This window comes from Chanodichthys erythropterus, chromosome 3 (genome assembly GCF_024489055.1).
Source record: "Chanodichthys erythropterus isolate Z2021 chromosome 3, ASM2448905v1, whole genome shotgun sequence".
In the NCBI taxonomy this organism is placed as follows: domain Eukaryota; kingdom Metazoa; phylum Chordata; class Actinopteri; order Cypriniformes; family Xenocyprididae; genus Chanodichthys; species Chanodichthys erythropterus.
In genome coordinates this window covers 17314418-17386506 of record NC_090223.1, presented here as the reverse complement: position 1 = coordinate 17386506, position 72089 = coordinate 17314418, and the positions used below count along the sequence as shown (strand labels likewise).

The 72089-nt window shown below is 37.3% G+C and overlaps 3 protein-coding genes and 1 long non-coding RNA gene across 7 annotated transcripts in view; 1 reads left to right on the top strand and 3 right to left on the bottom strand.

Annotated features, from left to right (window-relative positions):
• The window catches only part of LOC137009076 (uncharacterized), a 7264-nt gene extending 217 nt beyond the window's left edge, over positions 1-7047 (bottom strand). Inside the window, exons 1-21 of one of the 2 annotated variants that reach the window (XM_067370989.1) lie at positions 6042-7047; positions 5808-5947; positions 5521-5722; positions 5315-5431; positions 4885-5084; positions 4488-4635; positions 3315-4013; positions 3105-3223; positions 2820-2981; positions 2593-2637; positions 2378-2470; positions 1907-1981; positions 1746-1834; positions 1513-1615; positions 1308-1424; positions 1119-1222; positions 876-1034; positions 740-803; positions 480-608; positions 223-318; positions 1-68 (exon numbers count right to left, since the gene is read on the bottom strand). The exon at positions 1-68 is cut by the window's left edge and continues 217 nt beyond it. In XM_067370989.1, the coding sequence (XP_067227090.1) occupies positions 1-68; positions 223-318; positions 480-608; positions 740-803; positions 876-1034; positions 1119-1222; positions 1308-1424; positions 1513-1615; positions 1746-1834; positions 1907-1981; positions 2378-2470; positions 2593-2637; positions 2820-2981; positions 3105-3223; positions 3315-4013; positions 4488-4635; positions 4885-5084; positions 5315-5431; positions 5521-5722; positions 5808-5947; positions 6042-6948 (3836 nt within the window). In that variant the 5' untranslated portion in view covers positions 6949-7047. Of the gene's footprint in view, positions 69-222; positions 319-479; positions 609-739; positions 804-875; positions 1035-1118; positions 1223-1307; positions 1425-1512; positions 1616-1745; positions 1982-2377; positions 2471-2592; positions 2638-2819; positions 2982-3104; positions 3224-3314; positions 4014-4487; positions 4636-4884; positions 5085-5314; positions 5432-5520; positions 5723-5807; positions 5948-6041 lie in introns of both variants that reach the window. The other variant, XM_067370981.1, reaches the window with a different exon arrangement.
• Positions 7048-11576: 4529 nt separating this feature from the next.
• LOC137017199 (sterile alpha motif domain-containing protein 9-like) lies at positions 11577-31360 on the bottom strand. Of its 3 annotated transcripts, none has more exons than XM_067381199.1 (4): positions 31315-31360; positions 29759-29822; positions 27963-28004; positions 11577-17862 (listed from the first exon to the last, which is right to left on the bottom strand). In XM_067381199.1, exon 4 carries the CDS (start codon positions 17848-17850, stop codon positions 13438-13440), a length of 4413 nt encoding a protein of 1470 aa, XP_067237300.1. In that variant the 5' UTR covers positions 17851-17862; positions 27963-28004; positions 29759-29822; positions 31315-31360; the 3' UTR covers positions 11577-13437. The 3 variants fall into 3 exon arrangements, with proteins under 3 accessions (XP_067237300.1, XP_067237303.1, XP_067237301.1); XM_067381202.1 differs by having other exon boundaries at positions 27963-28000; positions 31315-31354; XM_067381200.1 differs by lacking the exon at positions 29759-29822 and having other exon boundaries at positions 31315-31355.
• A 6417-nt stretch (positions 31361-37777) lies between these two features.
• cygb1 (cytoglobin 1) lies at positions 37778-48750 on the top strand. The gene is made up of 3 exons (XM_067370967.1): positions 37778-38017; positions 44750-44981; positions 45824-48750. Exons 1-3 carry the CDS (start codon positions 37884-37886, stop codon positions 45989-45991), a joined length of 534 nt encoding a protein of 177 aa, XP_067227068.1. The 5' UTR covers positions 37778-37883; the 3' UTR covers positions 45992-48750.
• An 18552-nt stretch (positions 48751-67302) lies between these two features.
• Positions 67303-67882, bottom strand: LOC137009065 (uncharacterized). The gene is made up of 3 exons (XR_010892839.1): positions 67816-67882; positions 67560-67585; positions 67303-67450 (listed from the first exon to the last, which is right to left on the bottom strand). It is a non-coding gene; the product is annotated as an uncharacterized lncRNA (long non-coding RNA).
• Positions 67883-72089: the final 4207 nt, after the last annotated feature.

The following is a 72089-nucleotide window of genomic DNA, read 5'->3' as shown; positions in this document are numbered from 1 at the left end:
GCAGCAAATGCCATTTCGGCCTGAAATCGGTGGAACCCCTCAGTTTTTTTAAGAATCAGAATGGTAATCTATAATCAAGGAAAAACACTATCATTACAATTGTATCACATATTATAAATTGTGCATTAAATGTAGAATTGATAATTGCATAATTACTCAAATTTAAAATATATATCATTAGCTCCTGAATTATTAATATCTTCTTCACAAAACGTTACATACCTCAGGTGTCATGACCTCCATGGCATAAGAAGGGCTTGATAAATCTGTTTTTTGCCATTTCAAAACTTGGTACACTTTGTCAATTATACCCTCAGTCTATGAAAAACAACAATGCAGATAGTTCCCTTATCAGTGTTTCAAATAAATCCACCATTACATTCCAATTTTCGATTATAATAAATGATAAGATATTGAGAATCTGTGGTGAAAACGCACTATGAATCTATAAAAAAAGTAACTCTGGTATTTTATTATACCTGTTCTTGGTTAAAGACAGAAATCCGGAGGTTGCACAGCATTTTTAATTTGGGTGCATAATTTGGATTCTTGTTCAGAAACATTCGTTGCGACTTAACTGCACCAGACATGAGGTCATGATGGAGTTTCTACAAAAGAAAAAAAAAGTTGTTTTACAGCAATATTAGTATTTATTAATGTTCTAAATATGTTAATCTTGATTACGTGTCATACAGCATATACGTGCTATTTTATTTTTAAAGGCTGTCATAACAATTACCACAATTTCTTCATCTGTCAGCACTGTGTCGACCAAAAGTCCATCTTTCAAAGCTGTGAGGGTGCTGTAAAGCATAAATGTATACATTACAAATAGTTTAGTGATCTTTTGTTTTTGTTACAGTTCTGTTGCTAACCTTTCAAAGGAATATGGCTGTTCTTGATCACATCCACAGCTAAAGGGTGTTTCTTTTGAAATGGTTACAGGGTCTATGCCAGCGCAATCAGTGTGTAACCATTTGTTGCACTGGTCACACTGAACCCACTGCATAAGTGTGGTGTGTGGATGCAGAGTTCTGAAAACATAAATATTATTGTAATTTTAAAAGCAGAAAAATTCATTTACAACATGATAAAGTTTATAATGCTATACTATGTACTTTTTTCCTGTCTTTTGATAGACACAGGCTTTTATGTCCTGGGCCATGCAGGTGTTGGTCTCTATTTCACTTTCCTCCGTTTCTCCAATTGCAGTGGGAAAGTCCTGTCCAGTAGAACATATATAAATTTAAAAATTTCCTTTTTTTTTGTCAAATTGTATTGAAACTCTTAATTCTTATTTATCTTACTTCAGTAGTCACATCTTTCAACATGCTTGTGGCATGGTAAACACGTAGGTGTGTTAGCTGACATGTTTGAAGCACTTCAGATGACATTTTCATGTTTTTTGCTTCCATTTCTGCTGCCTTTAAAAAAAAAAAATGTTGTTCACAGCCCAAATACACACATTTACATTAAAAACATTTTAATAGTGAACTGAGAAATAAACCTTACAGTGCACACAAATACCCCACAGTTCACACAGTCTTGCTGAATCCACTGTTCTGGATTGCAAACAGTCCAGCCTTCCAGTGACCCATATTTTTGGAAAGCCTCTCTTTAAAGATTTTAGATTAAAAGAGAGCTCATACGTCAAGCATCTTTCATATTTTCTATATACCATTAATATGTTTTTAAAATAATTAATGTTTTTATAATTCACCTGATACAGATTACAAATGTATTACCTCAGAATCTCCATGTCATTCCTTTCTATAGAATTGTAGATCCTCATTGAATCGTAAATGCGCACTTGTTTTGCAGGGACATCGAAAACCTGAGAAATGAGAAAAGTTTCAGTCAGCATATCTAGACAGTGTACAGCACTACAGTGTCTTGCAGAAATTACCCAGAGTATAAAGTGGTTTCCTAGTTCTGGTGTGTTACCCCCAACGATTCTTGGGAGCAGGAACTTTTGAACATTCTACAGGGAACAACACACACACACACACACACACACACGTTTGTACTGCTATCTTAGTGTAGACATTGCATTGACTTCCATTGATTTTATATCAGGTCAATGATATTTTCTATCCCCTTACCCAACCCCTACTCCTAAACCTACCCATCACAGAAACATGTGACCACTAGATTTAATTAAAAAATAAATTTGCTGATTTATAAGCCTTTTAAAATAGTGAGGATCAGTCAATGTCCTCACTAGAGGGTTGTGAAAGTATTCCACAGAATAAGTGAGGACATTTGGTCCTCACAATAGAGTCAAAACGAGTACACACCACACACACACATATACTTACGTGTGTGTGTGTGTGTGTGTGTGAAACCCTTCTGTTATTAAACATGTAGTCAAGCATACCTTAGGACCTTGCACATGTGACCTTGTAATGGCATTTTTTTGTGACCACTCTCTGTACCACAAAATGTACACATCTGTGTACAAGGCAAAGACCTGTGCATGAAGTGAAGTACAATTAATTATAATATGTTCCTAACATTCACAGTGCAATGTTACATTTCTCATGAGGCAATTACATAAAACACTCATTAGTCATCAAACAGTTAAGTACTTACATTCTGAGTTTCTGCTGCTATCTGAGCAAGTCGACAATTCACAGCCTTTAAATTACACAATTACACAAATTAATTACACAAACTTTAGAAAATTACAGATAATTACATGATTGTAGTGTGAATGTGAGTGTAGTGCTTATATTATATAAATTCTGTGCACTGTGTGCCTTCTGAGATACTTATAAAGATTTATAAAGCAAACATAAGAACATTTTAAGCACACTTACATTATCATTTAACCAAGGCATGTTCTTGGTTTGGTCTTCATCTAAAAGAGAGGACGGGCAAACACTTCTTAAGTCAGCAATATATAGTGTTGCATATGCTGAAAATCTGTGAATTATTTCTCTCTCTCTCCTCCAGGCAATGTAAAGTTGTTTCAGCTTGGCCTTTAGTTCAAAAAACAGAAGTCATAAATTACATGTAAATGAATAACAAAATTTTACAGATTTAGTTTGGTTTACTGTAATCTATTCCTTGGAAATTTAACACATACAAAAGTCAGTCTGTACCTTATTTTGTTCACTTATAGGAAACAATGACACAGTGAAACTCTCTAGGTCTTCTTCAACTTTGTCTGGTTCAGCTTGTGGTTCAGTTAATGACTTTACAGCTGTTCTTCGGTACATCTCTGCAATGATATGACATAGAATTGAGATAAAACAAAGTATATGTTAAAACATTTATTGTACTACATCAATTTTTTTGATGAATTACATTACCTTTGTCTGTTTCCTCATCAACACCTATTAATAGGTTTCCATGTTGCCCAAGGTGCACATCTTTGTTGGACATTTTTTGAATGTCCTGCAGGAAGTTATTGTTGATCCGCTGGTTGTGCAGATGGAAATTCAGCCGCAATGCAAACATATAGTGAATGTCCTTCAATTGGCAGAGGAAGTACCTGCTGGTTGACAGCTCTTTGTTAATTTGCTCTGCTGAAGCTGAATTAACAACAGAGGCAAGGTCTGGCAACAGTTTTATGCTCCTCAGTCTCTTCTCAGGCCTTTTTTGTTTTTTTTCATGAAAACGGTCATAAAGGGAATACCGTTCGCAAGTTCCAGTCAGAGGGTGAGGGCAGGTGAATCTGTCAGTTGATTTGTCTTTATGTATCTTTGGCCCCATAGAGCTTTGGAGGGTATTCACCCATTCATGCTGCACTTCAAGTTTTTTTTCCAATGCAGCAGAAATGTTTTCTGCTGTTGGAGCACATAGCCTGCCATCATATGGCTGGAAAAATTTTTGATGAGTCCTATTATTCACATGTCTGGCGACACGGCCAGCTATGTCAGAGATAAAAACTGTAGGTGGAAATTTGAAGCTCAGGAGAGCATCTCCATGGTCTCGAGCAGATTCTTGCCACCACAGGGGCGACTGATAGTACACCACACTATGGGGGCACCCAAGATGCAGTACCCCTCCTGTGGGAAAAAAAAAAAATGCAGAACATTGCTAATTTATTTTTATTTATTTTTTTACAATAAATAATATAGTTTAGCAAAGTCAAGTGTAAAATATAAATGTATTTATTTACTATAACTGGGATTCAGTAATGTCTATGATTCATTATTATGATGATAGTTGAATATTCATGCTTTAGTTTTCTGTCTTTTGTCTTTTGTCTTTTGCTGTTTCCTGTGTTAGTAGCCCTTTGTAGATATTGTTCTACTTTGTTCAAGTTTTCCTATTTAGATCATCATTGTGTAATTTAGCCTGGGATTCTGTTTCATTCTCCGTTTTGAGTATCCGTGGCACTATAAAATTCTATTTATTTATTTACTTTTACTAAACTACTGCATTTACCTTAATGTCTGTGTTCCAGATGCATTAAAAAAAAATAATAAGTTGTTGTCCATTCTGGACCATGCTTGCAAGTCTCTACATATTTATCTTACCTCCTGCTTTGTGAAGCTTTACGAACATTTTGGGATATATTTCCTTATACAACAGAAGTTCCTCAAGCCTATTAATGAGGTCAGATTGTGATCCACTTGCTGAAATGCCTAGAGCATTGCATGCCTTTGTAAGATCTTCTCTTCGAGGCTAATAATGTTGGTGAAAAAACATGCATTTGGTTATTTTAAAAAACGCAGCCAAAGTAGTTCAAGCAAATGACAAATTGACTCAAATGGTATTTCCTCCGAAAGTTACAGATTAAACCTATATAGTGTATATAGTGTATATAGTGTATATATATATATATATATATATATATATATATATATATATATATATATATAATATGAGAGAGAGAGAGAGAGAGAGAGAGAATTAGCTTGTAAATTGTCTTACCCCTTTGGTCTCTAATACTTGCAAAATTCTGTCCTCATCAAATTCCTCAATTGGCCTCTTTGTCCACAATCTGTCTTTCTGGGAGAGGCCTTTGAAAATCTCAGTCTTTGGTATGACATCAGACATTCTGGAGTTTTGACCAATCCATGGTGTAAAGGCAGAATATGTTAGTGGGCTAGAGAAGGGGTTTTGAGATGACCCTGAGGGAGGGAGATAAGGAGGGAGACAGTCATGATTGAGTGAGTGAGTGAGTGAGTGAATAGGGAGGGAAGGAAAAGGAAGGAATGAGGGAGGGACAGAGGAAGGGACTGAAGGAAGAAGTGAGTGAGTGAGTGAGTGAGTGAGTGACGTAACTGAGGGAAGGAAGGAAGGAATTGTAAAATAATTTAAAGGAAGTACATATAATGTTTAAGTATAAAAAACAGCTTACCATCACAAAATCCTGTTGCTATTATTTCTTTTTCAAGGGTTTCCCATCTAGCTGAAATGTTCACCTGCGTGTCCTGTGAAGTGGTGTTTGTCAGGTCTGGACGTCTCATGAGATGCACTACACAAAGAGTAAATTATAAGATAAGACATTGTTAACTGTTGTTGGCAGCATTTGAGGGCTTTTAAATGAGTACAATGAATTCATACCTGGTAAGTCAAAGGCCACTTTCCAGTTGCTGTCAGCAATTAAAATAGGAGGATGATGGCCACAACGGTAACAGAAGTAATTGTAGGTGTAGCTCCTCAAAGCAGAAAAGTGGTAAAAAGCTTTCCTTATTGTGTTTTGTGGAATGTACACTTTGCTGTGTTCCCCCAGAGTACGCAAAAAACGTCCAACAGCAATGTGGTTCTGTTGCAGGTAAAGACAAATGTTCATTAGTTAGGACAATATGTTAAATAATGTTTGGCTAAAAATTCACATTTATTTTACTTACAGAAAGACCGGTTGTCAAAAGTGAACACAAAGGGATTGTGAGGAATACTTTGTTGTTGAAGTTATGAAATCCAGAATTATATTCTTGGAATCTGACTTGGGTTCCACAAACAGGGCATTCCTTTATGTACACAGCAACACCTGAACAAAAAATGTATTTTATATATACATTTTTTTATATATATATATAATATATATATTCCTCCACTAGAACTAACAACTGTTTGACCAATACCTTTGTGCACAGAAAACAAACCATAAATGGTACCACACTTTGTTTTCAGTATAGCATCACTAAGGTTTGGGTAGCATGGTCCTGGGCAGTAAGGGCACTTTGTCTCTTTGGGCACAAAGCTTTGAGGGATCACCATTTCCCTTACAGTTGACTCTTGAGGAAGAGTTTCTGGAATTTTCTTGCACCTCATAAGGTACTCTGTCATTTTGATGACTGCTGATGCCGTCTCATTTGATGGTTTTCTGTCATCATCCCTGTCTTCTTCATTCTCTTCAATGTCCTCTATTTCTTCAGGACTTGCAATTGAATTGTCTTTTAGCCATGATGGATGTTCCTGAAATACCCACCACATGCACACACATCTGTGGACACAACTCAATCTGGGCTTACTGCCCCTACATGGACAGTGCCATTTTCCAGAATGTGTGTCAAACGTTACAATTGTTCGCCCAAGCTGACACCAGTTGTCTTTGAGGTTTGTGAATACTGAAAAATATATGTAAGTCTGTGCCAGGCCATATTCCCCCCAAAAAATTGGGAAAACGCAATCAACCTCCTCTTCACAGGCTTTCAAGAGTAAGTCCTTTGATTCTTCTACTCTTAATTTTGACATCAGTCCTTTGTTCAGCATTTGGTCCAAAGACGTAGTGTTTAGTGGTGGTGGAGGAATGTAACGCTGTGCAGAGTTAGTTCGTTGTAGGTGGTGGCATTCAGTTCCAGGGTGTCCACTCCTGGCTGCAATCTTTGCCATGTCTCGACAAATTTCAGACTCGCAGTATAATTTGCCAAGTAGCAGTGATTTAATTATATGGATTGGTACTCTTGGCCCATGTAATTCCTTAGGAGTGACATATATTGCATTCTTTTCATCAATGCAAAGCATAGGTTGGTCTAAACCATGCTGCATTCTCTCATGTCTTTTCAGATTAGATGTGTTGGAAAACTGAACTCTGCATATTTTACATTTATAGCAGCCCTTTTGAGAATCTGTCTGCGACTGTGTTTCTTGTTTCAGTTATGTTTTCGCTTCCTCCTCTGAAATTTGTACCTTGGAAAATGAATCTTTTTCTTCAAGAATAGGTTGTTGGGTCACTAACAAATAAAAAAAAAAAAGATATAGCAATGCAAGCCCCATTTAAAAATCCATTGCGAAAATAAGCAACTGCACTGAAGTTATATTATTGAGAATGGTCAAACCTGAAGACTTTTCTGTCACTTCATAACCTAATCCATAAAAAAAGTATTATTAGTGCCAGTTCTATGGCATTCAGATTGTTTAATATTCTTGTATAATGAATGCAGCAGCAAATATAGCTGCACATATAAAATAATACATGACATTGTGGTAGGTCAAAGTAAAATTAACACAAACCGTGTTTTCTCAGATGAATTTTGAAATCCTCTGCTCTCCCTGTAATATTTCTGCAGACTGGGCAATGCCAGTGACTCCGGCCTTGCGCTCCATCAGTGCAGTAACAGGGTATAATAAACTTCACTATAATAAAGTACAAAAAAAACAGTGAGAAACATCTAATGGAAATATCCACTGATCAATTCTTGAGTAAATTACCGGTCTTTGCTTCTGTATAAAATACAGCATATCTATAATGCCGTTTTAACAGATGTGTCTGAGTTAGCGCTACTGCAGTCCTGCAGTAGGGACAGTCAGTGTCTGAATCACTATGCCGACTATACAATTCTTCCTCCGAGGCAAACGCAAATTGCCTCTCTTAAAAGAGAAAGACAGATTTGTAACAGCTTTAGACATTTGTACTGTTGCACGATATCAAACAGTTTCTCACCAAGTGTTTATTACAGTAAAAAAAAAAATCCTTTTTAACCAAAGTACAATGAACCAATGTACTAGCAAAGTACATTTATTTATGATAATTTTGCAATACATTTATATGACTGACTCCAAATTCACACCCAAATGCACTACAGGTGCAAAGTGAATAAGAACGTTAGGGTCACATAAAATAATCAGCTTTTCTTGCCACTACAGTTACATTATAATGTTATGTTTCCTCTTAATGTTAATATGTAACCTGACCTCATAGGCCTTTATATAATGATGTGGACAGCTTTGGTCATAGGGCAATAAAAATGGGTTTCAGTCAGGGGAAAGTATATGTAAATGTAGGCTATTTTACTTGCCTGCCATGGTTGTGGCTTCTGAAATATAAATTCCGTGACCTACTGAACAAAATTAATAAAAAAGAAAAAAAAAACGTTACTTATAACAGTCTAAAACAAATGACATCAACACAAATGAACAATCACATATTCATATTAATAATATTTTTCCCCTTGCTCATTGAAGCAGCAACATGCCAAGCACCTCCCACTTCCTGGTATAGTTTACATACTTGACTTTATTAACAATATTTAAATATTTCATCAGAACATTTACCACTGTTTAGTTTAATTAATTCATCCTATATAAATGTTATGTATATATATATATATATATATATCAAATTATTTTCATTTTCTTTAATAACAAAAAAGCCTACCTTCTTCATAAACATTCTATAAACAAAGCATAGTTATTTTGAATAAAAAAGGATAAACTATATAAACACAATACTGTCAGATCCATGACGCGTCTCAAAGGAATTAAAACTAACGTTCTGGGGGCACAGGTAGAATATAGAGCCCCCACAATATAGATAAATTACAATATAGATTTAGTTTGCAATTTGGATTATTTTTATAACGTCTCATGAGTCCTGATAAATGTAATTTCTACTTCTGAAGTGCTTATTTTTATAAAGAACCCTGATTTCTCACACAATGCAGTGAAGCAGACCCTGCAGAGTGAATTATCGATTCTCGAGAAAATCAACTAATTCAGCACCGCCGCCATGGACAGCACCTGGTAACGAAATACTTTAAGCAACCTCCTAAGGGGTTATAGTTTGGGGAACACGCCTAGAAACGGCACATCTTCAGTAAAGGTCTACCTTGTCTTCGCAGCGCAAACGAGAAAACGTTAAAGGGAAATCCAGGCCTGTATATGTCCAAAACTGACTGAGTTTCAAAAGCATGCTTTCTCTCAAAAAATCCACCAGAACGCGCCGGCGCGATCGTTGAACAGGGCTAAGGAATACGTAGCCTACTTCATATTTCTGTTTAAATATTATAATGTTATATTTCATCTATATTGATTATGAAAAGTAAACAACAAGTGTAATATATAAGATTCGCAATATCTTAATTGGAGACAAGGGGTGGGTCCGACGACTTTGATCACTTTCATAAAGTTTTGTTTTGAAGAAATCCTTTCTTTAAAGTGAATTTCGTCTGGTATAAATTGTATTTTAATTTTAATAAATACTTAATCAAGCAATTACCTGGATTTATTAAATGAGAAGACAATCATGACGTCGGGTGCGGATTACAGTGAATAGGCCGAAGTTTTAAAAAATTTCTTGAATAGCCAACATGTCTCAATCACCAGGCCTAGATGGTTATTAAGATATTGGCCTATAAGACAGGTTATTTGTGGCTTTAAAGCAATAAGCTACATTGTATAAAGTGGTACAGGCTAAATAAACGTGACTTGACTTGACTGGAGAATGCTGAATAACAGAGCTGGTGCAAACATATCCACAGAGCTATGATCAGATCAGACGCTTTCTTACAAAAAATATATATATAGCCTATATATTCCCCTCTATATTTGTTGTGTGTTTTTGTAGTTGAGAGGAAAGCGCGCATCTATTTTTTTTTTTTTTTTTTCCCAAAACAATGAACAATAACTTTGTTGTGCTTACATCACAGAATGAATCTTTGTTAACCTTTCAATTGGGCATATGTCTGCCTTGTTAACTTTGATGCTCAGGGCTGGATTTGCCAAGCGCGTTGTCTTTTAGCGCGCTAAAAACCTTAACTGATGATATACTGTTTCTAGGCGTGTTCCCCGAACTATTACCCCTCAGGAGGTTGCTTAAAGTAGCCTATACCTCTTTAGTGCGACGTTACCAGGTGCTGTCCATGGCGGCGGTGCTGAATTGGTTGATATCGATGTTCTCGGGAATGGATAATTCACTCTATACAGGGGCTGCTTCACTGAGTTATGTGAGAAATCAGGGTTCTTTATAAAAATAAGCACTTCAGAAGTAGAAATTTTTAATGTTATAAAAAATAATCCAAATTGCAAACTAAATCTATATTGTAATTTATTCCGGGCGCGAAGCCTCCATCGGCGTGACTTTATGGTGACTGTTAGGCTATATTTAGAACAAAGTTTAATTCCTTGGAGACCCGTCACGCAGCTGACAGACTTAATTATATAATGAATTTAATGACATATTTCGATTGTAAAATATGTGGAAGTGCACGTGTTTTGTAGCTGACTGACAATCATGTCATCACCTCACACGCACACAGTATTTTGTTACTGCATAATAAATTTTTTAACAAGAAGAATAGCCTAATATTCACGCATGTTCATTTTTGATAACGTTATGTCTTTATAGTATTATAGTATTTCGAACAACAAAAAAGAATGGCTTTATATCATCAAGTCAGCTGTCACTGTACTTTGGCGCGAGGCCCTGTGAGTCGCACACTTGGCACAGCCCTTGCTACGGTACCACCACCATGGACAGCACCTGATAACGTCGCACTTAACAAGATACCTTAGTAGCCTCCTAAACTATAGTTCAGGGAACATGCCTAAAAGGAATATCTTCAGTTAAGTTATACCTTTAGAGTCTGCTATAGCAATCAAACGGGAATAGCATTCATTCTCGATCCTATTCTATGGGTTGGGCTCACAACTACATTTTTTAATAGTTTTCTGTTTAATTAACGCTTCAGTTCATATTATTTAATGTTTAACAGTTTTATACATCATAAAATTACATTTACATTTACTTACCATTCATAATCAGCAGGCTGCCGCTCATGTCCCAATAGATGTCCGCTGAGTCGTTGACTGGACCGTTAAAATTTGAACCGGAGAGGAGCGGGAAAAATATTTAACCATTTTATGCATGAATTGCTAAATTATTATTACATTATTTAAAAAAAAACAAAAACACATGATACATTTATGTACTTTTGAAGATGATAAAGAATGTGTGGCATACACTTTTCTGTAAACTGAGCAAAAACTCACATTTAGGTGGTTGGGATTGGACTCTTTTGGAACTTTTGGGTTATTGGGAGAGCACATCTTTCCATTGATTTAAGGTTGTGTAAGCATATTTAGCTACTGTATTGCACAACATATTTCATACTTTAATATAATTGTATATGCAATATTTCCTTTTCTCATCATCCTCATTAAGAGTCCATATTTACTTTTGTTCAACTTTATTTTACTTTTTATTTTCTAAATGCATCCACAAAAGAAGGCTTGACTTCCAAAAAACATTTGAAATTTGAATCCATTAAAACTCTTAAAAATCAAGTAAGCAAGTAAAAACTGCCATGGGTCCAAAATTTATACAAAACAAAAAATATGTGAACTGATCCAAAACTTTTTTTTTTTTAATTATTATTATTTTATTTTAGGGTGTTTGTATGAGATGTTGGGTGGGCCCATCACCAATTAACAGTTTGATGAACACATTTAACCTTCAGAAACCTTATACTGCAACAAAATCGGTAATAAATAAATAAATAATTGAAATAGTTTAACTATGATATTTCTATTCTTTTAGATTTTGGTTGTTTTACTTTAGTAAAATCTAGCTCATGAATATTTAGTTAATTAGTGGTTTATTAGAGCTTGTACATGGTTGGGATCACTGATATAGATAGAGCATATAGAGCATATTGCAAGGCTTATGATTTTCTTGCTTAGCAAAGCATTTAAGCACTGTCCCAATCACACAAATTTCTACTGTCCCATTATGACAAAAAAAACAAAACAAAACAAACAAAGAACAAAACAGAACCTAATTCTGAAAATAGAGACATGATATTAAAACATGTTTACAGATTTTGTAGCAGTAGTGCATGTTTCCATCAAAAGTTTGTACAATATAGCTATGATTATTTTAAGACACTGTTATTAAAACTACCAAAAGCTTATGTCATTTTCCTCAGTTCATGCATTTCATGGTCAACTTCCTGTTTGATGCATGCCCGTCCCACCTACATGATATGCTCAGCAAAAAAGTTTTTATTTTCACTCATCAGGTGAGAAAATTAATTATACTGTCCCTTTTGACCTTATGTCCCAGTCACCCTTGATCATGTTGTAGTAAACACCATGCATTAAAGGGTTAAAGTTCGGTTATAACTAAAAAAAAAGAAGAAAAAAAGAGAAAACATAAATGAGAAAAAAACAATACAACGTCCCAATATGTAGGCTACATCCCAAGGGTTGGGTTTTTGTAGTCTCTTAAAAATTATTGGCTTTACCATAAAGATTTCTGCTAGATCCATTGTATAGGCTAGGCTACTATTGTCCTGTTTATACCATCTTCTGTGAAGTTGGAATTTTTTACTAACAAGATAAGTCTGACAAGTCTGTAAGTTTGAACTCTAAGACTTAACACACAAAATTGCAAACAACATCTTTATTCAGTTAAACAAAATGACGTGACACTCATTTTAAAGATAAAAAAATGAAAGACTCATCCTATAAGGAATTAATAACAAAGTTTGCAGCTTTTTAAAAAAAAAAAAAAAAAAAAATTGTTATCATTATTAGTAGTAGCCTATTACAGACTTAAAACACAAGCTTAAAAATAAATAAATAAATAAATAAATCCTTAATGACAGAGGAAGCGGCTGGTTGAGCATCCAGAGAAGCATCATCAGTAGCAACCAGTCAGGATCACGGTCGTGAATCATACAAAAGAACAGAGTCATAAGATTGTATTAATAATAATAAAATTATGTATTTCCATGCAGCGAGAGTGATTAGAGAACGCGTTATACTCGCGTCTCAGCAGTGGCTGGCTGGGCTGAGCGTCATTTTCCACCAGTTGAGATCACGGTCATTTGACTGCTTTAATTGAGATAAACCCATCTAAAACGTCAACCATACAAAAGAATAGAGTCATAATATTATATTAATAATTATAAAATTATGTATTTCCACGCAAAGAGAAATGTGCTCTCTGGTAGTCAATGCAGCATTGGCCACTCTCAGTCCCCTCTCACTGAACAAAATCACAACATTACTTTTACAAAATTCACATTAAACACTATTAGGCATTTCTGCTAAAAAACCAAAAACAAATTGTGATTAAAAGATTACTTTGTATTGATGTGTGAATATGATAATGAAGCAAATCTAAATAATTTCAAGGAACCATGTGCATGAGCTCCTTTGACCCAGTCCTAATGTTTTGAACTGGAAATCTAGAAAGTTTTCTCGTTCATGATTCTCATGTCGTCAGTCAGATCCATTAGATCAGGCTTGTGAACCTTATGAATCATAGTCTATATTAAATGCAACTGGTCCATTCATTGAGAATCCGATGAAGAATGTCACTCTTGTGCCATATTCGTTATGTAACTGGCTTCTGAACAATGGATCAACCCTTCTGTCTGCAACGCTGATAAAACCGTCACAAATTTTACCAGAAACTCTGTGAAGTTTATTACTGTCTCTCACTTTCTTCCATATTTTTTCATCATCCCATTGAGTTGAGATGTCCTGCCCTGATCTTAACCAGCTGTTTATATCCCTGTGGGAAAACAGGCTGCCATAACCTTTGTCGTTCCCTAGGTAAAAATGAACAGCTGCTCTCTTACCATTAGACACAGGTTTCAGCTTAGTTGAGTATGACGTCTTCATTTGTGAAGTTGGTAATGCACGGTCCTCATGCCATAACAATAAAACTGTGATGTAGTGCAATGGCAGAATCTCACTGAAGGGTATGGGGCGATCAATTATTCGAAGGAGTAATTCACGAAGGTCTTGGTAAGGCATGATGTACTGAGATGCAGGGTTGATGTTGGCCAGAATTACATGGGCATAGACGAAGTTCACAATGTCCATCAGTCTGGCTTCTTTTGACTTCAGAATGAAATGATACTGCCGGATGATCTCTTCAAGAGATGATGCAGAGTCTTTCTCATACAAATATTCCAGAAGGCCAGAATAGGAATCACCCTTGTTCCTCTCCAGACATTGACGCGTTTGATCAATTTTAACCATGCGGTTCATGCTCTCATTGTTGACCAGCTCGCTCCAATTTATTTTACAAAAGAGGTCAGTGTACTGTTGAAAGTACCTGGAAACCTTGGGCTTCGTCAGCTCTTTTTGTTTGTCTTTCTCTGCAAAAAAGGGTACTAAATTGACAAAAAAGTTGTCAAGAAAATCAAAATGATTCTTCATTGTGTGTTTTAGTTGAAGAAGATATTTCTTGTGTTTCTGCAATACATGGTAATATTGCATTAGTTCAGGGTTCTTCCTTGACAATTCTTCAATGGTAATTTTATCCAAGAGGACTTGACCAAGGCAGTTTAACAGTGGTGTCTTCTGCAGTATTTGTATGACAGTAGCTGCAGTTTGAAGTTCACCGAGATGGCCAGCAGTGTTGTAAGTATTGTAATCCTTTAGTCTTTGCAATCGAGATACGGCCTCCTTGTTTGCAGTTAGTTGTGTTTCTTTGCAAGCTTCTGCTGCAGACTCAGCCAAAGTAAGATACCCATCAAGACTCTCTGGCTTGATGGGATCATCTCTGTCTTTGTGAACAACATGCTTGAGCCCACGTACAAGTACCTGTGATACTGTATCGCATATGTATGAGTTGTCCTTTAAATGGCATTTGGCCTTTTTTGCCCAAATCATGGCCTTTGTAAAGTCCTGTTTTTTGATGTAGTACCTGGCGAGGAGCTGGAATATTACTGCATCCTTACTGTAGCGCTTTGCTGAATTGTGTAGAACAATTTCTTCCATCCCTGGAGTCTCTTTCATTATATGTTGGATAAGAGGTGAAAAAAGTGAGTCCTCAGCCTTAGCCGAATACTGCCTCTTCACCAACATGTTGTGAACATCCTGCATTAATTTTTGTTTCCCCAGAGTGTACTCATAAAATGAGTCTGTTGTGAGCAGAAGGTTAGTGATTTCTGCCTTTGACACTTTGTATGACAAAGTTGACAGCTCTTTCAAACAGTGTTGAGCTATACTCGAGTGAATCACCCTCACACCTTCAAAGGTAATGTTGGAATAAGCTGTGCATCTTGTTAAAAGAGTGGAAAACTTCTCAAATCCATCTTCGACTTCAAAGTTTGCTTTTGTTTGCAGACCAAGGAACTCTTCACATGTGGAGACTGACAGCAATGCATTCTTGCAGTAGACATGCAGGAGGACAAGAACTGCAAAAAGTTGAGAATGTTTGTCTTGGAAGTTGAAGCCCTTCAGTGTATTTTTCACAACACCTTGAATATAGTCAGATGAAAAGTTGTTCTTCAGAATCATGAACCCATAAAATGTTTTAGTGTTTGTGTTGGTTTTCTCAAACTCCTTTAGCTTTTCTTCAAACAGTCCCTGTTCCTTCTCAGATAAACGGTTTCCAATGAAAACTGCATCATCAGTCTGGTCACAGGATTCAGCTCGCATGCAGTTGACAATTATGACCTGTGGAGACTTTGAAAAAATGTTTTGCTTCAAACATTCCTCTTCAATTTGAAGTTGGAGTTTTTTTATATCGCAGAGGTCTTGGAAGTCATCGATCATGAGCAAAATGGGAAGTCGTGTAGGTTGCTCTTTTGTCTCATATGTTAGAAGCTGCACAACCTGTTCTGCTACAGTAGAATAATCATCTGTTGTGTTCTTCATCACTGCACAACGAAATTTATCCTTCAGTGTCCATAAGACATGCATGGCTAATGTCGTGCCACCACAGCCTGGAAGATGGAAGATGTTGAAAAACTCACAAGCTCTCTTCCGGCTGCGTATGTCTGGAATAATAGTGTTGAAGATGTAGTCAAACTTGTCACGTTTGATGAATGGCATTGACCCGGGCAGTTCTGAGAAGTAGAAGTTCCACCAAGACACCTTTCCTCCCTTGTAAAAGTTCTCCTCATGATGTTGTTTGTCCTCATTTTCTCCATCACACTGGTTCACGCAAAGGACACTCAGTGTTTCTAAGGATTCCTCAATTTTCTTTGATAGCACAACATTACTGCCTCCACCACAAGGCAGAAACCGGTTTAATTTACGATTCTCTGACCACAAACTGAGCACGGTGCCATTGACCTCAGCAAAACTTAGCTCATAAATGCATCTTTTAGAGATGTCAACTTTATATCGGCCCTTAATGAGATCCTTCCAGTAGGAGTATGTTGTTTCATTGTCACAGATGCATAAGATTTGGTTTCCTCCATTGAGCTCCTGTAAAAACATACTGAAGGTCTCAAGCAAAGGGTCGTTGGCGTCGCTCACCTGACTTAACAGCAAGAATATGATAAGAAATTTCTTGCGAGGCAGCACATCTCTTCTGCACAGGAAAGAAACAACATCACGCACTGAAGATCCCTTCTCAGTCAACCAGTTGTCAACATCAGAGGGGTTTTCCTCATTAATGCCTCCATTACAGAAAACCCAGCTTGTGTTTTTGGTCAGCTTTAACTTGTTTAAAATGTCTTCAACTGCACCTGTAACTTTATACCGAGCTGGTAAATGAACACTGGACATTTTTCTTTCTTCAAGAATCTTATTCAAGCCGTTCTCATCAGATTCTGGATCAAAATCCAGAACAGCCACTAGATTCATGTGAACAAGGAAATCCAGGTTTTCCAGCTGAACAGGATGAGACTTGTTAACCACCAAAATGTTCCATTCAAAGTGTGACTTGTCCAAAGATTGGGTCCCTCCTGTTATCATCTCACACAATTTTGAGCCTTGTACACTGTTTTTGACAACAGAGAGATGCTTTTCTTCAGCGTCCTTCCTCAACTGGGACAATCGTTGCATGTTTGCAATTGCAGTGTATTTCTCATACTCCTTTGAGGAAGCAGATGTAATAAGATTCTTGCTGCTGCTGCCATCCCTTATAAAGAAAGACTTGCTATCATTCTGCTTCTTCTCTGCACCATTGGGCTCTTGCATCTCGTCTTCATTTTTATCAACATTATAAGTGTTAAAGTGAAATTCTTCACAGACTATGGAGGACGGCTCTATGTCTACCTCAATAACACGTTTTCCTGCAGATGTCATGTCAGCTTTGAGAACTTCAACAAAGCGAGGAGGTTTTATACACCTCTTTGCTATTTTAACAGACCTTTCCCATTTGAAATGTTTTTCAATTGCATGTGACTGTTGTCTATCAAAAACATCTGTGTTCTGAACATTAATACCCAGAATTTGTCCATGTGGTTTGTCTGCCACTCCAAAATGAATAGTGCCATTTGTGCGGCTATTCATACAAGCTGCTGCAAATCGAATCACCTCATATGTATATTTACTCATTCTATTCTCTTCTGTTGTGTTGGTGAATGCTTTGAATTCATGGCATGGTTGTATAAGGTCTATAGGACCAGTTTCAGTTACATCTAGATTGCTGTTTTCTCTGTACCGGTGAGCAGCATTAAATCTATTGAAAGGGTAAGGCTTCAAGCTATAAGACTGAGTCACCACATCATTCGGCTGCTGAGTCTTTTGTTTCAGAAAACCTATGTTGTGAATAATTAGTTTTTTAGCATTCAGTGATAGGCTTTGAATGCAAGAGAGATCCGTCTCGTCCAAGAGAAGAAGACCAGCTCCATTAATTCTCTGGTTATACAAAATCTCTGCATCTTCTTTGTCCACTTTTATATCAAGCATCCATTGTCTCACATGGTCTTTATTCCAGTCATTGATGTTCAATGGAAGTTCAGATGAAACAGCCATCTCCACATTATTCTGAAAGAAAATCAGGAATATTGTAGAAAAAAATGTTAACGTTATTGCATTGGGACTAAAACTTACTGACTTTGACTTTTTTGGATAATTGATGTACATTTTTGGGTGCTCCATGTCAAAAATGAACGGCCTACAAAAAATAGCTTATAATTATCTCGTTATGCAATATTATCATCAAATATTGGATTCAATCTTTCTGTCAACTTGTTTCCTTTCAATTAGGACAGGTTTTGTATTTACATTTTGAACAGACTGATTGTAGGCTGGTCACTTTTGACCAGGAACACCACAAGTGTGACTTTGCTCCATTTTGTACAAAATAAAAGCATTTCAAAACAAACTTCCTGGTTAAACATTAAAGCACACTAGTCTGATAAACAGTACATTTTTCATATTTTTGTTGAATATTGACAAAATTACCCTTACGAAAAAGAAGTTTATTCAAGTGTGCTATTAGTATACTTCATTTAAACTAAAAATAATAAAGTATAATTTCAGTCTACTTTTTATATACTTCTCAGAAACATACTTTATGTACTTCTCAGAAATATACTTAAAATTGTACTTAAGTATACTTGACTTATACTGACAGAAAAGTCTAAGTATATTTGGCCTATACTTGTACTCAATCTTTTGATTGAGATTAAGAATTAATTATTCTAAGTATACTTGGCTTGTAGTTGTGTTTAATCTTTTGATTGAGTAGCCTATTAAATACTTTTCACATAGTTTTAGAGGGTGTTTTCACACCTAGTTTCTTTAACCCTTTTAAATGTTCTCAAAGCAGTTCAGCGTGTATATGTGAACAAACCAAGTGATCTCAGATCCCCCTAAAAAGACCCAAAAGTGAACCATACTCAAACCAAAGAATATACACTAACAAGAAGCGACACTCAATAGAACATTCCATTGCAACACCGGCACCAAAGAGTATAGAACCCAAGGTCAAAATCGGCGAATTTCCCTGCCAAATCAGAAGCGCAGTAGAACAGTTTTTTTTAAGTCACCAGTAAATTGTATGGCTCCTACAGTAAATGTTGTATTGTCTTATGTTTTATTTTACCAGTTGTGGAATCCAGCCATTCAACCATCTGAGGTAACGTAGTTAGCCTACTTTATTTCCATTTTATGCAACTTTACACATTTATTAATAGTAAATTAATAATTAAATAATGTACTATATGTAAAGTCATAAAAATCATAATGTTTGCAACGAGCAATATATTTCAGACCTAGTGGAGTAATAGTAATAATACTAGTATCTAGGGGTGTGACGAGACAGGTAGCTCACGAGACGAGACTCGAGATTAAGTTCACGAGAACGAGACGAGACAAGATTTTTACACACTATTTTTAAGAAATCCTCAATGGCGAAATACATGACAAGAAAAAAGTAGTCTGCAGGTGTATTTGAAATGTTTTAGTCACCTTTTAGTCAAGTCACCTTTATTTATATAGCGCTTTTTACAATGCAGATTGTGTCAAAGCAGCTTTACATTGATAACTGGTACATAATTTGGCTGCACAGCAGCTCTTAAATAATAGTGTCAATGCAGGCAGATCAGAAGCACTGTTGAATAAATGTCAAGAATACTATTGAATATCAAATGTCAAGTGTCCCCAACTAAGCAAGCCAAAGACGACAGCGGCAAGGAAGCCAAAGACGACAGCGGCAAGGAACCCAAACTCCATCAGGTGACATCAGGTGGCAAACAAGTGGCAAATAGGTGTTAAAATGGAGAAAAAAAAACCCTTGGTTTTAACTAATCCTCTTGTAATGAATGTCATTTCAGTTCTACTTTCTGAGTATGAATTATCATATGCAGTAAAAGACAACAATACTCAAGTACTGTAAAAGGTTTTGCCACTAACTCAACTGACTGACTTCTCTTCTGTATGATTTCAGTCTCTTCAGACCTTACTGTACATGTTTTATGAGCTTCTACAACTTTTGACCTCCTAACTGAACTCCTTTCCACAAACTGATCATAGAAATAAAACAGTAAATAAAAATGGTAACACTTTACAATAAGGTCTCATTTATTAACATTAATGTATTAACCAACATCAACTAACGAGCAATATGTTTGAGCAATGAGCATTATATTTGCTACAGTATTTATTAATCTTTGTTTATGTTAGTTAATAAAAATAGTCATTAATTGTTAGTTCATGATAGTTCACAGTGCATTAACTAATGTTAACAAATGAAACCTTACTGTTTGTGCTTAATAAGACTAAGAGAAAACTGTTATTCATACTTATGGTAACACTTTACACTTTACATTAAGTGCAACCATAATCGCACTCTCTCAATATTCAAAGTGCAAATAAGACCAAATTTTTCACTGATACAGAGCTAAGAGATGGTTACAACTACACTGCCCAGCCTAAAATAGCTTTCATATTGCAAGATATTTGTATTCATCAGGGAGCCGCTTTCAAAATGCGGGGTATTGAAATCGCGTCTGAATACATGCTCGCGTTTACTTTCACATTCACGATTGCATGTACTCTGTAAATATGGAGTGGCGGCGACCGTTATCCAACTGAATGAAATGTTTGGGGTTTTTTTTAAATACAAAGCAAAATGACAGTGGAGGCGTAATGTAAACATAGCGGTGGCATATTCTTTCCTAATCATCCTAACCACTCTGTCATGGCAATATCATGAGACTACTTTTCACCTCGACGAGAAATCTCATCACATATTAGTCTCATGAGATCTCGTGAAACGAGACCTAATAGTATCTAGATCTGAATTAAAATATATATATTGTACATTTTAATGGATCACGCTACAAACATAGTGATACGGGGTCCACCATTTGCTTGCTACGAAAAGGACTGTTGTCAGGAATGTCCTCTTCCGGAGAACTGGACCCCCACCAATACCAAACTGCTCACCGTCACAGGTGAAAAGACAGTAATGCCTGGGAAGAAGCTGTTATCTGTGGTGGTGGGGATGATCCAGATGAGCCACGAGATCTGGCTCGCCGACATCAGAGATGAGTGCATTGTTGGCTTGTTGGCTAACTGGGGAGCATGTGTCGACGTGTCGGGGGCGCCCTTTGCCTCGGTGATGAGATTGTGCCACTCCAGTTGGGCCAGAGCCGTCATGGAGAAGGCGCCGCCCCGCAGCTATCGCCCGGACATCAGTGCTTGTCGGCTCTGGCCCCAAGCCGTCACACGAGAGCTGCAGAGACTCAGGGGGAGCCACGGCAAAGTATTGTAGCTTAGACCAGTGCCTCCCAGGCACTACCACCGCATGCTCCATTGACCCCCCGTCACCTGAGACTGTTGCTGCTGTTGAGGAGTTGGGGCGGCGAAGCAGTGAGCAACTAAGCGCGCTGCAGCGGTAGCAATTACAATGCCTTTTGACAGACTTTGTGGACATTTTTGCAGCCCGAGAGGAGGACTGTACCAGAACAGCGCCGGTACAACACTGGCCCTGCTGCCCCCATTCGCTTGCGCCCCCATAGACTGCCTCTCGCCAAGCGCCAGGAAGAAATGATCTGAGACATGGCAGCTAATGGCATTATTGAGCCCTCAGATAGTCCCTGGGCCGCACCCATGGTTATGGTACGAAAGAAAACGGGGAGTGGCGCCCTTACATGGACTTTCGGCGACTAAATGCAGTCACCCGCAAGGACTCATACCCGCTGCCGCGCATTGACTATGCAATGGATTACGTAGCTGGATCCTGTTGGTTCAGCTCTTTGGACTTGCGCAGCAGGTATTGGCAGGTAGAGCTGGCGACAGAGGCCCGGCACAAAACTGCATTTACCATAGGTCAAGGACTGTGGCAGTTTAAGGTGATGCCCTTTGTACTGTGTAATGCCCCAGCCACCTTTGAGAGGCTGATTTTGACCAGGCTGTTCACAACTTACAGGAGGTTCTGATAACCATCCGTAGTGCCGGTTGCGGTTGAACCCGGCCAAGTGTAACCTGCTCACCTGCCAGACACAGTAACTGGGGCAATTGGTTAGCGAGAGCGGGGTGGCAACTGACCCATCAAAGATGGCCGCGGTGAGGGACTGGCCCGACCAACCAACATCACTGAGCTGTGGAGCTTCTTGGGCCTGGCCTCCTATTACAGGAGATTCATCAGAGACTTTGCAACCATCGCCAGCCCCTTACATCAGTTGACAAACAAGGGCCGGCGGTTTGAGTGGTCTGAGGATTGTGCAGCGGCCTTCCAGCAGCTAAAAGCCGCTCTCATTGATGCTCCTGTCCTGGCCTACCTTGATCCCAACCAACCATTTCTTGTGGACACTGATGCCAGTAATGTGGGGGTCGGGGCTGTACTCTCCCAGAGGGGGGAGAATGGAGAGCGAGTTGTGGCCTACTATAGCTGCAGCCTCAGTCGCCCAGAAAGAAACTACTGCGTCACCCGGCGGGAGTTGCTAGCAGTGGTCCTGGCGGTCCGTCACTTCAGGCCCTACCTCCTGGGAACCAGGTTCACACTGAGGACCAGTCACGCTAGCCTCACCTGGATGCTGAACTTCCGCCAGCCAGAGGGTCAGGTAGCAAGATGGCTGGAGATCCTCCAGGAGTACAACTTTGAGGTTCAGCACCGACCGGGGCGTCAGCGTTAGCACGCCGGGGCTGAACCTGTCTAGACGTCCATGCTTAGCTGACGAATGTCAGTACTGCAGTCGCCAGGAACAAAAAGAGATATGGAGCCCTGGTCGGCGGCAGCAAGGCCGGGTGACAGCATTGGAGATGGGGAGCCATTTACTACTGAGCAGTTAAGGCAACAGCAGGTGAACGATCGAGTGCTGGTGAAGGTGAGGGGCTGGCTGGAGGCTCAAGCATGTCTGGACTGGCCAGCCATGTCTTCCTAGGGGCCCGAGATCAAGACCCTTTATTCTCAGTGGGGCAGCCTGGAGCTCCACAACGGCAAGATCTACAGGTGGTGGCAGGCCCCAGGCGGGGGAATCGACCATCTGCAACTCCTGGTTCCCCCATGCTTTGCAGTCGGAGGTTCTCCATTGGGTTTATAGGGCAGCTGGAGCCGGCCACTTCGGAAACTCCAAGACAGTGTGGTGGCTGCGGCAGCAGTTCTACTGGTCTGGATGTCAGCAGGTTCACTGCTGCGATGTTTGCACGGCGCAGAAGGGACCCAGCCAATGCTTTCATGTGCCGTTGCAGCAGTACGTAGTCGGGGCCCCCATGGAGAGGATTGGGGTGGACATTTTGGGTCCATTCCCCATCACGGAGGCCGGCAACCGTTTTGTCCTGGTCGCAATGGACTATTTTACGACGTGGCCAGAGGCGTATGCAGTGCCAGATCAGAGTGCTTCCACATCGGCGCATTGGCTAGTGGATGAAATGTTCACCCGGTTCGGAGTGCCGGACAAACTTCATAGTGACCAGAGCCGATGTGCCAGCAATTGGGGGTGAAGAAGACAAGAACCACTCCCCACCCAACTTAACATCTTGACCAGTCAGCACCAGAGAGACTGGGACCAGCATCTGCCCCTGGTCCTGTGGGCATATAGGACAGCAGTGCAAGAGTTGAGCCAGTGCACAGTGATATTTGGAAGGGAGCTCCGCACGCCGTTGGACTTGGTGTTCGGGTCACCCCCTGAGCCGGAGATTGCTGGTGGACTAGAACTGGAGTACTTCAGGCGATTGAAAGAGCGCCTGAGCATGGTCCATCAACTGGTCAGGGATGCACTAGAGGACGCATAGAGAGTGGGTGTTTTGCCCCCAGTCACCCAAACTGACTCATCATTAGGTCCCGGGGATATGTGTGTGTGTGTGTGTGTGTGTGTATACAGCAGACATGATTAGGTTGAAATTATGTCGTGTGATGTAATAAACTTCTGATTAGTTATCCACTGCTTATTTTTTCTTTATTTTTTTATTTTAACAATTGGAAATATGCAGCAGTGTTACTGAAAACAGGGGTCTGAGTTCTTATGAAGTTGTGGTGTGAACAAGAAATGGTCTAAGATCACTTCAGTGCTGAAGAGGACCAAAAAAAGAACTGGGTTATCTTTTGAGTCCACTAGATTGTGAACACCATAGGGACTGAGGTCACTTTCGGCTGGTTCCCTTTCTGGTTCACTTTAAGTGAATTGGGTTTGGTTCTTTTAAAACAAACTATATGTGAAAACATCCAGATACTGTCTTATAAATTTACATTGTTTGAAAATATTGATTGATGAAAAAAAAAAACAGGTATGTTCCTAATTCTTAGTATCTGAATTTTTGTGTAGGCTAGTCCACTGGTAGTACATAGGAATTTACTTCAAATCTACTGTAATCTTTCCCCACCACTGACTGAATTTTCAGGCTATCAGTGTTTTCACTGCTATATGGTAGGGCAGTGTTTCCCAAACTTTTTTCAGTCACGGCAAAATTTTTGACATTTTTTAAAAATTTGTGGCACCCCACACTAGTGTTGTCATGATACTACTTTGATATGATTCCTTGAAAAGTATTGATTTTCAATACCACAGGGAAGAACCGCCATATATAGGCCTACTGTCATATAGATATTGTAAATATTATCAAATTTTTTGTCCATCCATTGATAGTCTAGGAAATCAGTATTTTCATCACTTTGATGACAGATTTTAATTAAGGCTTTTATTCATATATAAATATTGCTCAATTACCATTACAACTATTTCACCTAGCCTAAATGATTGCTCCCTTAGTGTATTTGTGTTTTTATATTGGGGTAATTTTGATAGCTTGTTTTTAATTTAATTTAAGTTTATATTTTTTAACGTAATCATTTCACAGTTAATCTCCAAATTAATATAGAAACAACATAAAGAAAGTATATTTTAAATATATATTTTTAGTATATTTGTTTAATGACATCTTTTTATTAACATTAATGACAGATAGCATTAGATAGCATCACAACTTTTTACGTTCATTTAATACTTATTTAACTGCTCTTATGAGGAGACTAGACAAAACTGACATTTTGCCATAATTATGTGTGTTATTATTCGTTCAAGTGCAGAAAACACAAGAAAATTCTGCTGCGCTGTCTGTCTTTCCGTGTGTCGTGTGTCTGTCAGAACATTCACAGACAGTGCGTTTTCATTTGTCTTGTTGTGCTTGTATGGTTTAAAAGCATTTGCATGAAGAAGAGCATGATCATATAATGTAATGCTAGCCAAAGGAAAAAAAAAAAAAGTGTGCTGTGTTAAATGCGTTAAATATTTTTAACCCGTTAAACAGACAAAATCAATCGCATGCGTTAACATTGACAGCACTACTTATAGGATATAACCATGTGAATACAAGGCAAGACATACATAGTGACAATATGTTTGTGTGTATTTGACCATAAGCGCAACAAGCCATGAAAAAAGGCAGCTTTATGTGTGCGCACTGGGAATGAAGCAAGGGAATGAAATCATGCGCAACCCCCGCCGAAATTCATTTCAACCTTTCTTACATTTCACATTTTTATTATAAATGTGTGTGTGTTATTTGTTATTAGGGACATCAGAGATACATGGTACATAATAAATGATTTTTTTTTTAAAAATGTAAAAATGTTTGAAGGAGTTTTTAAATGGCACCCCTGCTCTCGCCAGATGGCACCCAGTTTGGGAAACGCTGTGGCAGGGGGCACTATGACACATCTTCTGAAAGAGTACAGACTCTCCGGATTAAAACACAGGAGAAGAAGCAGCTGAAACAATGATAGAAGATTGCTTACGCAAATGTAAAACAACGGGATCATCAAACATTTAACAGCATATAAATCAAAACTGCCTAACATTACTGAATGAAATGTTGACCAGGACGAGCTATAGTACTGTGAAGCACACGGCGAATCATGTCATCTTCCCCTGTTATCGTTACTTGCACTGTCTGTCACATGCTTAGTATAGCTTTCTCTGTCAGCGGTGAGATTTACAAATGTGATAAATGCAGGAGATAGTCAGGCTGACAGAGAAGATTTCAGAATTAGAGACATGCATCCAAAATTTAATTGAGGATAGTAAGAATGCAAGGACTTTAGATACTGTTTTGGATGCAACTAGCTTAGTGAACTCTGTACATTGTTCAGTTCTGGCTGTAGAGCCCGTGCAGCAGGGCAACTGGGTGACTGCAAGACGGCATAGTCGCAGGGGAAAACACCACTCTTCCGTTCCGATTAGAACATCAAACAAGTTATCCTTACTCTGTGACGCACCCACTGGGAAACCTCCTCAAGATTGTGTTAAATACCATCTCTCAGGCTAGAGCTCCGTCTACTAGGCGCCTCTACATCCTAAAATGTTCGGCCTTCTCCGCCTGGTGTACAGCCCAAAACGGAGACCTGGTCTCGTACGACATATCTCTGATATTGTCATTTCTCCAGGAGCGTTTGGACAAGGGCCTCACTCCCTCCACTCTCAAAGTGTACGTGGCAGCCATAGCAGCATTTCATGCCCCTATCACTGTCCCCTCCTGGGACCTTTCCACGGTTCTCAGGGCGCTCAAAGGCCCTACCTTTGAGCCGCTGCAGTCAGCTGACCCCTCTCGCTCAAAACTGCTCTGCTACTGGCTTTAGTATTGGTCAAGCGAGTAGGCGACTTGCAGGCCCACTCTGTGAGCCCTGCATGCCTCGAGTTCGGGCCTAACGATTCGAAGGTTATCTTGAAACCAAGGCATGGGTACGTACCAAAGGTGCTCTCGACTCCGTTCAGAGCGCAGGTCATTACACTCACAGCGCTACCTCCCGCAGGGGATGAGCAAGAGTTGAATTTACTTTGCCCCTACAGGGCACTGAGAACTTACATTGAGTGTTCCACCCCCTTCATGCAGTCGGATCAGCTCTTTGTGTGCTTTGGCGGCCATACCAAGAGGCTTCCGGCCACGAAGAAAGACTTTCGCGTTGGATTATCGACACTATCGTTCTCTGTTACTTGTCTATGGGCCTACATTGCCCCATCAGAGTACGAGCCCACTCCACTAGAGGCATGGCCTCATAATGGGCCTGGTCTAGTGGCATTTCTATTAGTGACATCTGTGAGGCGGCCAGCTGGTCCTCACCGTCCACATTTGCCAGGTGCTATAACTTGGACGTTCTGGCGTTACATGCCCAAGTCCTCACTGCATAGCTCAGATGGCCTCAACTTAGCCCGTCTGGTATGCATCTCTGTGTTATGGGAGCTAGCTCCCCTATAAGCATGTGTAACTTCTAGGGACATGATGGCTTCGCCTTCGATAGTTATCCTCTAGGCCCCTCCGTCACCTATGGTGGGTTCCCAGTCATTTCCCTATCATAGCACAGCGTGATTGAATATGCTCCCCATATGCGTCTTCGACGAAGTACGAGTGTAGTATTGAAAGGGAACGTACTCAGTTACGTATGTAACCTCAGTTCCCTGAGATACAGGAACGAGTACTGCATACTTTGCCGTGCTATGAAGCTGCACAACTCAGTGTTGTCGCTTCAGTCGAATAACCTTAGATCCTATGGCGATCCTTCTTATATAGCCATTTGCCCCTGGCGGGCTCTGGTGCGCTGCATCACCATAGGCTCACGCAGCTCCGCCACACGGTCATTGGTTCAAAATGTTTCAATACTCGAACCAATGGCCGTGCAGTTACACTGCGTACTTGAAAAAGGCTTCAGTAAATCGGAGAAAAATTAGTTTTCCCCATATGCGTCTTCGACGCAGTACTTGTTCCCATATCTCAGGGAACCGAGGTTACCTACATAACCGAGTACGTTTCTGCATCTTCTTCACATATGTTTTGATCAGGAGATTCAGTACTCTTTCAGAAGATGTGTCATAGCGCCCCCTACTGTATAACAGTGAAAACACAGAAAGCCAGAAAATTTAATGGCGGGGAAAGAATTAAGTGTATGTTGTAAACTTTTTTCTTTTTTCTTTTTTTTGGTGAGACATTTTGGCAAAGCAAATAAAAATGTAAATCTCATTCTCAATAAATGTTTTATCCACAATCCTACATTTGAGGTGATTGGTTATGGTTATTCGTGGGTTAGTGTACAAACTAATGTACTTTCTGCAACAAAGACATGGCATGTTGTGAAATGGCAACATAATAAACATATATGAGTTTATATGTTTATATATAATTTATATGTTGTTTTATCTGATACTTACCTCCAAATGTCTTGAGTCTTCTATAATGGATCAGAAACCTTTCTGGTAAAAATAAATAAATAAATAAATAAATAAATAAATAAATAAATAAAATAAAAACATTTAAACATGGCTTTGTATCAAAACAAAGTATGATTGTTAATCAAGTTAACTAGAAATTAGAGAGAAATTGATGTCATACATGACCACAAATCTGAGGTGACATAATATATTTTCTTTGAAAAAAAAAAAAAAATATTACCATGACAAAAACCTGTTTTGCTATAAAAGTTATACATTTTAAAACAGTTGATGTGTGATCATGTTAATTATATATTGCACATCACCTGAATTGGCAGAGTATCATGTTTAATTTAAAATATAACATTTACTCATACAGAAAATGACATTTGAAACTACTTTCCCCATATTCTTTCAATGGACCCAAATAGATTGAACAAATGAGAACGTGTACAAGCTGACATTTGACAACTGATGAACAACTCTCACATGTTTGGTTGTTGTTGTTGTTGTTGTTTTTATGGGCAAAGGTCCATGTTTTATAGTCTTACAGCCGCAAAGAGACATTTGAAGGGTGAAACTGAGACATTTTTATTTGAAAATGGAGATTGAATAATTAAATAAATTACCAGCAATATCAACAACTTTTTATGCAAACCTGCAATAATAAAAGAAGATATTTTTAAGAATGTTAGATTCTAAACAATATTGGAACCCAATTGACTTCCAAACATTTAAAGATTTTTTAAAAATATATATATTTTATTTTGTGTCCCACAGAATAAAGATAGTGGTTTGACAAGTTTCATACAGGTTCGACATAATTTATAGATTTCAAAACAACTTTAATTTTAAATTTACAAACAAATGGACAAATGTGGCATTATATCAAAATCTGAGATAAATAAAAAAAATACTGAGATACAGACATTAATAAAAAAAATATAAGGCATGCCTGGTCTCCCCTACATCATGCTTGAATAATAATGAGCTGAATAAATCTTTGTCTGAATTACCAAATCAAGGTTTCTGTGTTGTCTATGGGTTTTGCAGCAATTAAAGTCCCCCATGTGGTCAAAATCACATTTTTAATGTTGTTTATGTCTATGTGGTATTTTTAATATGCTTTAAGACAAACCATGTGCAAATTCATAAGTCAACAACATTGCTGAGTATTTTCTCTTTAAAAATGCAATGGAAAACAGACAGTCTCAAAAACATGGTTTGTGATGTCACAAACTATCTTGTAACCAATCATGTCAACATATGGGCAGGCTTCAGCATATCATTAACTATGACTACTCTGAAGCAGGGCAATCTCAAGAGAACCCAGGTTATCCTGCTATATTTTTCTATTGATATGTAAAATCAGGTAGATTTAGCTATATATTGGGTGAGTTATGTATATTATATATATTACAATGTTATGATGAAATATGTGCCATTCTCCACTGTTGCTCTAAGTTGTTCAAAGTGTTTCTAAGGATGCTGATTGTTAGAAAGCAGCTGTCTGACTCTGAGATGAAGAACAGGAACATGGTTTGTGTAACATTAGCAACACATTAATAACTATTTGATAACTTAGTCAAGCAAAAGCCTAATCATATTAATTACCATTATGTGTCTGATGTTGTAAAGAGCGATACCACTGTGCAGTGTTTACCTCAGTAATTTGAGTGGATCTCTGAGCTGGCGTGAGTGGAGGCGGGGCTAATTTGCATATTTGTGGATACTAAATGAGGCAAGGGTGTGGAGTTGCATTCAAGCTATTTTAAGGCATTTCTTTTCACATTTACCTGCATATTATTATTACAGTTGAAGGGCTTCTTGTAGCACACAAGAAAAAAAAAATGTTGATGCCTGAAGGAACAGAAACAACAAATTATAACAAAACATGCATGTAAATTAGTATGAACTAGTTAAAAAATTGTTATAAGACTTTAATCCTTTATGGTAACTTATCAAATGTTCTGTCCAAGGCAACAATATAAAATTTTCCAAATCCGTGTTGTTCCAAGTATTGCAGCTTTTTTTAAAATAACCATTTACCAAACTGAAAGCACACAAACCTGAGTAAGTCAGTACATCAAATTCTCTGTAATCAAAACTGTCGGATGTTTAACTGCTGTTATATCTACTGCCAGAACAAATGTAATAAAGGGCTAAAGTCTTGTGTAAAATCAAAGCTCAGATTCATGAGAGGGATGGGTGTGTACTGCTGTACTTATGCAACGCCATTGTCATTGTTTTCCACAACAGCATTTTGTTCCTAGCGTCCTATCAACCCATTTATTTGTAGTCTCTTAAATGAGGATTCATCTCCAATCATGGCAACAGAGCATTCACATGATGTTGGAATTACCATAATTACAAGATGACAACTTGAACTTGATGAAAATTCTCGTAATTGCAGTAATTCTGACATAACGTGAACGCACAGTTAAACCACTGTTATAAGGAAGTTGGTTAGTAATATGAAGCGCTCTTGTGAAAAATTACAAACAAACCACCATTTCCTTGGTTTACACAAAAGAGATGAGGCTGCTTCCACATCTCTTTAACCAGAGGTGGACAAAGATAATACTACTGTCACAAGTAAAAGTTATAAAGACAGATTTTTTACTTAAGTAAAAGTACAGAGGCCGTATTCACAACACATTTTATCATACCACTAAGAGTTCTCCTAAATAACAGGAAACTTTTTTAGGTTTCCTCCTATTCACAAAGCTGCTGAGATCAACTAAAGAACAGAGAGAAGTCTCGAGAGGAGACATACTACCCCTAATGTTTCACAGATTTAGGAGCTAGTTTTAGTGCTAAAATACTCTGTGAAATACTCTTAGACCAAAAATTTAGGAGTCCTAAAATTAGGACTGACATGCCCATTATTTTTAAGAGTTTCTCCCAAGTCGCCAAGTTAGGAGCTAATTTTACTCTTAAGATGTTTTGTGAATACGGTCCCAGTTTTTGTAAGCCTTCCTGGGATTGTTTTACTCTAGTCTGATTAAAATAACAGTCAAGCCAAATGCACGTAAACTTAAAAAGCATCAAAGCATCAAAAAACTAAAATAGGCTAAATATTGTACACTTAAGGTACATTTAATGTGGCTTTACAATGTAGTAGAATCAATATACAATGTTATCTAACAAATGGTTAGTTTTCAGTACTTCAGAAGGTTTTTTAAATCAGCCATTTTCTTACTCTTTCCTAGGCTGTAAAATGTGTGTAATTCACTTTGTAATCTTTGATCAGTGGTCACTTTGTTGTATTCTGCTTTGGATGAAATGAATACTAAATGAATAAAAGTAAAAAATAAATGAAAGCTGAAAGAGTAATAGCTGTTATATTTACCCCATTTCAAGCGTGCATGGAAGATTAAAGTACGATCTTTATTTCCTTCTTCTTCTTCTCCTCCTTTTTATGGGAGGGGTGGGAGTGAAAGAAAGAATTCTCCTCAGAAAGTTGCCAGATGTTTTCCAGTATCACATATTTTTCAGCACTATTGGGTGTGGTTCAAAATTGTAGATTTATCTTGACAAACTTTAGCAATGTTGTTATTTTAACTTGTATAAATGGTGAATTAAGAGAGAAATGCTTCTGCAAAGAGGCAAAGTAAGTAAGTAAAGCAAGTTCCTAATATATACAGGATGTTTGTGTGTGCATTTCTAGAATTGCTAGACCTTACTACATAACTAGGTGTAACTGCAAAATTCTAACACAGCATTTTGCCTACGGATATATTTGAAACAGCACTGGAAGGTTCGCTGAACCATAGAAGATCATTTGTGAAGCAAAAATAAACCAAACATCTGATCATGTTATGTCTGAAATGTCTGCTTTTGATGTCTTTTTTTGTTTGACATTTCCTTTTAGAGTGCATGATTTGCCATTAAATGTGTTTCATATTGTTATGTGTAGCATCCCTGTTGTATAATGCCACTGTTGTTTACCAAGGTAGCAGTTTCTTTTCTTGATTTGGGGATTTCTGCCCAAGGGAACAAAGCTGAAAGTTGGCTGGTGAAAAGAAGGGTTTCACTTTATTTTGATGGTACCTTTAACACATTCTGTTGACTATAAGTAATGTTTTACCTGTCTACTAACTCTCATTAGAGTGTTAGTAGACTATTAGTAGACTGGTTGGAGTAAGGTTAGAATAAGTTGACATGTAGTTGCAAAGTTACTTATAGTCAACAGAATGTTCAAAAAGGACTGTAACACAGTTCGTAAATACCCACTGTAAATGTTTCTCTTTGTGAGGTTTGGTTTGGAGTGGCTGAAATGCATCTTTACGCACAACTGCCAGCCTGTATGGAGAGCTTCTCAAGACTCCAGAGACACCAGCAGCTTCAAATACCTTGCTGCTCAGCACTGGCTTTTTTATAGCTGCCCTTTTAATACAATATTTTTTTTGACAGGAACTTTCATCAATAAGCCTTTATCTGACCGAGTTCTGCTGTGCTCTAAATCACTCACAAATCTTATGATAATTCAATAATCTCCATTCAGTTTCACACAATATTAGTTGTTTTCATGCCTTTTGCACAACATTGCACCATTTCATGCTTTTCATCTTCATAAAGATCTTTCTTCGTCCCCATATTGCATGAGAACTGTGACTTGCTTAATAATGTGGAACAACCTCTAAGTAGGGTTTCCATAGACCTGGTAAATTATTTTGTCTGAGATTGATATTATTTATCTAAAAAGACATGGATAAATAAACAAACAAACATTTTCTTAGAAAAACTAAAATCTGAATGTTTATTGTACTGAAATCTTACTATGTCAATTGCATAATTTGGAACGCAGTGTAGAATCATTGAAAAAATTATTTTATTAGCAATGCCTTTTACAACATTTTAGACACGTTTTTAAACTTTTATTTTATTTAAACTTTTATTCTCTTATAACTTAAACTAAACATTCTTTGTAAAATTCTGTTGAACGATAACTATTATGCCTATTTATGATAATATTAGTCTACTGTATCATATTTAATATGCAAATTTCCAGGGCCAATAAATTATCAATATGACAAAAACTTGTACATAATCTACTTCATGCCTTCTGTCTTCTGATAGTTCACACTATTTTATCAAGTAAAGTCTTATTTTAGAAATCTTTAATGATTTTTATAAAGTATTTGTAAGATAAACATTTACTGGACTGAAGCAACTTGGGTTTACTTGATTATTCATACACCATTTTTTAATTTTACCCTAAAATTACAATTCTGTCATTTACTCACCCTCAAGTTGTTCCAAACCTGTAATTTTTCTTCTTCTGCTGAACACAAAGGAAAATATTTCAAAGGACATAGGTAACCATACAGTTGTGGGGCACCACTGACTTCCATAGTATGGAAAAGAAAATACTATGGAAGTCAATGGGACCCATCAACAGTTTGGTTACAAACATTTTTCAAAATATCTTCTTTTTTGCTCAGCAGAACAAAGACATTTATATAGGTTTGGAACAACTTGAGGGTAAGGACATTTTTAAATTAAGATTTTTATCTTTTGGGAGAACTATCCCTTTAAATATCCACAATGTTCACACAATGTTACATATTTGTTGTGCCAACAACAAACTGCATGTATCTCATGTGTAACTGCGTCCAGCTTCCACTAGAGGGCAGCAGAAACAGCACATTGAAGACTCAAAGACGGTTATTACATTAACAATTTACATTTACTGGCCAATACAACTATAACTAAACAGTAGAAACGTACAACCGACATTCATCCATCCAAACTGCTTTATCCTTATTAGACCTATGCTGCATATCTTTGGATTGTGGAGAAACCGGAGCAGCCGGAGGAAACCCATGCAGACACAGAGAGAACATGCTGTACAACCAACAATTCAGCTTAAAGATGACTGACTGTGTAATTGCTGTTCAGAAGCTGAGTTTGAAAAGAAGGATTAAAATAAGTACCGTAACTGTCACAAATCTGTAATGATGGTCACATGCCTCAGGGTTAGGATGTGTCTTCAACAGACTCATCTGCCTTTCATTATGATTCCTGACCTTATACACCCACACATACACTCATGTGAAGCATACAGTATGTCATTATAGAAAGCCCTGATAAATTATTTGTGATGTATGTGAAATATTTTGGCCAGAGTAACATTTGGGTGAGTTTTCAACAACATGCAACATTTCTCTCTCTGTTGTTTATGTTCAGTGATGATATTCATACTACAATCAGTTCAGATTGAGATAAAGACCTCACAGATGTTGCTTTCACATCTAAGAGTATCTAATGAAATTCTCATTTATTAAAATATTAACTAGTATCACAATTTCCACAAAAAAATATGAACTGTTTTCAACAATGATAATAATCAGAAATGTTTCTTGAGCATCAAATCATCATATCAGAATGATTTCTGAAGAATCGTGTGACACTGAAGAGTGGAGTAATGATGCTGGAAATCAGCTTTGATCACAGGAAAAAAAATACATTAACATAACATGTATTTCAAAATTTTTTACTTTTTTTTTTTTTTTTTAAATAATACCAAATAATACCATGGTTAACAATGACAGTGTTTTGGACATTTTGTTAATGATCCCTGTGTGAAACGCACACCATCTGACCATTACAGAAAATCAGCAGAAGCAAACTACTGAAGCAACTCAAATAGACAGGACTGATAATCACTCAGATCAAAGCTCACACTGAAACCAGACAGACAGGTGTCAAACTGACCCGACGACCCACAAAACACTCCACACCTCAAACAATAAGACTAAAACCTCTGATCTGTCCCTGAACACCCAAACACCTGCTGCTCTCTGTCTGTGTGGCATTCTCCAGAAATGAGCTAAATCTGATTAAACCTCCCTTTAAAAATCTGTTTATCTATCATTTTATCCATCTGTTTATGTCCTGTTGAACTCAAGGTGCATCAATCTCTCCCACCCTCTGTGATTATGTCAGTTTAAAAGTGTGTGGTAACACTTTAGTACAGGGAACACATATAAACTATTAACTATGACTTTTCCCTCAATAAACTCCTAGTTGACCGCTTATGAATAGTTAGGTAGTTGTTAAGTTTAGGTATTGGGTAAGATTAAGAATGTAGAATAAGGTCATGCAGAATAAATCATTAATATGTGCTTTATAAGTACAAATAAATAGACAATATTCTAGTAATGTGCATGCTAATAAGCAACTAGTTAAAAGACCCTAAAATAAAGTGTTACCAAGTGTGTGAAGGGTCTTTATGACCCCACTCTAACACACACACTTCACAACCACCTCTAAACCAACCAGTCTAGTTAAAAGATCATAAACACTGAAGAAACAGCTTCATCAGGCTAACTCAGTATGAACTAGAACATTTCTGATCTCATTTTACAGCTCTTACTGGATGACAACTATTGACTCTTTTGAGCCTGTTTTCATTTCTCCTGATGGAACTTAAAGGAGAAACATCTGAGACAATGTTTCTACTTAAATAAATTATTACAGAAAACATTGTTAATAAAAGAGGAACATCTGAGCAATAAAACAATCTTCTGGATGTGCAGCTGCTCATCTGAGATGCGACAGATGCAGTCACAGCCATGTTGATGCAAGGTGGAGCACGTACGTTTGCTCTTAAGTGTGTGTGTGTGTGTGTGTGTGTGTGTGTGTGTGTGTGTGTGTGTGTGCGTGTGTGTGTGTGTGTGTGAGAGAGAGAGAGTTTGTTCAAGATAAAGAAGAAGAAATTACCTGGAGTTCTCTACTGTGTTTCATTCCAACTTCGTCTCAGATGTCTCTGAGAACAAACCAAAAATATAGCTGCAAGCAGCGATGAGGGGCCCAAGCCCGGCGCCACCGCCAGCCCGGAGCCAATTTAAACTGGGTGAATGTAAAAGGATTTTGTCAAGACATGAGACTCTTCCTGTTTCCCTTTTTATCATTAATTTATTTTCTTGCCATAGCACCATTGGAAATATCTAAAATCTGTTTGCAATGTAGCATCTGCAATGTCTTGGCATCATGTTCAGAAAGTTTGGTGCGAATCGTAAGAATCCCCTAAAAGAAGTAGTTAAAAATTCATAGCCTGATTTTTCAAAAAAATCCACATTCAAACCAAAATTGCTGACATCCTGTTGGTTGAAGCTAATGGCTGCAAATTAGAAAGTCGTGCGGATCGATGAGAACAATATATTTACCGAGTTTGGTGACTGTAGGTAAAATTAACCCCAACCTTTAGACAAAAGGTTTCAATTTCGGTTTCTAAGGCTTTGCCCATGTCTACTAGCTGACAACTCTTATGTGTGTCGAGTTTCATGCAATTTTAAGCATGCCAAGAGCCTGAAAAGCACCCAAAAAGAATATTAAATTTGCGTTGCCATGACAACAGTATTCAAGATATCAAGAATCTTTCACAGGTGTACATGTGTATAGTCTTGACATTATTCTGAAGGAGACTGAAGCAAATCTGGTAAAAATAAGAGGCTGATTTCAAAGCATTTTGAAAGTGACAGTTGGTGGCACTATGACTTTGACTCACAGTATTCACATTCAAGTGATCGGCCTCATACCACAAACACACAACTGAAGTTTAATCAAAATCAATCAATGTTTGCAGAAGTTATAACACACTTCTCATTCCAAATATCCGTTCGCAATTTAGCATCCTCAATGTCTTGACTTCATGCTGACTGAGTTTGGTTGCGACCGGATGAATCCCCTAGGAGAAGTATATCAAATTCCCATGATAGCCAGCTTCCTGTTGGGCTGGCATATGACGAGTGCAACAGTTATATGGCCCAATTAGTCTGTAACTGAATGAAGTTTGGTTACTGTAGGTGAAAAGGGGTGCACTACAGAACCCCTCAAATACAATCATATAAAAGGGTGTGATACAGACCCAAAAGTGCCCAAAACTTTGGGGGGGGGAAATTTATCTAAGGAAAACAATACGGCCTTCGCCCTTTCCCCTAATTAATCACTAGTTGTCATCCAGTAAGAGGTATAAATGAATGTGGAACATGAGAAATTTGAGATTATACAGGCACATTTTCAACTAAATTTAATCTTTTGCATAAATCTTATCTCAATACATACAGTACTGTACTGTGGACTCTTACAAAGCCCTCAGAAACAAGATAAACACCACGAAGAAACAGTTCCTCCATTTACTCGTGATCCAAACCTGTAAGATGTTATATCTTCTGTTCAACACTAAATATTTTTTGAAAAACACTGAGGTCCAAACAGAATTAGACTATATTGACTTTCATTGGAAATAAACCCTCAAAAACATCATAATTTTGTGTTCCACAGAAGAAAGAAAGTCCTACACGTTTGGAATGAAGTAAATTCACTATTTACTTTGGGTGAACCATTAAGATGTTTAGGAAGACAAGGAATTTTGATTCTCAGTATTTTGTTTTAAGGGTGTTTATATGTTTATAAAACCAGACAAAATACAGGGGGGCAAAAAAACAGGAAATTCGATTGCAGGCTTTGGTATTTGAGTTGAGATCTCGTCTGAAAAACTACAGGAGATCAAAACGTCTGAGAAGCAAAAGCTTCTGTTTGCTCTTGATTTAATCTCCTTGCTGTCCAGGAGAAACAAATGAGATATTACAGATATAAATTTGTCTGTTGTCTTTCCAGTGGGTGGGCAGCAGACGGATGCAAGAGTGTGAGAAAAATCAAGTAAACTGAAGGGGGAAGGTGTGATTGTGAGTTAAAAGGAAAAAAAAAACATGAGTGTGTGAGTGTGAGAGAGAGAGAGAGAGAGAGAGAGAGAGATAAAGGGCCGCGGGTGGGAGGATCTCCTTCATTCAGCAGTAACTCTTCATCAGACTCTGAAGAGACAGACAGAATAAAGAACCCTAGCTGTGAGACGGAGGGAGCAAACACAGCTCTCTCTCTCTCTCTTTCAAGTGTTTCTCAGCGAGTGTCTGGATGGAGGAAGACGGAGGTGTGGAGCTCACACAGAGTCCTGAGACTCTCACAGAGGACGATGTGTGTGTGATCCAGGACACTTGGAGACCCGTCTATGAGAACCGCGAGAACGCTGGAGTCGCTGTGCTCATCAGGTACGCCTGTCCGGCTTATTTACACACATCAGTCATTCACAAAAGTACCATGTTATCACTGTGAATGGTTGAACTTAAACCATAGTTGTCTACTTAGACTATGCCATGTACCATAGTAATACCACAATGTATGGACTTTACCATTGTGATAATATAGTTTTTGGACATTTACCTTTTGGACAAACTGTGTTTTGAAAATGTGCCAAGGTACTGGTACCATGGAAGTATCATTTTATATGAACACTCACCATGGTAATACCATGTTTGAACATTTGCCATGATAATACCACTGTGTTTTGGCATTTATAATTTGTTTTTGGAAATGTTTAATGGTAGTACCAACTTGCACTATGATAATACTATGGTTGTTTGAACGTTTACCATGGCTATGTCATAGTTTTCAAAATGCAAAATAGTGGTACATAGATTTAACCAAGTGTGCCTTTTGGTAATATAGTGGTAATACAGTGTTTTTGGCAATGTTTTGCCTTTTTTGAGCAGGACCATGGTAATATAGTGTTCTGGAACGTTTACCATGATAATACTAGTGTGTAATGACATTTATAATTGGTAAAATGTACCATGGTAATACAGTGTTTTGGGACATGCAACAAGATATTTTCATGGTTATTTGGGCATGTACCGTGGTAACACCTAATATCAAAGCATTATTTAAATGGCTATCATTCAGTAGCATGGTATATTTCAAAGTAGTATGGTATTCCCACAGTAAGCATTAAATAAGCACACAGACCAATTTTCATTGTTTTCATACAGAGCTGATAATGATAAAACCTTTCAGCATTTGTACATAGTACATCCTTTATCAAGTAATTTTCCTCGGTGACGTTTGTGTGTGCTGTAGCGGTTCAGTGATCGTCATCTGAAGGTTGCTGGTTCAATTCCTCCAAAAGGGAGTGGAGATCCGTCATCATATTGTACATGATGAAAACACTGAACACCAGGCTACTCCAGGAGGACCAACGCTCTATGGCGACATCACATGGAAGTTGTGCAAACGAATCCCACTGGCACTGCTTATGTTGCCATAAATAAATATTAATATTGTATGGAAAGAGAAGATGTTAAATTGGGTGCAGGAGGATTGTGGGTAGCATTGAATTGTGACTGCTGGGATTTGTCAAACATACTGACCTTGTACGCTTGTTGGGATCTCCAGCTGCTCCTCGTGGTTTCAGAGATCACAGCTTTAGTGCAGAAAATTCTCACACTTCCTTCACACTCGTGATCTTCTGTGCTGCAAACACTGAATCAAGACAGCTGTGCTGATATCAACTTAAACTTATTTCAATTAACTTTTTCAATTTTTCAGTTCAAAGCTTTATTTCAATTAACATTTTCATTAATTACATTAAAGCTAATGTTGATGCTACAGATATACACTAATCTTGGACAGCATTTCTCTCTGATAGAAAGTGTGTTTGGATGTTCAGACATGATCAAATACAAAGAGTTCAGAAAACTAATAAGACTTAGGAGGCAACAGAAAGACGTTGAGCTAAAAAAAAAAAAAAAAAAAAAAAAAAAATCAAAGAGAATTTAGACCACATCTGAAACTGAAGCTATATGATAGTTTGTCATTTGAGTCACATTAAGTCACAAATCCCAGACTGATTCGATACACTTCACTGCCAGCTGTATCGCTCTTCTATAATTACTGGCACGACTTTAAAAGATTATAATACAGCAAAAGAGTTCAAGATATAATACAGCTGGAATAAATGAATCAAGAACATTAAACGAAAGAAAGTGCATTCGATTAAAGTGAATCAATATATAATAAAACTTATTAGCCTTAGTTTGCATTACATCAGATCTACTAGTACAAAAAATTCTGATTTAATGACTTTTATTGCTCATATATTTGTCTTTTATTACTTCTTATTCCTCCTTGTTAAAGTAGAGGACGTCCTGCTGTTCTTCTGATGTTCAGGAATCTGACGAATTTAAGCGAATCACTGACGCAGTGTGAAGTTTTCCACATGAAAGCCTCAACGTGTGCTCATATTTCTTTATTCCTGACCTGTGCACATCTATAGCTGTGTTTGAAGGCTGTGATGGATGTTAGAAGTAATTACTCTCTAAAGATAAAGTCTCAAATCTTCTCTGAGATCACACCTGAAGGGCTGCAATAAAGATTTATAATTAAACTCTTTCGGCTCGTGAAATTAGATTTATTTCTCAGAGGGGATGTGCTTTTAGATGGACGTCTCAGACCATTCAACAATGTATTTCTCTTTGTGATGCTTTAATTTAGCAGGTCAGTGGATAAATCAGATGTTATCAACCATTTATACAACACATGGGCACACACTGAAGCTCAACAAGACACCCTTTCATGTCCGTGACTAGTTGGTGACAAAAAGCACTAGATTGCAGCCAAGAAGTAGTTGCAAATGGCAAAAAAAAAACTCACTTAAGCAGTCATGAAGTGTGCACACTATCTCCGACATGCAAGAACGTAGAAATGAGCAACAGTGAGTGGAGGACAAGACATTTGGAATCAGGTGCCAAAAAACAATCAAAATGTCTAACTACAACACACGTCCCATCTCATGTTGCTGTTGTGTGCAAAATGAAATACAAGAATATATTTATAGTCAGGAATGATGTTTTTGCTGACAAACTAGTCTGGGTTTAGTTGTGTAACAACCTGACAGAAAACAAGAATTGGTGTGTCTTAAAGGGATAATTCACCCAAAAATAAAAATTCTGTTATCATTTAAAGGCAAGGTAGGTGATTTGCTTCAAAAACATTTTTTGTAATGCTGGTTGATACCATCACTAAGTTAAGTGGTCTAGATGTATTTATATAGTCTGTGAAAGGCGTAGGACCATAAAATATTCATCTAATCATATCCCTCGGTCTGAAGGATACGATAGGATGTCCTGCCTGCTTGTCAACGTATGTTTTACATACCCTCGCCAGTCACGAGCACTGCAACGAAAACAGCAGCCACCTTTTACAGTTCCTCCTGAACCAAAACAACGAGCTTATGCTGCTTTCATGCCATAACCACCGTAATTTGGAAGAGATGGAAACCAGTGACATTATACTTGTTAATGAGATTCATTCTCGTGTTACGCAGCACATTTGAGCTTCAGCAAGAACCAATGAGGTTCATTCTCATGTTACGCAGCACATTTAAGCTTCCGCAAGAACCGATGAGGTTCGTTCGTGTTACGCAGCACGTTTGAGCTTCAACAAGAACCAATGAGGTTCATTCTTGTGTTACGAGGTATGGTTTAGCTTCAGCATGAACCAATGAGGTTAATTCTCGTGTTACGCAGCAAGTTTGAGCTTCAGCAAGAACCAACGAGGGTCATTCTCATGTTACGCAGCTCGTTTCAGCTTTTGTAAGAACCAATCAGGTTCATTCTCGTGTTACGCAGCACATTTGAGCTTCTTGAGCTTCTGTTCATGTTCGCTGATCAGTGTTGAGATGTATGCGAGTAAAAGACTAAATTAAATCGGTTCATCATATAATGCGAATCTTATAATCTTTTCAGAAAATTTGGACTAAACTGCTAAATGGACTAAATTCATATGGATTAGTTTTACGATTTCTTTGTGACCATTTTGAAGAGTCAAAGTTTCAGTTGTGTAGTTATCAGTGGAGGGACAGTAAGCTCTCAGATTTCATCAAAAAGATCTTCATTTGTGTTATGAAGATGAACGAAAGTTCGACACGAGTAGTTTTATTGCATATTTTGCTGGAAAAAGTAAGATTAATATATGCCTACTTTCTACAAAGTCAGAAAGTCCAGCACAATGGCTGGACGTGTTGGCTTTAGGTTAAATTGACAAAACAAGCACAGCAAATTTGAACCAAGTCATGTGACCCACATAAAATTGGATGAAAAATTCTTTATCATGCCTCATACAAGAGACCAAAGTGTACATATCCTGTGGTGCACTTTGCCTATTTAAAGGTTGAATATATAATGACAGATCCTTCATTTTTGGGTGGTCTGGCTCTTTAAAGGTCTTAGCATATGCATATGGACTAAGAGTGTCTTCATAATTCCAGCTCCGTTTATGATCACCATGATTGTTTTCACGTTTCCAGGGGATTTTAAGTGCCTTTGTTCATCCTCCAGCCGCTGACACATGAATCTCGGTGGCAGAGGTTAAGAGCTCGTGTACTCAAACATGAGTTATGATCCACATTAAGAGGACAGAGAAGACACAGGCTCCCTTTATCTGTTGTTTGACTTGGACAAGTGAGGACGCGTCTCTTCTGTGGGCATTTACTAGACTCCATCTGTATTTAATGGAGCGGATCTTCCTGTCCTGTTGCGGTTTGACTTAAGGTTCAATTCTGTGGGCCGTAAGAGGTGAAATACAGTTGAACGGGCCGATGGGCCTCGTAGGATCAACATCAGAGGCGCTCTGGTACTGGACACATGGGGCATTTTTTTTTTTTTTTTATCATTTCCAGCGAATTACATGTAGTCTGAAATCTGAAAGCCAACATGAAATCAAAAGGACTCTATTGTTGTGCAACTTGAAACGATTCTTCTATGAACTTATTTGGTTATTTTTGAAATGTTTTTAAGAGGATTCACTCTTGTTCTGCCGTAATCTAAACAGCCACTAATTCGAGGACTAACATATCATTTCTCTTCCTGTCAAACCTCTATCTGACCTGTCCACCAGCAGCATGAATCAACCCAAAAATGAGGATTCAGGATGATCTGATGTCAGATATGTCCGCATGTCAACCACTTACATTAGTAACTGTGATTTCAGACATGTGGTTGTGAAGAATTTTGAAGGGATTGCACAGACAAGATGACACAGCAATCTTTAAATGTACGGATGTGCCAAAATACACAATCATAACAAACACTCCTGCGGGCCGTCACACACTTCAACTGTTGTGTTGAAACTGCGGACATTTTTAAAGTTTAGGATTGCAGGGATTTACGATCAGCCTCTTATCTGGAAAATAAGCCATCATGTTTGAAGCCTGTGGATGAAAACACATTATCAGCGACAGTTTTTACCCCCCCATCCTTCAAGTGAACATCATCTGAACTGTTACATCAGAACAAACACTTACAATAGCATTCCAGACCAGAGGTCACCTACAGTAACACTGACTATATTAGTGATGTTTGAGATGAATTATATACATTTAACTCTTTTATCTGCTGCTCTTTATTGAAACACAATGCTATTGCTCATGTGTATATGAGCAATTACAAAAACTAAAAACAAAAGCTAATTCGTAATATTACTAAAGGCAGAAACACGCACCTGAATGTGATCGAGATTGATGTGTTTAGGTGATAGTAAACACAGAGCCATGATCACACACACAAACACAGAATCATATTTGACAGCCAGAAACATTAAACAGCCTCTTAGTGTTTGATCTGCTTTTGCTGGATGAGAGGAACAACCCAGAGAAACCAGAATCACAAACACAAACAACGCCGGTGAAAAGGTCAGAACCACAGCTTTTGGTCTATAATGCACTGATGTGAAACACTATAGGTTCGAACGTGATAAACATCCCTTTAACTGCTTCTGAAGTCATTTTTATTTCAAAGTAGAGTTCAAAAACCAGTTTTATTGCAATATTTGTTGTGAGTGAAGGAGAATTTCAGCAATGTTGGTTAAATATTATCTCAGGAACGGTTATCTGAATGGTCCAGCTGGGTCCAAACACACTTTCTCACACACAGCGCAGCTCTCTTCTGTTCACTTTCATATGTTTATCTGTAGGTGAAATGGTTGCACAGCCCTGCTATGATTTATGTCCTGTTACAAAAACCTAATCTGAAACCTAATCATCCACTACCAACTACAGTTTTATTATCATTTTTAACATTCTTCTCAGTAAACAGTCAGTAATCTAAATTTAATTATTAGATATTTTTAATTCAACGAAACAAGATCATTTTATATTCTATTTGGGTCTCTTAAAGGGACAGTTCACCCAAAAATCATGTCGTTCCAAACCTGTATGAATTTCTTACATATGTGAAACATAAAAGGTGATATTTTGACGAACATTGGGACATTTCTCAAAAAAAATCTTCTTCCACAGAAGAAAGAAAGTTCTACAGATTCGGAACGAGTAAATTATGACAGGATGATCATCTTTGGGTGATCTATTTGGGTGACTTTTTTACATGTTCAGCTTTCTTTAGTGTATAATGTTGCTGTTTGAGCGTGAAAAAGCTTGCAAAGTTACAAAGTTCCTGCTTTATTGCAGGTACTGTTTATGAACTCCCTGAAACGCCTCCAATGTAGCCTTGAGTTTTTTTCTGGGAATGAACATCTCATTATTTCTCATTTAAATAAGTCCCGCCTAAGGCATATGCAAAATAAATAGACGGGGCCTGGTTGAGCTCATTAGTAGTGTGTTGAAACTGACGATTATGGTAAGGGCTGTGATATTTCGCAAACACACTCGAAGTGCTTGACCAATCACAACACACTTGTCCAGCCGACCAATCAGAGCACATTGTGCTTTTCAGAAGGAGGGGCTTCATAGAGACAAAAACTAAACTGAGCATTACCGACAGACTGGGAAGAGAGGAGCTGCAACAATAGAGAATATGGGGAAAATAATGTGTTTTTTGAACATTCAACATGAAAACCTGTTCTAGTAGAGCCCAAAAACTAAATCAAGATTTTTGAAAAGGCCTCTTTAAATCTTATGGGGGTTTCAATTTGTTTATTGTGTGTTCCTCTAGGTTCTTTGGGAACTTTCCGTCGGCGAAGCAGTACTTCAGTCAGTTCCGCGACATGGAGGATCCCGAGGAGATGAAGCAGAGCGTCCAGCTGAAGAAACACGCCCTGCGGGTCATGACCACCCTCAACACGCTGGTGGAAAACCTGCGCGACGGAGACAAACTCAACACAATCTTCAACCAGATGGGCAAATCACACGCGCTCAGACACAAGGTGGATCCTGTTTACTTCAAAGTGAGTATGAGGAAACAAATGACAGGATGCATAAATTCTGGGGTCAGGAAGATTTGAACTTTTTTACTCTAGTTAGTGTGTAATGTTGCTGTTTGAGCATAAACAACATCTGCAAAGTTACAACACTCAAAGTTCAAAGCAAAGGGAGATATTTTCTTTTACAGAAATCTCTGTTTAAGGACTACAACAAACGGCTGGTAGGGACTACAACGAGCTTCTTCCCGGGTTATTGACATCACAAACCCCGAAATTTACATAAATCCCGCCCCCGAGAACACTCAACAAAGGGGGTGAGGTCATGTTGGGTTGCTTTAGAGAAGAGGAAGATATGTTGTAGTAGAGTGTTGTTATCATGCGGTCAATTCAACGCTGGATTTACACAAAAGATGAACATGACGACACATGCTAGTCGATGAGTTGAATCAACTCCACAGCAACTACATAAATGTATCCACTAATCATTCAGAAACGTCCAGTTTCATTCTAAAAGTTGTAACTTCTTCCTGAGTCTCTCCACCAGTGTCCGACTCCGGTTTGAACAATGTGAGGCTGAACACCGTTACTGACAATCGACATTTTAGCTGCGTGAGATTCTCCAGCTTTGTTGTTGCTGAGCTGTTAAAGCTCCGCCCTCTTCTGGAAAGTGGGCAGAAGCAGCGGCTCATTTGCATTTAAAGGGACACGCACAAATATGGCGTGTTTTTCAGTTTATCCTTCATTCTAACTTTTGCCTCACACAACTAATGATAAAAATAAGGTCTCAATGTTGAAAACAGTTGTGCTGCTGTTCTTGCTGAATAAAAGTATTGATTGTTTTACTGACCCCAAACTCATTTCTGCAGATTCTGGCCGGAGTGATTCTGGAGGTGCTGGTGGAAGCTTTCCCACAATCCTTCAGTCCAGCCTCAGTGCAGGGGGCGTGGTCTAAACTCATGGGCGTCCTGTACTGGCAGATGAACAAAGTCTACGCTGAAGTCGGCTGGGAATCCATCAAAAACTCTGCAAAGTGAAGGAGAAAATATGCAGAATTATACAACTTGCACCAAAGATTACTGCAGATGTGTCATGTATATTTGATTAGTTTCTATATTAAAATATTGGAAGAAAAAAAGGACAAGTAGAATGCAAATACCGGTGTCATTGTAATCAGAGTGTCACGAGTAGTGGCTGTAGTAATCGCACGACGCAGGAGAATCCAAACAAACACTTCTTTATTAATCCACAAATGAACAAACAGGAGCAAACTAACGCACAACCACATGAAATAAAGACGATACCGGACTATGAGACAAAGGAAACTGAGGGCTTAAATACACAGGGGAGTAATCAAGGTAAAACAACACAGGTCCAGGAACTAATTAATTGGGCTACTTTAACACTGTTGCCACGGGTTGTTTTTTATGTCCGTGGGTTAAAACGAGCACAAATAACATGATATTTAGCCACCTAGAATGCTAATTTTACCAGAGGAACCCAGACAAAAACGCAGATTTTACCTCCCGGAACACGATTTTTACCGGTGGACGCAATTGGGCTAGTTTTGGGTTAGTTTTAAGCAGCAATTGGGCGGGTTTTGTTGTGAAAACCTGGCAACTGTGCTAATAATGATCAGGAACACGGGCAAAACAGAACCAGAACACAATGAAACTAAGGGTACGTTTACACGACAATGATGTACTAAAAACGGAAAAGTGTTTTTTTTTTCTTTGTTCAGATGACAATGCTATCAAACTACCGGATCTGCGAAAATGACAAAAACACTGTATTATGTATGCCAGACAAGTAGTTGTTGATTTCACTTTGTAAAGAAAGATTACGCACCTGTGCATACGCATTATTTTACAGAGCATTCATGTATCCATCTTATTTTTACAGTTCACTGCACTTTGATAGCCTATTCTTCTCATTTTTTCCTTATAGCGGCTAATAATTTGGAAGTCTCGCACATTCACAGTTAAAGGTGCAATATGTAATAATTTTGCAGTAAAATATCCAAAAACCACTAGGCCAGTGTTACACATTTTGTTCACTTGAGTACTTACAATATCCCAAATATTTCCAACTATTTGTAAATCGTGAGAAAATTGCAATTTTAAGCAAGGCTCCGGGACGTGTGAGTAGTCGCCTGTCAATTGCGTCATACCCACGTTATCCTCGGTTTCCGGTTTTATTATGTAGAAACCATGGAAACACCAAAGACTCTTTAATATTTACATGTTTTAATAGACAAGGGACCAACTGTTTTGATATATTTATAGACAGAAAACTAATTATTGTTATATAGCTCAACACGTTTAGTCTTATTTTTTAAATCTAATTTTCTTGATTTGGCGAGTACCATGCTTTACCATGCCTCAGAGAAAAACACTATTTTGTCAAATAGCTAACATAGCATAATCAGATGCAGCTTTATTTTTAGTAACAGTAATACAGAATTGTCTCAATCATACAATACGTTTTAAAATTAATTGTGTGCCATTTATCAACACAAGCCATCCAGCATTTAACATGATAATCTAAAATCGATCTATCTTACTGCAGTGTGTAACAGTGTCTCACAGCAGCCGCCGAGCGAACGCACAGAGTAACGTTATAACATCATTTTCAACACAGTAAAATGTATCTAATATGATAAACAGAGCTGTGTTACCTCATACTGATAGTGGAAGCGGTGCTGGCAACTGTGTCATAATAAAAGTCCTGCTGCTCGTGAGGCGTGTGTTGAGCAATCGTTCCAGCTCCTCGTTCAGCTCCACAACGATCCTGCTCTGCTTCATACTGCAGTGACGTTAATAATCTAATCCATGAAAATGATTTCTTCCTGAGCCCTATCCCTATTCTTTTGCACTGTCAGTTGAGACGGAGACCACATGTGCCAAGATTCCTCTCTCAAACTTGGCATCATCAAGCTACGCCTTTGTTTTGAATAGGCCTCTAGCGGACAGAATTCTTACATACTGCACCTTTAACACATTGAAAAATAAGATGGATAGGCTAAACATGTGATACGCATGTGCATGACGTCACCGTCTTTGCAGTTTACACAGACATCACAATATCATTTTCAAATGCTTGCACTTTGAAACATGTTTTCAAAAGCTTGCGTTTTCAGGCCACCAAAACATGGCCAAAACACATACGTTTTCCGTTTTTAGTTAAAAACGTTGTCGTGTAAACAGCCCCTAAACCGTCTACTCGTTACACACACACAGAGAAAGAGAGTGAAACTCATTTTAGACAATGTCTTCATGATCATGAACCCTACATGCTATTTTATCTGGACTTTATCATGTCAGATCCCTAGCAACTGTTATTCAGCTCTGATAACAAACACCCTGTGACGTATAAATCAGTGCAGAAATCTCAAGCTCTCGGCGGTCCGTCTCCCATTAAATATTTACACAAACTCCAGATAAACCATGGGCTCGTACACAAACACGACCTCCATCAGATACAAAAATGTGCATTTCTGATTAAACCTCTTATTATTACTCTGCTGGAGCTTCAGATAAGTATCCAGTTCATCTGCAGCAGATGTTTCTGAAACAGACGATTGATTTTGTTTTAGTTGCTTACTCCGTGTGCCGTGACCAACTAATTAACATGAATAACAAGGACTGTTCTGTGGTACTAAAGCAGCTAAACTCATTTCTTTTTGTACTTATTCCAATATTTTGTATCTGTGATATAATCACTAATTCAGAAATAAATTCTGAAACATTAAAGAAATACATACCTGAGTCTTGCACTTTTTTTGGTCTTACTCTTTTTTTATAAAACCAGAACAATATAACAATATTTTAAAATATTTGTAAAATATTTTTAAATAATTTTTTATTTACATTTTTAATGAATTAATGTTTCATTTTATCTAAATTGTAATATATAAATATTATTATATATTAATTATTACATATATTTATTATTATTTTATTTACATTTTATTTTATTTACATTTTAATCTTTCAATTTTTTTATTTTATTTCCTACAGACATGCACTAATAGAGCAAAAAGCACAAAACATTGCAAAAAAATTGATTGTTTTTCACGGGAAGTATGTGCTGAATTGTATTGTTGAAAATATGGTGTTTTGGCGGATGCTATGGTTACCATGTTAGCGTTCTGAAAGCAAGCACTGTTTACTGTGAGCTGAACGTGATTAAATCTCTATTAAATTCAGTCATTTTATCAGCGTCTTCACCTGCAGTATGTGTCCGTGTGTGATAATCTACAGCGAACCGGAGGAACGGCTCCTATCAGACACACATTCAGCCTCTGACCTCTACAAACTTTACAAAGGAATGGGGAAAACTTCATTATCAAGAGCTGCATGATAAGAGGAGCGTTAGACAGACAGATAAACCACAAACGGGATAAATGAACGGAACTCAGTGGGACAAATGTCATTATAAAGCTGTGTGTGTTTACACGGATGTAGAAACGGCCTGCAGCATCTAAGATCTGTGAGTAAATCAAAACACACAAACACTTTCAGACAGACAGATCTGACCACCTACTGCTCACAGACTCAAGTGGAAACAGAACTGCACATCCGTGTCACATTCTTTCTCCGTTTTACCACCACAGGGAAATTAAATGGAAATCGAATTCCTAAAACTCCCATATCTGCTCAGAGAAATTGCAGGAATGGCATGTTAAGCTGTGTGGAGAGCTTTCATAAGAGAGAGAGAGAGAGAAACAAGTTGAACACACAGACACACACAACTTAAACTTATAATATATAAAAATATAAGGGTGAATTCAGGGTCAATTCAATCAATCTGGAATTCACCCTAAGCGAAAATTAGAAATGTTGCCCTGTCAGCAAACTTAAAATACAATTTAATTAAATGCACTAAAATTACTAAAACTGAAATTTAAGATGTGACAAAGTGTTGCTTGAAATAGAAATATTACTGTATAGAATTAATATATTTTCTTAAAAACTATAGGCTACATAAAAAAACAACAATTAAATAATAAAAATGACAAAAGCATATAACAAAACTACTGAAACTTCAACTAAAATTAAAACAAAAATTGAAAATATAAAAATAAGTAAATTCAAAATAATACTATTGTCAGGGCCTGGTTTCACAGACAGGGTTTAGATTAAGCCAGGATTAGGCTTAGTTCAATTAGGGCATTTAAGTAAATGTGCCTTAAAAACATTACTGGTGTGCATCTTGAGACAAAACAATGCCACTGACATATTTAAAGATATCCTAGAGCAAGTTGCTTTCAGTTAAAAACAGATCAAGCATGCATTTTAGTCTGGGACTAGCTTAAAGGGATAGTTCACCCAAAAATGAAAATTTGATGTTTATCTGCTTACCCCCAGAGCATCCAAGATGTAAGAAATGTCTTTCTTTCTTTAGTAGAACACAAATAATTTTTTTTAACTCCAACCGTTGCTGTCTGTCAGTCAAATAATGAGAGTGGATGGGAACTTCTACAATAACAGTAAATAAAACTTGCTTAGACAAATCCAAATTAAACCCTGCGGCTCGTGATGACACATTGATGTCCTAAGACACGAAACGATCGGTTTGTGTGAGAAACCGAACAGTATTTATATCCTTTTTTAGCTCTTTTACCTTTTCATCACTCGATTAGTTTGGTCTGATCGCGCTCTGACAGCGGCAGTGATGTTTAGCTCTCATTGAATTATATGCGCGAGACATCACTTCCGCTGTCAGAGTGCGATCAGACCAAACGAATCGAGTGATGAATGCAGTTGGACATAGTGGTGTATTAGAGTTAAAAAATTATATAAATACTGTTCGGTTTCTCACACAAACCGATCGTTTCGTGTCTTAGGACATCAATGTGTCGTCACGAGCCGCAGGGTTTAATTTGGATTTGTCTATGCAAGTTTTATTTACTCTTATAGTCCAAGTTCCCGCTGACTTGCATTAAACCACTGACAGACGGAAGCGGTTGCAGTTAAAAATCATCATTTGTGTTCTACTGAAGAAACAAAGTCACCTACATCTTGGATGCACTGGGGGTAAGCAGATAAACATCAAATTTTCATTTTTGGGTGAACTATCCCTTTAAGCCTTGTCTGTGAAACCGGAGGAAGTTAATCCAGGAGAAGATGACCGAGCAAATATCTCAGTAATGTCCACAGGAACAGGTAAGTACTGCAGGTGAATATATTTACAAGTGCAGACTTGGAAACACGAGGAGCAGATACAAGGTTACACTTCTTGGAATTGTCGTTGGAGAACATGAATCACTGGGAGATCACTGGGTTCATCTGTTTCCTTGTTTATTTAACAAAAGGAACAGAACAACCAAGTTTAATAGTGCTTGAAAAATTCAAGAGTCCGTTTCAGATCGTGTTGCAATTAACGTACATCAAGGAGCGCAAACCTGATACAGCGTATGAGGCGGCCGTTATGGCTAATGAATTCTCATTGACTCATAAGACAGTTTTTAATTACAGACCTGATGGTGAAACTTTAAAAAAAAAAAAAGCCCTGGTGAAAATCTAGCAAATTTTCTAAATTTGTGCGTGAGTCACCCGGCAAACAGGTAAAGAGACAGAGCAAATATGTGCAATTATTGTCATGGGTTTGGTCACTGGAAGAACGAGTGCCTGTTATTGAAAGCAAAAGCTGACAATTCTAAAGTGAATTCGAAATTTGTGTCTTCTGTAAAGTCCGTTGCTCTGGCTGTGGCTCCTTCAACAGTGAATAACGTGCAGAATTGCTCGCCGTGTGTTTCAGCTTTTACTCCATTCGTGACAGAAGGTTCTGTTAGACTAGTAGATTCCACAAAAATCGTACCAGTTAAGATTTTACGTGATACAGGGTCATCAGAAACCTTTGTGCTGGAGTCTATATTGCCTTTTTCAACTGATTCTTACACTGGAAGTAATGTATTAGTTAAAGGCCTTGGCTTGAATGTTATGTCTGTACCACTTCATAAAATTGTTTTGCAATCTGAGTTGATCCAGAGAGAGGCGGAAGTGGCCATTCGTTCCTGCTTGCCTGTGGAAGGAATACAGGTAATTCTGGGAAATTACTTGGCTGGTGATCGTGTCTGGTGGAATGATTCACCACATCTAGTGGTTACACCATGTCCCACTCCAATGATCGTGAAACCAGATGGTGATGAAAATTTGATCTGTTCTTCAAATATGTTATCGTTTTGTGTGATACACGTTCTATGTTTAAAGAACAAGCTGAAACAAATAAGGTGGTGAGTAAATTTCTAGAAGTCCCTTCAATTTTGTCAGTGTCACGTAATGAATTGATTGAAAAACAAAAAGCTGACTCAACTCTTGTTGAATTATTTGACCGAGTTGTCTCATTTGACTCGGTTGAAGATCTTTCGTCTGGGTATTACCTAGACGAGGGATTGATTGTTGGTTCGGAAATGAGTACCAAAAGGAGAGTTTGCAATTGGTGATCCAATGGTGCAAATTGTAGTTCCTCAATCTCTCCGACAACTAGTATTACAGACCGCACATGATACGTCTGGCCATATGGGGGTGAAAAAGACATACAAGTTGCTTTTGAAACTTTTTTTTTTGGCCTAAATTGAAGCGTGATGTGTCTAAATATATTAAATCGTGGCACACATGATAGCTTACTGGAAACCAAATCAGTCCTTGAAACCTGTTCCCCTTTATCCAATACCAGCCGTTAGTCAACCGTAGTCAAAAGCAGGTTGCTAGAATTTGCTTACAATCATGTGCCAAGTAACTAGATATCTCGCTGCATATCTTTTACGTTCTGTAACAGCAAAGCAAGTCAGTAAATGCACTGATTCAGTTGATTTCTGTGTTTGGGATACCAGGAATTATCCAATCTGATCAGGGAAGTAATTTTACTTCTAATTTGTTTGGTCAAGTGTTGAAACAACTTCATATTCAACATCATCTCTCCACTGCTTATCATGCTCAAAGTCAGGGTGCACTGGAGAGACTTCATCAAACGTTAAAATCTTTGTTGAGGTCATGCTGTGTTCAGATGGCTGCAGACTGGGAAACCGGTCTCCCTTGATTAATGATGGCATCTCGGGAAGCCGCGCAAGAAAGTACTGGGTTCAGTCCAAATTACCTTGTTTTTGGTCACGATGTGCGAAGTCCATTGGTTGTTTTATCTGCGGACTGGGGAAAATCTGATCCTCCGAAAAATGTTTTGTCATATGTTAGTGACTTTCGGAGACGCATTTATGAAGCGTGCCAGTTGGCAAAGTCCTCTTTGAACAAAGCTCAAGATCGAATGAAGCGTCTTTTTGATCGTCGAACAGAGTTGCGATCGTTTCAACCTGGTGACCAGGTATTGGCAGTGTTGCCTATTGTTGAATAACCACTTCAGGCTAAGTATGTTGGACCGTATACTGTTGCGCATCAGATTTCTGATCTAAATTATTTGATTAATATGCCAGATCGAAGAAAAAAGACCAGAGTGTGGGGCTTGTATCTTTGGAGTGTTGTGAGTTGTTTGCTTCCGTTTAGTTTGTTTGGTTGTTGTTCTGTTTATTTATTTTGCCTTGGTTGTTATTTTGTATTTGGTTTTGTCTGATATTTTAACATCATGTGTCAGACAGAAATTGGGGTTATTTTTTGTAAGTAATTTTCTGTTTATGTTTCTATATTTTCTATGTATGTTAATAAACACTCGTTTCACCCTTACCAACCTACTACTCCTCCTTTTATTTGTCGCGGCTTGAGCCGGTCGTGACAATATACACCTGGCTTGAGGGTGAGCAAATCATGGGATAATTTTAATTCTTGGGTGAACTATCCCTTTAACAGACGACAAGAATTGACAATGAACAGAAGGAAACAGAGCTTAAATACACTGAACAAACCAATCAACTAAATGAACATCAGGTGTAGACGATAATGATGTGTAAACAATGAGTAACCTACGAGACTAACTAGAAGCAGGAAAAAGGAATGGAGCAAAAACCAAGTCATTGTAAAACAAACACAGACTATCCATAAAAACTGTAATATTATATAATAAAGCTAAAACAACACTGACTGTACTGCAGATTTTAGTTTTGAGCCCCATCAAACACATCCAAACCTTACAATCAGAGTCTTCAGGATGATTTGGAAATTATATCAAGAGAGAAATATTTGAGTCTGTATTGAGATTCCTGACTTTTGATTGATGACTTTGGTATGTTGGCAAATCAGAGCACAGTTTGAGAATTTATTGAGATCTCTTCTGAAACATCTGAGAAGCAGGAATCTCTCCATTGCGGTTTAAGAGAAACAGATGAGATATTAAACAGATCTGGTTTGTGATTTCTCTTTTCTGCAGTGCCTAAACAAGGCTCTCTGGTTTAAAGGTTAGCTGTCGTTCAGATGAAGCAGATAAATGAACAGACACGCTTTCCCCTCAAACATGTGATCGATCTGTTCTGCTTCATGACAGTCACAGTGACTCATCACAATCACATCGCTGAAACATGCAGTGACTCAACAGAATTGTCACAATGTTTGATGAATGTGCAGTTCACTTTAATACGTCATTATCCCTGATCCCATGAAATCAGTCACGTAACTCACTAAACAGGATCTGACCGTTTTCCAAAACTCCCCTTACGCAAAGAAAATATATTTCCTTATATATGAATGATTAATCTATTGAAAATATACGGATATATATTACAATATATTAAATAATATATAAGGAATTGCCACTTTTATGTTGAAAAATATGTGGCAATATATTTACTAATATATCATAATGTATGTAATCTTATATTCAGTATTACACTTCATAATATATAGATGTACATGTGACAAGATATGGTACGGCGTGTGTATAAATATTTTGCTGTTATATTTACTCATGCCGTATTAACACACACACACACATATATATATATATATATATATATATATATATATATATATATATATATATATATATATATATATATATATATAATTTAGCATATAATAATGCTAAATTATAATAAATATATTACATTATATATATATGTATATATATAAAAAATATCCAAATGTGTGATGTGTCATTAGTATCCCCTTGAAATAATCAATAGTTTTGTTTGTTTGTTTGTTTTTTATTGTTTTTTTTTGTTTGTTTTTTTTAATGGTAAAGTGTATGAAAAAATTGTGTTATTTGGACGGCTACATGGCTAAAACAAATCCCTTACCAATTACATATCTACAACCTGGCAGCCACCCAAAACTAAATAGCAACCTCACAGAAACCAAAAACACCCTAGCAACCCAAAACAACCTAGCAACATCCTAAAACCCAAAACACCCTAGCAACTCAAAACACCTAAGCAATCTCCCAGAACCCCAAAATGCCATAGCAACTCAAAACATCCTAGCAACCTTCTAGAAACCCAAAACACCTTAGTAACTTCCTAGAAACCCCAAAACACCCTAGCAACTCAAAACACCTAAGCAACCTCCCAGAACCCTAAAATGCCCTAGCAACCTCCCAGAAACCCAAAATGTCCTAGCAATCTCATAAAACCCAAAACACCCTAGCAACCTCTTAGAATCCCCAAAACACCCTAGCAACTCAAAACACCTAAGCAACCTCCCAGAACCCCAAAATGTCATAGCAACTCAAAACACCCTATCAACCTCCTAGAAACCCAAAACACCCTAGCAACTCAAAACACCCTAGCAACCTCCCAGAAACCTAAAATGTCCTAGCAATCTCATAAAACCCAAAACACCCTAGCAACCTCCTAGAAACCCAAAACACCATAGCAACTCAAAACATCCTAGCAACCTCCTAGAAACCCAAAACACCATAGCAACTCAAAGCACCCTATAGCAATCTAATCTCATAGAAACCCAAATCACCCTAGCAACCTCTTAGAAACTCAAAATGTCCTGAGCACCTCCTAGCAACCCAAAACAACCTAGCAACATTTTAGAAACTCAGGGTCCTAGCAACCTCCTAACAACCCAAAACACCCTAACAACCTCCTAGAACCCCATAACACTCTAGCAACCTCCTAGAAACTCAAAATGTCCTGAGTGCCTCCTAGCAAACCAAAACTACCTAGGAACCTCCTAGAAACCCAAAACAACCTAACAACCTCCTAAAAACCCAAAACAACCTAGCAACATTTTAGAAACTCAGGGTCCTAGCAACTTCCTAACATCCCAAAACACCATAACAACCTCCTAGAAACCCAAAACAACCTAGAAACCCCAAACACCCTAACAACCTCCTAGAACCCCATAACACTCTAGCAACCTCCTAGAAGCTCAAAATGTCCTGAGTGCCTCCTAGCAACCCAAAACAACTTAGCAATCTCATAAAATCTCAAAGCACCCTCGCAACCTCCTAGAAACCCAAAACACCCTAGCAACCTCCTAGAAACTAAAAATGTCCTGAGTGCCTCCTATCAATTTCTTATTTCTTATAATTTAGCATTATTTAGTGTTTTAACTTGTTTAACCCCAAATTTTTCCCAGATGTGAAAATATCCAAATGATGTGTCATTAGTATCCCCTTGAAATAATCAATAGTTTTGTTTGTTTTTTATTGTTTTTTTTATGGTATAGTGTATGAAAAAATTGTTATTTGGACGGCTACATGGCTAAAACAAATCCCTTACCAATTACATATCTACAACCTGGCAGCCACCCAAAACTAAATAGCAACCTCACAGAAACCAAAAACACCCTAACAACCCAAAACAACCTAGCAACATCCTAAAACCCAAAACACCCTAGCAACCTCCTAGAAACCCAAAATGCCATAGCAACTCAAAACACCCTAGCAACCTCCTAGAAACCCAAAACACCCTAGTAACCTCCTAGAAACCCCAAAACACCCTAGCAACTCAAAACACCTAAGCAACCTCCCAGAACCCCAAAATGCCCTAGCAACCTCCCAGAAACCCAAAATGTCCTAGCAATCTCATAAAACCCAAAACACCCTAGCAACCTCTTACAAACCCCAAAACACCCTAGCAACTCAAAACACCTAAGCAACCTCCCAGAACCCCAAAATGCCATAGCAACTCAAAACACCCTATCAACCTCCTAGAAACCCAAAACACCCTAGCAACTCAAAACACCCTAGCGACCTCCTAGAAACCCAAAATGCCCTAGCAACTCAAAACACCCTAGCAACCTCCCAGAAACCCAAAATGTCCTAGCAATCTCATAAAACCCAAAACACCCTAGCAACCTCCTAGAAACCCAAAACACCATAGCAACTCAAAACATCCTAGCAACCTCCTAGAAACCCAAAACACCATAGCAACTCAAAACACCCTATAGCAACCTACCAGAAACCTAAAATGCCCTAGCAATCTCATAGAAACCCAAATCACCCTAGCAACCTCTTAGAAACTCAAAATGTTCTGAGCACCTCCTAGCAACCCAAAAAAACAAAAACAACCTCCTAAAAACCCAAAACAACCTAGCAACATTTTATAAACTCAGGGTCCTAGCAACCTCCTAACAACCCAAAACACCCTAACAACCTCCTAGAACCCCATAAAACTCTAGCAACCTCCTAGAAACTCAAAATGTCCTGAGTGCCTCCTAGCAAACCAAAACTACCTAGGAATCTCCTAGAAACCCAAAACAACCTAACAACCTCCTTAAAACCCACAACAACCTAGCAACATTTTAGAAACTCAGGGTCCTAGCAACCTCCTAACAACCCAAAACACCCTAACAACCTCCTAGAACCCCATAAAACTCTAGCAACCTCCTAGAAACTCAAAATGTCCTGAGTGCCTCCTAGCAAACCAAAACTACCTAGGAATCTCCTAGAAACCCAAAACAACCTAACAACCTCCTTAAAACCCACAACAACCTAGCAACATTTTAGAAACTCAGGGTCCTAGCAACTTCCTAACAACCCAAAACACCATAACAACCTCCTAGAAACCCAAAACAACCTAGAAACCCCAAACACCCTAACAACCTCCTAGAACCCCATAACACTCTAGCAACCTCCTAGAAGCTCAAAATGTCCTGAGTGCCTCCTAGCAACCCAAAACAACCTAGCAACCACCTAGAAACTAAAAATGTCCTGAGTGCCTCCTATCAACCCAAAACAACCTAGCAATCTCATAAAATCCCAAAGCACCCTCGCAACCTCCTAGAAACCCAAAACACCCTAGCAACTACCTAGAAACTAAAAATGTCCTGAATGCCTCCTATCAACCCAAAACAACCTAGCAATGTCCTAACAACCCAAAACACCATATCAACCTTTTAAAAAAATTCCTTATCAATTCCATGTCAACAACCTTGGCAGCTACCCAAAACACACTAGTAAACTCCTAGCAATACTCTGGCTGCCACCTAAATCCCCATAGCAACTTCCTAGCAACACAAGGGTCTTCTGAATGGCGTTAAGATTACCTTTGCAACCCAAAACACACTAAGAAACTCCTAGCAGCTTCCTAGAAACACTCTGACAGCCACCCAATCCAAATCCAAAATCCAAAACATCATAGGAACCTCCTAGCAACACTGTGTCAACCACCCCATACACCCGAACAACCTCTTAGCAACCCAAACCACCCTAACAACCTCCTAGCAACCTAAAACACCATAACAACCTCCTAGGAGCATTCTGGCAGGCACCCAAACCACCCTAGCAACCCAAACCACACTAAGAACCTCATAGCAACACACTGGCAGCCACCCAAACCACCCTAGTAACCTCCTAGCAACCCCAAACACCCTAACAAGCAACACTATTCACCCCAAACCCTCTCTCCACACAGAGAAATGTTTATACTGTATTTCTGCGTGTGGTTTTGTGGCATGTGTAGAGTGTTGTGGTTCGGTTGTGATCATGTGAATGCTGTGTCAGCGCTCGATCAACAGCAGCAGGTGCTGACGTCTCCGACCCCCCACACGACTGCTGAGAAATGCTGGCTGAGATTAGCGCTAATCCAGCCACATAATCTCACTCACGCGCAGGGCATGGTGAAAGTGCATGTGTGTGACCCTTGTTCACTTCCTCCGCCCGGTGAGAATGAACTGAGGGTTGTTGTTGTGTTTGCTGTGTTTCATTGTACTGCAGCAGTCATGTGCACCACCATCATGGTCCTGAGCACCATCGCTCTCCTGCTGCGACGGATGTTCGTCAACCGCGTCAAACCGTGAGTCCACATCATTCTCTGTGAGATCAGAACAAAATATAGCATAGGTGATGATGTTGAAATGTGCTGTTATGTAAACTGAGCCATGTCTACCTTATCTGACCCTTAAAAACTACTGTGATTGAGGTAACCTAATATAGTCAGGGTGATTCAGTTATATTGTCAAACTGCATATTTGTCTTCAGTTAAACAGTTATTTTCATGTAACAATCTCCATTTCCCAATAACATCACTCAATATTGTAAAATAAAAGAGAAATATGATCCAAATGTTCAAATCTTGCAAAATAGGGGCCATAAAAAGAGATCCTAAAAACAACAATGCATTTAGTGCAGGAGATACACATTAAAAAGGTAATAATTGTAATATATTTAGTTTAAATTATATTATAATATATTAATACTAAATTATATATATATGTGTGTGTGTATAGACAGAAACTTACTAAAGGTAGCTTCCTAACCCACATGGGCTTCTCAAAATTATGAGATAAGTCATAATTACAAGAAAAAATGTAAATTTTCAGATACTAAACCATAATTCTAAGACAAAATCATAATTATGATATAAAAAGTCTACAGTATGACAGGTAAAATGATATGAAAATTATCATGTAAGTCAATTATGTAAAAAAACAAAACAATTATGAGAAAAAAACATTTAAATGATGACGGTCAAAAATATGAAATGTCATAATTATAAAGGAAAATTTTAATTTTTAGATACTAAACCATAATTCTAAGACAGTCATTACTATGAGATAAAGTCAATTATGGCATAAAATTGTGTCATAAGTCATAATTATGAGATACAAAGTTGAAATTATGAATTATATATATAAACTATATTAATATTAAAAATATATTGTAATATAATTATAAAAAAATCATATGTTCATATATTAAAATAGCTTAAGATATATAGAAATAACTATACAGACAGAAATGTACTAAAGGAAGCATCCTAACCCACATGGACTCTAATAAGTGACTGATTCAAAACACACTACATAGGCAACATGTCAACACAAATCATGCTCCTCATGTGAAGCAAAAAATATTATATCCACATGTAATTCCAACATTAGCATGTTCTAAATCTAACAATGTGCTGCTCAAAAAAATAAAAATGAACCTAACACACAAATATACATTAGGTGACTTAAATCGTCCACCATTTTGGATGCCTTTTTCTTTTTTGCACCAAGCTCACTGCAATGCATTCTGGAATGGCTTTCACTATGGAGAACGCATGTGATTGTGCTTTAGAATTTGTCTACAAGAAAAAAAATATATATAGAGCAACATACTTTTTTAGAGCATACTGTCCTGATCCCTTAAAATGCTGTCTAGGTAAGATGCTTGAAACAGCTTATCACAGGTTTATTTTTCTTTCAATATCTCCAGACAGCCAGATGTGAACGGGATGCAGGAAAAGCCATATGAGAACGAAGCAACGGCTTCAAAAAAATAACGCTGAGAAATGTGACTTAACCGTCAGAGAGTTTTGGAAGGAACTCAATTCAGCCTGTGAGGATCTTCTCAGGCACTTTTTCACAAAGTAAATGGTCACCCTGAAATATTTAAGAGCATTGTCAGATTGAATACAAGACGACAAGCATACAGCAGAGAGAGAATTCAGAGAGGTGAAATGGGTTTGAGCTGGACACAAGAAAAAAAAAAAAAGAGAAAACAACATTTTCATCAGAGGACTGTGAAAAAGTGCTTTCAAGAGCTTCAGGACAGGGTGCCATGAACTTGCCTGCTCCTTTTTAGAGCTGTAAGTGCTGCGAGCGGCCGAACACAGATGCAGTGTTCTGTAAATCATTCATACACAACAAGCGTCCATCAGCTGCATGCAGGACTGGCCCAGCAGAGACCATCATCTTCATCACAATCATCATCAGGACCTTCCTGACCGCTGTTATTCACTAAGACAAGGAAAGAGTTTGTTATTGAAAGAGTTTTAATGAAGCTCGACACTGGAGGAGGCAGTTTGAAACATTGATGCCTTCACATGTAGGCTCTTTCTGTGGATGTGACTGTATATTTACCTCGCCTCAGTGATCTCACATACACACACACGCTTGCTTCACATCAGTCAGCTCTTCAGCTCAGCACATGTAATTTCAAGCAATGCTCAATCAATCAAGGGCTAATGCTGAATCTAGAGAGTGTTTAATTAATGCAAACACAAAATTACTGTGTTACTTAGTAATGGAGATCAAACTGAGAGTTTTGGTTACATCTCCTTATTTGTCTCCAGAGCCGCTCTGTAATCTGTGGAAGCCCATTCCTGCCACATAAGGAAAAAATTCAAAATTATGACAGGCAAAATAAGTCATAATTCTAAGATAAAACATTGAAATTATGACAAAATTATGAGGGGGAAATTTAATTGAGATATTAACCATAATTATGAGAGTCATAAGTATGAGATAAACTCAATTATGTAAAAAAAGAGTCTTTATTATGAGATAGAAAGTTGAAATTATCACATTTATGGATGTCAATTATGCCAAAAAAAAATCATAATTATGAGATAAAATGTGAGATTATGACAGTGAAAATTATTAGTCATAATTATGGGATAAAATAAATTATAATTCTGAGATAAAAAGTTGAATGATATAAGTCATAATTAAATCATTATATATGAATGAGATAAGTCATAATTAAGAGGGGAAAAAAATACATTTTGAGATATTAAGCCATAATTCTAAGCAAAGTCATAATTATGAGATAAAGTCAATTATGTCAAAAAAGGTCTTAATTATGAGATAGAAAGTTGAAATGATCAAAATTATGGATAAGTCAATTATGCAAAAAAAAAAAAAAACATAATTATGAGATAAAAATGTGAGATTATGACAGTCAAAATTATTAGTTGTAATTATGGGACAAAATAAATTATAGTTCTGAGATAAAAAGTTGAAATTATGAGATAAGTCATAATTAAGAGGGGGGAAAAAATAATTTTTGAGATACTAAGCCATAATTCTAAGCAAAGTCATAATTATGAGATAAAAAGTCAAAATTATGACAGGCAAAATGTTGAGATACGTCATAATTATGAGGGGGGAAATTCAATTTTGAGATACTAAGACAATTATGAGATAGAAAGTTGAAATTAATGAAATAAGTCAATTATGGCAAAAGTCATAATTATGAGATAAAAAAATGAAATTATGTCTCAAAATTATGAGATAAAAAAATGAAATTATGTCTCAAAATTATGAGATAAGTCAATTATGCAAAAAAATTGAAATTTGAAAAAGTCAATGACAGTCAAAAATGTATTAAAGTCATAACTATGACATAAAAAGTTATGACAAAAATTCTGAATGTTTGACATAATTATGACTTTTATCTCAATTTTTTCTTTTTGTATTAATTTAGACTTTTCATGTCATTATTATGTTCATGTCATAATTGACCATTCGCCCCCTTTAGTTACTGTTGCTATGTCCGACAAACCATGCCGATCTCTCGCCACACTTCATGTTCTCACACAGTGAGAAATACATCGCGAAGCAAAGAGGACACTGACAACGCGTCGACAGACAAGACAGAGTTACTTTTGATATGAAACAGTCTCAAATTTTGTCATTTTTAAAAAATGTAAACAAGCATGTAAACCGTTTTGTGGCTCTTTAATGTGTAACGACAGATCGCTGTAGTGTCTCAGTTCAAGCGGCTCGTAAAGCGATCATCTCTTCTTAATTTATAGCATCAAATAAACATGAATGAACATCAGAAGGAATGTTGTTTCAATCGCGGAAAGACGTCAAGACACACCATTTTTCAAGTTTAAGTCCACCGAGGTTAATCTTTTAACTCCTGACTGCTTTGTCTGACAAAATGGCGGATTCGGCATTGTGATTGGTTAGATCGCCTGTCAATCAAACTCCTGGTGAAGGGTCAATTATGACTTTTTTATCTCACGATTTTGAATAATGCCAAAAATGGGCTTCCGTACTCACATGTTTCTCCTCTAGAGTTTCAGAAGAGATCTCAAACTGAGCTCAGGTTTGCTCAAGTCTGCAGTCAAAAGTCTCAGTATGATCTCAAACATTTCTCTGCTCCACATTTATTTTCCAGCTCTATATGTTGATTTTCTCTATATGTTGAGTCTGTTTACATTTTTTCTTAAGGAATTTTAGAAGAAATATCTGAGGCTAAGTTGATACTTAAACTAAACAACTGAGAAGTGAAATATGATAAGACAATATCTGCAATAAAAATGTTCACACTGAAGGTATATCTCCATTATATTTGCCCACTGTAGACTCTGAACGACATGGACTGTGAAAACCGGATGTTTTAAAAACACTATTTACAGATGATGAGTTTTCGGATAACAACAGGACAGGAGGTTTATTCCTGAGTTCATCCTGATTATTTGTCATTGAAGTTCTGACCGACTCAAAGTCTCCTGAGAGAAAATCAGAAAACACAGCTGCACTGGAGAAGGAAACCCGAACCTCATCATCCCACTCCAAGCATCTGCTCTATATACGTTCCTGCATTCAATCCCAGGTGTCTCACAAGAGCTGGGAAAGCTCGGATTCCACCGACTCACACGAGAGGCAGATCAAGTTTTATTCGGTGTGTGTTTGTGATCTCAAACACAGAAACATCTCTAGAGTCCAAACACACAGATGGAGGTCCTGCAGGAGATGACCTCCTTCCTCCATCAGGGTGTCCTGTTACCTACAGACATAGAAGCACTATTAGATATATTTACTAACACAAATCCTAATAAACACTGATTTTACAAGAAAATACTATTTCAGTCTTTCTGCTTCACAATGTCTTGTTTAATCCATTATGTAACTCTGTAATTATTTATTAAACTTACTAGCAACTTCTGGCTGAAAATGTTTTTAAAGTAAATCCTACATCATTTTTTTTAAAGTGTGATTGAGCACAAAAAGCTTGTTATAAACATTACATTTCTGTAAACAGTCAAGCTCAACCATTTTACCCTGTTCCCAATGTTTTTGTAAGTGATCAAACAAATATTCTTTTTGAATTTATAAAGACTAATTTATAAATATGAGTTTACTTTGCAGCCTTCAGTCTTTGCTCGAACAAAGCTACTGTATGTCCTCCTTTTTTTTTTTTTTTTTTTTTTTTGAATGACGTCGATCACTGCTTTCTGGCATACACCACGCCTATCAAGTAATGGTACTGTTGGCAGTGGAAACACAAGCCGGTGTGGTGCTGAATTCCTACCCCTGCCAAATTATTACCCCCCTAGTATTGGTGGTTTAGGATTAGGGGAAAGGTTAGGATTAGGGGTGGGGTTAGGATTATCAGATAGCGACTTCAACAAGAGGGGTGGGTAATAATTTGGCAGAGAGTTAAAATTTGGCACAACACCGGATCAGGGTCCCGAATCGTACATACTGTACTGAACTGAACCGTACCGCTCAGTGGAAAAGAGCCATAAAGGCTTGTTCACACCAAGAAAGATAACTATAAAGATAAATATAACGATACAGTTCTAAAAATACTTCTCAATATTAAGTTCACACCACAGCTATACCGATGACGAGAAACAACATCTTTATAGTTATCGTTCTTGGTGTGAATGGGGCTTAAAATATCAAATAGTTTGCTTTCATTAAAAAAATAAATAAAATAATTAAACCCAGATCATAACAGGAAAAACATGCATAATTCATGAACAGAGTCCTCAAGTGTTCTGTGATTGCCATGTAATTAATGCAAATTCACAATATGATACACCTCAAATCATCACAAACGTTAGTCTTTCTCACACAGACCATTGTGTAGAAATATTGTGCTTTCCCACAACTATAGATTTTGAAATAAAACTGCTGAATCATTTTTTGGATTATCTAAAAATCAGTGTGTGTGTGTGTGTGTCACTTAACTCTCTAGTGAAGAAACCAGTGAAATGTGACACTGGGTCTGGTGTTTGAAATCAGTCCGTACATGTCACACTAACTCATACAGACTTCCTTTACGTGTGTTTATATTCATTCAGTCTGTAATACAGTCTACCAAACACAACAACATCTCTAAAACACCCAGCGCCTTTCCCTTTTCTCTCATGTGTAACAAAAACTGTCTTTAATAGAGTCTCACCAAATAATGTCTTGTAATAATTAGTGTTTTTGAATACTATAGAAGAAGCTATAAGAAGGCAATTAAAAGAAATACGATGTGTATTTCTCTATCTTCTCAAAAATACATCTTATGGCAATAACATATAACTAATGTCTAAAAAGAGTGCCTTAAAGAGTTTACACACTAATACAATGGTCAGAATGTGCATTAAAACATTCTTTAAGTGGCTTTTGAAACAAAATAACGAAAAATGCTTTTGTTCTTGCTGTAAAAAGACAAAGCGAGCTGCAGTCTCCATCTGCTGGTAGTCAATTAGATTACAAGACAGAGAAAGAGATGTACTGACTACTTAAAAAAAAAAAAAAAAAATATATATATATATATATATATATATATATATATATATATATATATATATATTAAGAAAAATATTACACATCTGTTTAGAAAATTAACAGTCATCATATGATAAACAAGAATATTAACAGCTACATTTTAAAAGTAAGATTAATTTTGTAATAAGCCTATGTGGAGTAAAAATAACAAATACACTTTTTTACACAAATAGATGAAAGTACCAGTTGTTCTTAATTAACAAAAAAAATATAAACTTTTCAATTTTGAAACATAAACTATGAAAAACCTCAGTGAACCCTGCTCAGTGTTTATATGAGTCCAATCTTTGTGTCATTAATGCCATGAATGTGATGTATTTTGAAGTGAAAACCAAGTAAGCAGAATGCAGTGTCAAACAAGTTATTGTTCCTAAACACATTTTTAAGATATTTATAAAATATTTTAATTTGGGATTTATTCGAAGAGTACATGTTTTTTTTTTTTTTTTTTTTTTTTTTCAGAATTGTTCTACTTTTTTGATGATAGTAATTTGTGAGACAGGCCTCTGCATAAATAATTTTATGCTGTTTTGGATTATTTAGAAGAGAAAATGTTTAACAATTTACAGCTAAAGGAATGGCTGACCGTTATTAGCAGCAAACCTCCTCCTGTGCTGCAGAAAGGCTTTTAAGTCAGGTGGGAGTTTTCTCCAGTAAGGACACATGGGATTTCCATTTTCCCTGTCAACCTCCAACCTTTTTTTCCTTCCCTCATTGAATGTCCTCATGAAATATTTTGCTTCATTGCAAACAAGTCTGCCTTAAGTTGACAATTACCAACAAACTGTCCAATAAGAGATGCTCCACACCTATATATTACCTGTATAGCACTGAAATAACCAACCATAGCATAAACACAACAATCATTTCCATTCCAGGAGTCAAACAAGAGACTTTGCTATATTTAGAAAATGCTAAGATAATAATAAATAAGACATAATGTTCTACAAAAAGGTATAGCCTATATGTGAACTGCTTTTACATGGTTTTCCACTACATCCCTGCTTATATTCAGTTTGGTCTTCTTGAGATTTAAGAGAATCAGACACATGTTTAATGCTATAGAGAAGTTTATTGAGGGTCTCAGCACAGAAAGCACAACATTCACTTTATTCTTCACTCATCTTCATCTTTCTTCCCTTGTTTGTTTTTGTACATTCACTACTCTCTAAAATGAAGAAACTTTTCTTTACTCATCAGGTGTTAACAACTTCCACACTTTTTGCCACACTGGCTGACACCAACACCCAAAGTAATAGTACCAGGCACTGAAGCACTTTTAACTTTTAACACTTTTTTTCTTTTTCTTTTTTTTTGCTGCTTATAAATTATACTGTAATCAATCATGTGAAAAGTGAAAAAAGACAAACAATCTGGAAAAGAAACACAGAAAAGAAGAAATACATGAAGGGAAATAAACTGAAGCTATGTGGTGCTACATTCAGACGGCTATTTTGCTTTACCATAATGTACTGGGAGACCATTTTCACATGTCAAAGTAATTGTGTTTTTTTTTGGTTTAACATCATCCTTATATTTACAAGTGTTCTTCTCTTTTTTGTCAAAAGTACAATCAATCACATCAAATTTAGTATTGCTTATGAAGGTCTTTCCATCCTCTTGCTTTTTTCCATTCTCACAAACAGCTTTAATTTCATCCTCAGTTGCCATTATGAAGGTGTTTATTGGTTTGCAACCGCCGCCTTTTTTGATTTGTCTATTATCGATCACAGCGGTACAATCCCGTCCAGTCATCTTGTTTGGAGCCACATGTTTGTTTTTGAAAGCCTCATAACTCTGGCTGTAAGTGGACAATGGTGCACATATAACCAGCAGCAGAATCACGGTAGACTGATGGATCTTCATGACCTGCTGAACAAAACATATCAAAGCACCGTCTGATATTTGACCTAATAAAGCAGTTTGTGCGCATTCAGTTACACAAATATTACGTGAAAATAAATTAAAGTTGACATACCTCAGCGTTCTTCTTTTGTCTGTAGGCTGTGAAACAATTAAAAGGCAAAGTCAAACCCCAGAAAATACCGCAGATTTTCTCCAGGAAAATACATATTATCAAAGTATTGCTTTTTTTTATACTTATTACTCAATGCTTTGAAGATTATTGATAGACCACCTTTTTACAAAAGTTTTTCACTTACAAAAAAATAAAAAAAACAGCACTGTACATGTTACACAAATATAAAATGAGCTTTGTGTAAACTGATACTCACAGGTTGTAGTCTATAGTCTGGGGAAGTGAACCCGTGGTCTGTATTGAGATGTTGAAGTCGAAGAAAAAATTCAGTTTTAATCTTGGTATCACAGCACTGGCTTTAAATTCTTGAGCGCTTGCAAATAAAAATGTGACGTTTGCAGTGAGCAGCCAATCATGTGAAGAGTTTCAGAGTGATATACACTTCTCTGCTGAAGATTAAGAGATAATAACCAAATGATAGAAATAATGTAAACACATTTTCTCAGCAACAGGCAACACTATTGCTGCAGTGAATGCTTCAGAGAACTGCTGGAAGAAAATAACAGAGTGAATTAATATTGGCCCAACAAGGGTAAAAGAGAGTAAATCTGATGAATTAAAACTACAAATGACTATAATAGACTCTCATATAAGCATCTGTGACAGCTGGGTTTTTTGACTATCTCTCAAAACTGTTTTGACTGTGAGGTGTTACTCTTATAGTTCGAAGATACCAGGAATACTAGAGCAGTTGAATTTGATTGTGTCACTTTACTCACGGCTGATATGTCCATTATCTCCATACAACTTGTTATTCTCAACATAATCTTCCCTTGAGCAAGTTTTGGGTGAAGCCTTTGATTATGAATATCCACCATATAATCACTAAATCATGCTGTTTAACACGGGCCACTGTCGCCTAAAAATGCTTTGGCTTGTTGCAGTATTTGTGAATTTCTTTTAGTCTTTTTATGGCACTATTGAAAAGTCACATTATATCTTGAGTATTGTTTGATCATTTGTTATTCCTGTAGTTTCTAATATATTCTGACTTCCCCTCACAACATAAAGCATTTTACAGTTAAGAAATCGCATAAAAGAAAAGCAATTAAGTTTGTCATTTAACCCGGTAACACACACTTTATGAACAATACTTCTACAGTATTTATTAATCATACTTAATAAATTTCAACATTTAATCATACATTATTAAAATCAAAAGATGTATTTGTTAAGTAAGGTATCATCTACATCCAGCCAGTTGTTATCTTAGAAGAAAGAGGCTCTGTTCAGATCTTGAGAAATGTAATTGATTTAATTTACAGTTGATGTTTCAGTGGCTGAAATCAGATCAATTATCATTTGCAGTAAAAAATTAATTTTAATGGGAATAAAGTTCTTAACCAAAACATGGCTGAAACACTTGAAATAAAGTAATTATTTACAATTGACAAGGAAGAATAACTAAATGTGTGTGTATATATATATATATATATATTTGGTTAAATTAATAAAATAAGGTTACATGAATATGAACTTTGCTATGGAAAATATTGAACTTTAAGTTTAAATAACTAAATTTATCAAATTGAAAATACTCAATATTGTAGTACCTCAAAAAGTTAAGTTGAGTGAACAAAAACATATTTTACAGGTAATGTTTGTACTGAAAACTTAAAAAAAAGTAAGTTCACCTTTAAAAATTTTAATCCAACTAGACATTATGGCCTGGTTTCGGCCTTAGTTCAATTAGGATATTTAAGTAAGCTTTTATAAATGTGTCTTAGAAAAAAACATTGGTGTGCATCTTGAGACGTGTTGAGATCTGTCAGTGCAATTTGCTTTCAGTTAAAACAGCTCAAACATGCGTTTTAGACTAGCTTAAGCCTTGTCTGTGAAACCGGGGCTAAAAGTTCAAACATTAAATTTGTCAACATAATTAATATTTCACGTAAATACAACTTAAGTCAGTGCAAAAAAAGATAACTCAAAAAGTTAAGTGAATTATGAGTATTTACAGTACTTTAGTATACTTAATAAAATTAACTTTTTGAAGTATTCTTATTTTGTAAAGGGGTGAGTGTGAGGGAAAAATAAAACAAATGTTAACGTCTGTGCCAAGAAACTCAATAAAAATCTACTAGCCTTAATTCATTGTCTTGCATCTCAACAGACAATATTAATTTTAAGATAAATACCCATTAACCCTGTCAAATCAGAAGCATGACACATAACTGAGAACTTCATCAGCTTTCCTATGAGAGAGCAACCTCTGGACAATAACATTTCCCCCTGCGTAGGTTGAACAGGTGAAACACAACTACTTCAAAAATAATTGTGGAAAAGATACAAAAGCATGTACTATCAAAAGATCATAGTCTTTCTAAAACTAAATGAAATTAAGTATCAAGGTTATGTGATATTAGTGCTGTCAGCCTGAACAGTTTCCTGTGTGAGTGTTTCTTATATGATGAAATAAGACTGTATATTGTGTTTCTTATCATCTTCTTTGAGTATCTTCTGTTAGCAATGCAAAATTCTCTTAATCCAGCTTTGTTATCAAACCACATTTTGAACTACGTCTAACTGAGATTTTCAGGTTGACTGAATATGCTAATCACACAAAACCTCAAAGGATGAAACTGTAATACCGGTATATAATCATGTGGAGTGTTTTATATAAGTGAAAGTCCACAGTTTAATACCTCTTGTTTGTTGTTGAGAGTGGTATGTTCGGAAAGGGAAACAAACTAAGCTGTAGCTGATGCCACCCTGATAAACAGGGAAATATTAGTACTTATTGATTAATTCCCAACAAAAACACACATGTACATGGTTTCAATAAGAGAAGGGCTAAAACAAGAACACCAAATACAAAAATATAGCTGCGAGCAGCGTTGGCGGGCCCAAGCCCAGTGGCACCGCCACCCCGGTGGCTTCAGGGCAAAAATTGAAAATTGTCCAGCTTGATGTCAAAAGGTGGCACTACTGAGCCCCTCCACCACGCCCATATCTATGGCTGTGTTCATGTCTACTGGTTGAAAATATGGATATGTGTGTCGAGACCTGTGAATCCTGTCACAGGTCTACATCTGCTGTGTATGGACATTACACTGATGAAGTTTGAAACAAATCAGGTAAAAATAACAGAGTAAACTCAATGCATTTTGAAAGTGACACACTTCTTCTATTGTTATCGTCCGTTCTATTGTTTTATCTGTTAGATGTTCTGATCCTTTGTTTGATAAATACCTTGTTTCGTAGAAGTCTGATTCTGCCTCATCCCTGCTGCAGCTACATATCTGTGACACCGCCGTGATTTGTCAGTGAGATAATGAAGCTTCATTTCCACAGGTCACGTGACAGCCTCATTTCAAGCAATGCAAGCAAACACTTTTTCGAAGCACTAGTGTGTCAAACTCGAGACGTGTGTCGACACTGGGTATCGAACTACCCATCTACTAGAGGGTATAACATTTTTAGTGTTTCTGTTATGAAGTGTTCATATTTTTTCACCAATATGTAATATCTAAATCAAACTGCAATATCCATGATGTCCAAAACATCGGTTTTTCATAAATGCAATATTTGTCTCTGAGATGGAGTGCAGTTGAATAAAATCTTAACGTACTGTACTTTAAATTTAGACTTAAATACAGAGTGAATCTATAAATGTGAAAATATATTTTCACAGTAAATTGAAAAAAAAAAGAAATAAACAAGGTTAACTAGTTGCTAAAGATATAAAAGTGACATACAGTTTAACCATACATATTTTACCATACAGTCTGGTGTCCTCTCAGCGGCGGCATTGAAGCATTGGTGCATGTCAAAACCCAATAGAAAGTCATAAAACTTCTCTGCATCCATTTCCCTTTTTAAAATCCACTGACATATGCCCGCTGTCACATAGCTGCTAGGCCATGTAATGCCCCTCGGCTCATTGTTGCCAAGTCTGAAATTGGGCTACTTTTACACTGTTGCCGGTTTTGTTGTGCAGACCTGGCAACCACTGGACCTCAGTTAGACCTTCCTCAACTTCGAAGGTCTCACCCATTTCATGCACATTGAAGTGCGCAGCCCCTGAATTGGGACACAGCTACTGTCTTTGACAAATGCAATTTTCTTAACTTTTTTTTTTTTTTTTTTTTTTTTTTTTTAATTTATCTTCCAGAATCTGGCAGTAAGGTGTGGGAGTTCACATTTCTCTTATCCTGAAATGTCCATCTTGCAGAGATGGACTAAATGATCTTCCAAAACTTACTGCCAGATTCTGGAAGATAAATTCTTCAAACAGTGGTACAAGAGGATTTGGTGCTGGTCCTTCAGGAGTCACTCTCAAGCTGTCTGTCTATAAGGCCTATAAAAACCCAGTCTTCATGTATTTTATAACACTTCAGCTTGTGATTCTTATTAAGAGCGGGTCATTTTTATGATTCTTCACCTAACTTAAGTCTCTGAGATCCTGACACCTCACACTTCTGAACACTCCAGGTAGGACATGAACAATTATATATCACTTATAAATGA

Bases quoted from the DNA above. Each gene is read 5' to 3' on its own strand.
- LOC137017199 (XM_067381199.1), bottom strand. From the start codon at position 17,850: ATGGCTGTTTCATCTGAACTTCCATTGAACATCAATGACTGGAATAAA.
- cygb1 (XM_067370967.1), top strand. From the start codon at position 37,884: ATGGAGGAAGACGGAGGTGTGGAGCTCACACAGAGTCCTGAGACTCTC. The intron at 38,018-44,749 runs GTACGCCTGTCC...GTGTTCCTCTAG, and splicing joins GGAGTCGCTGTGCTCATCAG to GTTCTTTGGGAACTTTCCGT. The intron at 44,982-45,823 runs GTGAGTATGAGG...TCATTTCTGCAG, and splicing joins TGGATCCTGTTTACTTCAAA to ATTCTGGCCGGAGTGATTCT.